The 72089-nt window shown below is 39.9% G+C and overlaps 1 protein-coding gene across 2 annotated transcripts; it reads left to right on the forward strand.

The window, feature by feature from the left end:
- Nucleotides 1–4212: 4212 nt before the first annotated feature.
- SP3 (Sp3 transcription factor) lies at nucleotides 4213–41613 on the forward strand. 2 transcript variants are annotated; one of them, XM_074595040.1, is made up of 8 exons: nucleotides 4306–4498; nucleotides 4829–4953; nucleotides 5132–5248; nucleotides 15621–15711; nucleotides 15817–16983; nucleotides 30003–30195; nucleotides 37714–37910; nucleotides 39849–41613. In XM_074595040.1, the coding sequence occupies exons 1-8, from the start codon at nucleotides 4492–4494 to the stop codon at nucleotides 40163–40165; spliced, it is 2214 nt and encodes a 737-aa protein (XP_074451141.1). In that variant the 5' UTR covers nucleotides 4306–4491; the 3' UTR covers nucleotides 40166–41613. The 2 variants fall into 2 exon arrangements, with proteins under 2 accessions (XP_074451140.1, XP_074451141.1); XM_074595039.1 differs by having other exon boundaries at nucleotides 4213–4498; nucleotides 15621–16983.
- The last annotated feature ends 30476 nt before the right edge of the window (nucleotides 41614–72089 follow it).

Genomic DNA, 72089 nt, shown 5'->3' on the forward strand with positions numbered 1-72089 from the left:
TTGTCCCTTCAGTAAAGGCTGCGTTTTAAGGTAGCTTGTGGAATCGTTCCTACTGATTCTTCAGCACCATTTTAAACTCAGCTTTTCAAAGTAAAGCGACCCAGGTCTGAGTTCTCCCAGTGCTACAGACCACACTGCCGCAGAACGCATCCCTGCGCATCTTGTCCAGTTGCACTCTAGGCTTCAGCATGGTAAACCCACCACTTTACAGAGGAATGGAGTAACATGGATGTAAAAACTGAACTGGACCACATACCAACGACCCTTAAATAACACGTTACTTTAAATCAACGCAGGGTCACCAACAGAAGGGACTTCTAAAGGCAGAAATAATATGTCATAAGTCAGAAGTCTGAAAGGAGTATACAGACACTTCCAGGCATAGCAGGCACTGTACTGGACGGAAGTTCGGTTGGGTTGTGCACTTCCTTCCAAACTTGTACTGAACCCATATCCCCACAGAGACTGACCTCCAAGACAAACCCATGAGAGATAAATTACAGTGTCCAAACGCAGCACTGAGATTACAACTGAACTACAGGGTAGATGTTAAGTTCTAGCGTTCTTTCCAATTTGCATCTTATTTGATCTTTCAAAACCTTCCCTGAAGTTTCATCAGAAGCTGGTAGGCATCACTTCCTCTCCCGAACTCTACTGCTACTCACCACAAAGGCCGCGTCTCAGTTCTGAAACAGCTGCATTTTGGTATCTGGTGGAAGAATTATCATTATGCACAGACCAGCGCTGCTTTCTCTGTACCTGCACAGCTCACATTACAAGACACCGTTTTCAGCGAATGGATTGAGAATTCATCCCAGGAGCTGCAGTTTACCACAAGCAGCCTAGAAGCAGGACGCAAGGGCTTAAAGGAGCAAGGCCCTTTAATAATAAACTGGTCATGGTTAGTTTGTTCAGATCGCATACTGATACAGTACATCTGGTGGGTAATCTCAAGAAAGAGGAAACAATGGCTCCTCTAATTGGGCATGGCGCTCAATCTCTGTGGGGATATGGGCACAGTGCTAACTCAGCAGGAAGACCACCACCTAACAGAACTTCCAGGCAGTACGCACACGATGATCTCCCCGATGCGCACAGGATTTTTCTAGTGAACGGCTTGATGCTCGTACATGGATAAACAAAAAGCTACAAATAATGTCTTTTTTCATTTCCTTGATTTTTTGTTTATTTTTGCTTTTCATGTGTTCTTAATCTTCACTGGGAAACAGTAAATAAAACCACTTTGTTACCAATCAGCTTCTATTTAACATTTCTGATTGAGTCTCTTCCTTACAACTCTTTTTCATAATAGCCTACCTTTTTTGCAACTTTATTGTAATTTATCTTATTTTTATAATAGTCTTTTAATATTCTATTATGTTTTGCTTCTTTTTTATCTGAATATTTTCATCATGATGTCCCCCTAATTTTAGGTACTCGACTAGAAAAAGTTGTTCCTCAACTAGCGTTGTGAGGCCTATTTACATCTGAGTTTTACTGCACTGAAAAACTCCTTAACACGTAAAAAAAAAATCCCATTATTGATATTTCAAATCCTTCTGTCCTAAAGCATTGCAGTTATGTATCAACCCTGCAATCCGATCCATACAGGTGAACTACTCTTTTGACAACATCTCACTGACGTCACAGAGCTCTCACAGTACCTCCAACTGTAGAAGAACTGTCCTAGACAACATAATCTTCTTAAAGCAAAATGCCATCAATGATGTTTGGCAATACCCTGCTAATTAGCAAGGGCTGGTTTTTTTACTATCATTCCCACCTTCCCAGCATACGAACAGGAATTATTTCCTCTTACAGATCAATCTTTAAATGAGCTGCTTCCTAGGTTATAGGAAGTCCAAAGTCATCTGTTACAGTTCTGGTTCCAGGATGACAGGCCTTTCACCAACAACTTCTGATATGGCAAAACAAAGTGCAGGTTTTATAGCAGCTGTAGAAGACTTTTTTATTAGATACTACAGTAGTTTTGTGGATCGCAGAATCTTGCATTTTTGTTTTTCTCCTGAAATTTGCTTATGTATATATACTGACTCATTTTTAAAGGTTGTGTGTTGTAGCTTTCACTGGCTAAAAAATATTTCTGACGTTATTGTATCACTATGTCAAAATAAATAGGACTTCTGTTCCCAGTTACAACTTTTGCTTCTCAGAGCATTCTGCAATTAAAATAGAAAACATGAATTGCAAAAAAAGCTTCCTCTCCTTTGTGGCTACGTTACTTAACTTCACAACAACTGATTCTAAAGTAGAATCACAAGAGATTATGTAAACAAATATAGACATTTTAAAAACAGAAGCGGGGTTTGGTTTTTTTTCTACCTCGGAAAAAATGAATTGTGACAAACAGCTTTGGGATTAATTTACAACTTGCTATTAAAAGTCACCTGAAGGCACTCTCAACATACCGGCAAAAGTAAATGGGCTTAAAATAAGACTACACATCACACAGTGACAGCAATCTCCCACTGACAGGGAAGATACTGCAGTCTTCCTCCATCATAACTTCCTGATATTAAATTCACATTTTCTCAATGCATTTTCTCCTGTTCTGCAACAGTTTCTAGGCTAAGCCTGTGCAGTTACTGCAAGGTCACAATGCTGGGCTGTCTGAAAAGCACTGTTTATTCTCTGCTCACAGAAGCTGTTGAAAATCCTGACTGTTTCTGTTTCTTAGTTACTAACTTCTCCATGGGTTTATCTGGGCAGCCTGTGGCTTCAGACACTCAGCACAACTATGCACCTATGAGACTATGCTCACTGTATCTGCTTGGTAATTCTCAGTGATAATTAAATATCGTAACAGGAAAAGTAGGTTTGAGATCTCCAGCCCAACGCCTTTCAGCCTCATTGGCAGATTCCCTGGAACACCACATGAAAGGTAACTAAGACAAACTCATTGCTGAGGGGAGTCGACAAGCAAAGGGTCAGCGTCACCGCCTAAGCCGAGGGGCTGTCCCACCGCCCTGCACGTGCACTTGGACGCGAGGACAGGCCAAGCTCAAGCTGTTTCCCCTTTACGGGAACCCTTCACAAGCTGCATGGTGTAACAGAGAAACAGGCCCCACTCGCAGTCATTTCTGTATCATCCCATACTTATATAATGCTTTAAACATATTTCCTGCCTCCGTTTAGCAATCCGAGAGCTCCCGGTTTCCTTTGTGTTGCATAACGTGAGGGACAGAGCAGCGAACTGACGCCGAGGGGAATCTCATTAATTCCCCGTAACAACATCTGCTGGCACAACCGCTCCATGGGCGCCAGGGCTCGGCTCCCGCTGGGAGCGGAGCACGCCGTCACCCTCCACGCTCCCCTCGCAAGGACGTGCGTCCTTAAAACCCTACTCGCGGGCTCAGCCTTCACGGCTTTTGTTTTACAAAAGAGGCAAAGGCGCTTTTTTTTTTTAGATTTAGCCCTCCCGGGTCGGCCAGGTGCGAGCCCGCCACGGCCCCGACGCTTACGCAACGGCCCGCCGGGTCGGCCATTGCGCTGCGGCTCCCGGGGCCGCCAGAGGCCGGCGCTGACCTGCACGCCCCGCCCCCCCCCGCGCCCGGCAGCAGGGGGCCGGCCTGCTCGGCGGGCTCCAGCACCGCCACCAGGCAGGGCCCGCCCGGGCGGGCCGGCTCCCCTGGGGACACCGCGCCGACATCTTAGCGCCGGCGGAGGACAAAGCGCGGCGGCGCTGGCCGCCGCCCCGGAGCCGCGGCTGTCACACGGCCCTCAGTGACACCCCCCGCCAGGGAGATTTCAAACGACCGCGGCTCCAGCCCGGCGCCTCCCGGGCACAGGCGCACCGCGCCGCCCGCGCGGCGGGGGAACGGGGCGGGGGGGAGAACGGGAAGGGGGGGAGGGAAGCGCCGCCGCGCAGCTGTGCCTCTGCGCTGACCCCTGCGGCGTGGGCAGGCGGCCAGGCCCGCCGGGCCCCCTCGCCCCGGCGGGGGGGAAGCGCGGCGGCGGGGCGGCCTCCCCGCGGCGCGGGGGCAGCGCGGGCCCGCACCGGAGCAGGCCGCGGGCCCTCGGCGGCTCCCGCTCATTGTTCCTCGCACAAGCCCTGGCAAACAGGAAGCCGCCTCGGCATGGGGCGCCCCCCCCCCCGCCCCTGGCGGGTGACTGGCAGGCCGGGCGGCCAGTGCGAACGGCGGCAGCGGCGAGGCGCAGCCAATGAGCGAGCGCGCCCGGGCGTAGGCGGGAGTTCCGGGCTGGCAGGGCGGGCGGGCGGGCGGCGGTGTCGGCCGGGCCCCCTCTCCCGCTGCAAGCCCCACCTTTCGGCTTTCCCGCACCGTCAATCAAAATAGGAAAAAAAAACCCGGAGTAGGCTCGGGCCGCCGCCGCCGCTTCAGCCCGTGAGCACAATAAGCATGTCCCCGGCGGCAGCCGCCTAGCCCCCGCCAGCAGGGCCTGTGTGCGAGCCAGCCAGCCTGCCTGCCTCCCGCCCAGCCAGCCAGCCAGCCGGCCGCTCGCACTCACACCATGACCGGTACGTACGCACCGACCGAGCCGCCCCGCGGGGCTCCCTTGCTCCTGCTCCTGCTCCGGCCCTGCGCTTCCCCGCTCCGGCCCCGGAGCGTCCGTGTGCGAGCGAGGCGAGAGCGGCACTGAGAGCAGCAGCAGGAGGAGCAGGGGGAGGAGGGAGAAGAGGGGCAGGGGCAGCAGCACGGGGAGGAGGAGGAGGAGGAGGAGGAGGGCTCCGTGCGGGAGGGCGGGGGGAGCGCTGGGGTTAGGGGGGGGGAGAGGGAGGGAGGGAGAGGGAGGGGGGTGATCGCTCCCGTCAGTGACTCTCCCCTCCCCCTCCCCGCTGTGCCCGCAGCTCCCGAGAAGCCCGTGAAACAAGAGGAAATGGCTGCCTTAGACGTGGACAGCAGCAGCCACAGCGAGTATCTCCAGCACGGCAACGGCGCCGCCTCGGCCTCCGCCGGGGCGGCCACCCCCCAGGTAAGCGCAGGCCCGGCCGGGCCCCTTCCCCCCCTCCCCCGGGTGACACGTTGTGAGCGGGTGCGGGAGCCGGTGCCGCCGCCGCCGCTTCCTGTGTGCGCGTCTGCGAGGAGCCCGGTCGCTGTCCCGCACTAACCGCCACCCACTTTCTCTCCCTGAACCCGCCCATTGTGGGTAGGACGCTCAGCCGTCACCGCTCGCTCTGCTGGCGGCCACCTGCAGCAAGATCGGCCCGCCGTCGCCGGAGGAGGATGAGGCCGCCGCCGCCGCCGCTGCCTCTCACTCTGCCGGAGCGGTGAGTGCCCGCCCCGCCGCTCTCGCACGGCCTGCCGGGGGGAGAGACAGCACAGCCAGCCAGCCCGCCCGCCCGGGGGGAGGGACGGGACACACGGCACTGCCCGCCCGGGGGGAGGGACGATAGCAGGGCCGACCTGCCAGGAGAGGGGTCCCCGGGCTCCCCTGCCTCTCCAGGAGGAGCCGGGCTCCCGGGAGGAGGAGGGAGCCGGGCTGCCCCCCCCCCCCCTTCCTCCTCCCCCGCCATTGGGAGCGGCGCCTTCATTTACTTTCAAAAACGGGGGGAGGCGGGAAACCTCCCGGCCCTGGCACCGGAGCGGCTCGCTCGGCACCCGGCGAGGCCGGGAGGCACCTCACCTCCACCTGAGCGCAGCCCCGGCACCCTCTCTGGGCTGTCAGCCGGCAACCGCGCACCCGGGCGGGAGCACAAAATGAAGGCTGGCTGTAGGGAAGGATGTAGTTAGAAGTAAAATGGCTGTTATAGAAGCGAACGCGGCGGTGGAAAGCTGCTTCCTGTATCGACGCTGCTTTTTTCTAGGCGCAGTTATCATGCGGTCCCTCGCGTTGCAAACTGAATTTCTGTCCTTATCTCTCATGCGCTGTTGCCTCTGAAGGGAGCCTTGATGACCTTGGGACCTTGTGTGATGAGATGGATCTTGCAGGCTAGAAATGTATTCTTGTTGAAGCTAGCTTAACCATCTCTGTAACAAAAGCCTAATGGAAACTCATATGTTCCTTAACTGGTCTAGCTAAACTCTCTTCTTGACTTATGCTCATAAAGTTAAAAGAGATGGGGCATTTCCAAATAACTGATACCTAAAAAAGGTCTGTATATTAAAAGGGAGTTCCTAAATACCTTTTAAAATGGCATGATGAAGTATTTTCTGGCCATAGTCCTTGGGAAATCACATATATTGCCTCTGATTTTTTTACTTTTTTTTTTTTTTTTTTTTTACAAAAAGGGTTCTGAAACAAGCAGAAAAAGCTCCTTGTTTTTTTGCTTTTAAAGTAAGTCTTTTTTTTTTTTTTAAACTTGCTGTACAACAGCCACTTATGTTTTTAGGATTCTGCAAATAGGAAAAAAAGCTGCAAAGCGTTTTACTGGTGGATGAAATGGCTTTGGCAAGCTTTTAACAAATGTCAAAATGTTAATGATAATAAGTTTACTGAATACTCGAGTACTACACTTTAAAATACTTTTAAACTGTACATTTCAGCTTACTTTACGTGAAGGGAAGCTGCAGCAAAATAGTTGTTTGAGGTCATGCAGCAGGTTGTAGCCTAATGACAGAGCTCGAAAATATATTAAGATTCTCACCCCCTTTCAAGTGTCCTTTCTGCTGAACCTGCTTATTTTCTCACGCAGTACACTTCTGAAAATCTTTCTAGACATTCTTGAGTGCTTGCTACCTCTAAAATTTGTTTCATAATACCAGATGCATACAGTGCTGAAAAGTGGAACATTGGATCTGTCTCTTGCATAAACATATACATTGAAAAGTGAATGATGCTTAAATGGTAGCTTGCTTTCCCGTATCCACCTTAAGGTTGTTCTCATTTCAAAGCTGGAATTGTGCATCTTGAGGATGGGTTGGTCTCTTAGCTTGAGCGGTTCTAGGTCTGATGGGGGTACTAGAGTGCTAGTCCAGGACAAATGGTTCCTGATAGTTCAAAATGGGCAAAGTGGTTTTGAAATAGTACTTCTTTATTCCCGTTAAATTAATCTGTTGTTATGTTTATGTATAAGAGGCTTTTCAGGGCAAGGCAGAAGCAATTCAAGAGAAGCCAAAATCTTAGTTAAAACTAAATATGAATATAAACTCACTCACTATTTCTCATACATGCAGATAGGCCCCTCCTACATATCTGCCGTGAGTTATGCTATAGCATTCTGGTAATTTTTGCACTCCTACAACATAGCTCTTGAATGATTCAGAATATTTTGGGTGGAAACTAAATATAAATTGGAGGAGATACCTACAGTAGCTGAACTAGACACTGGAGTTAATTAAGATGACCTTAGTAAAGGGAGGGACTGCAGTCCCCAAAATAAATTCCTTCTGAAAAACAGAATGCAGAAAGGGATTTAGTGCAATAAGTTGTTTTTTTTTTTTCAGGTCCCCTGAGTGTATCTTATTGGGGGGTGGAAGAGGGAGGGACGAAGGAGCTAAAAAGGCTTAAATTGTAGGTACCTCGTAATTCATAGGGAAAATGAAATCTGGACACAGACTTACTATCTTCCTGGGGTTTGTGATGCAAATCCCTTTCCCAGGAGTATAGATGGAACAGTTTGATATTTGCTTATGAGTGATGGTGCCTAATGTAGCAATGGGGAGATAGATAGTCCTTTCTCAATATCTTTTATACGCAAACTGCTGAACGTCTGGTAGAAGTATCAAGCCATATAAATGGATAGTAGAAGTTAAACTGGGCGTTTCCTTTTAGAAGCATTTGAAGAGCTTGCATGTATAAGGATAGCGGTGCTGTGTTTTTGGGGTTATTTTGTTAATGCTTTCCTGACATTTGCTTGGTAGGACCTGAAAGGGCTGGAGCCAGTATGCTAGGCTGGCCAGTTATTGCGTACTGCTTTCCTGGCTGAAATGGTATGCTGCAGCTGTTCCCCAAGAGACCAGGAGTATGATTTAAAAGCAACAGCAACAACAAAACTCCCATAGGAATGCAGGGAATATTGCGTGTCTGGGATTCGGGGAAGAGCTGGAGCAAATGTGATTGTGTTTGCTGTGATCTAGTCGGCCCTGCTTTGAGCTCAGGGGTTGGACCAGATGACCTTCAGAGGTCCTTTCCAACTGAAATTATTCTGTGATTCTATGTTGGTATCTGAATCCAAGCCTGCTGTTTGAGTGGACGCCACTTTTATGCCACTGAAAGGATTAGTGTGGAAATAAAAAGACTAATGAACGTGGCAACTGCTTCATATGGGAAGCAAGTGAAGAAGACAGTTGACAGAACTGAACTCAGCTCTGTTCTCCCTTCCATCCTGTCAATGAACTGGGCAGGATTTCTCTAGTCCACAAGGTTTCCAGCTCGGCCCAGGATTCTGGTTAGAGCTATATTTACTTTTGGATGACAAAATACTAGTAGGCATTGCTGCTGATCTCTTTTTTTGTGCATTGATGGAGATTGCAGGCTTTCATCTTAGGCTTTGACACCATGATCTATTCTGCCTGTGATCATCCGATATCAGTGCTTTGTGTCTGCCTGCTGGTGTTTGGTTTTAACGTAGATGGTCTTGAGTTTGTGGCTTGCTTACCTGAGAATCTTTTCCTCAATTGCCATACTGCTGCATCCATGGTTGGCTTAGATGCTTGCCATGGAAACTTCCCCTTGAATATTGCTGCCTGCTGGTATGTATGAAAGCCTTGCTGGGATGGTATGCACTACTGCCTGACCTAGAACGACAGCTCCTATGTTTTGACCTCTGGATGTCTTTCCCTCTCTTGGGAATTAAAAGTCTGAGAAGTTTTAGTTTGGGTCTTGCTTTTTCACTGTTTATCATTGACTAGTGATTCTACTTTAAACTTTCATATTTAGGATTCTTTTTCATTTAGTTGTAAGTACTCTAGTTTCATTCCAGTTTAAACATCTGCAAAGATTTTAGCATTAGGTGAAAAGGAGAAGCAAAGCAGAAGGTGGCAGAGCTGTCCTTAGGGCAGAAAACAAAAGAGGAAACGGATTCTAAAATTTAGGTCAGTTGTATGGCTGTCGCGTGATCAGATGATTGTTTAAGAAGCTACAAGGTTGATATGTTAACCAGTTGTTTATGTTCTCTTACTTCATTGCAACTCTCTTGAACGATCATGCTCTCAAGGGCCATTCTTATGGTCATGCTGGGCATAGCTGGGATAGGTGAGGATACAGCGCAAGACTGGTGCGTGTGTGGGGTGGGGGGACTGGAAGGTGGGTGAACTGGGAAAAGTGGCAGGCTGGCTGAGAAAGCTGCTGGCTCTGACAGCTGCCAAAGAATGGGAGCTGTCAGAGATGACTGCCCCAGTTGTGGTATATAGTTGCATCTAGTGCACTGCAGGCTGCACTGATTCTTTAGTCTTTAAAAAAAAAAAGGGGGGGGGGAAAGCAGGAGGGAATGATTTATTTGTGTTGTTGCTTACCAACAATATGTGGAAAACATTTGGAGAGGTTAATAACTAGCAATGTGGGGAAGATAAGTATCGTTCCTCTGCTGTAGGCAAAGCATTTGTTTGTATCTTTTACAAATAAAGGTTGGAGTGTTGTAAGACTGCTTTGGCATATCTCAAGCTTTAGAATTGAGTATCAGTGCTTCACGGAAGTTAACGAAAATCTGAAATTCCAGTTTGTTTATGCCTCACAACATAACCGTTTGAGATGCAACTAGCTTAACCTCACTTTAGGTGGAAATAGTAATAGTGCTGCAGGATAATATAAAGGCATTTTAAATTTTGTGTTTTCTGCTAGGCAAAATTGTGGTTGAGTGCCATGTGTCAGAGTTATCCATACTTCTCAGTCCTCTGGCCTATATGATGGTTTTGAGGAAGTTCAAAGTTATTGTGACATCCATTTTCTCCTTTATGTGTGATAATCTAGCTTCCTGATGCTAAGTTTCTGGATGTGAACAGATGTACCAGAATGTGTTCAGAAAAGTCTGCCTGGGATTGTCTTGCCTCTCTCTGTTTTATACCTTTGCAAAACAGAGGAGTTTCAGGTAGAATTAATGTAGTGCTAACAGTATGTTTCCTCTGCTGCTGTCCAAAAGCTCACCTTTTAAAACGTTCTTTGATTTTCACCTTCTAATTATGTCTTCCTAGTGCTGGATCAGAACCAAGTGTACAAGTTCTTTTACAGGTGCTTTAAGGATGTTCTTAAAAAAATTGTTTATTTCTCTTTACAGTTTTAGAGAAAGTAAGAAAATATATCTTTTAAAACATTTCCACATTTAAAGACAGCATAAAACAAAAAAGTTCTCTCTCTGGTATTTAAACATTAGTAAAAAGTGTAAGATCTCATGGAACAGTTGAGGCTGGTAAGGATCTCTGAACATTTCCTGGTCCAACCCGTTTGCTCAGAGGAGAGTCAACAAGAGCAGATTGTTCAGTACTGTGACCAGTGGGTTTTGAATATCTCCAAGGATGGAGATTCCACAACCTCTCTGGGAAGCCTGTTCCAGTGTTTGATCACCCTTAGATTTTTTTAAAAAAAAAAGAAGTTTTTACTTATGTTATGGGGGACAGAGTCAAAAGCCTGACTAAAGTAGTCATAAATAATATTCCCTGCCTAACCCCATCTATCAAGCCAGTTGTCTCATCATAGAAGGTTGTCAGGTTAGTTAATTAAGCATCATTTCCCCTTCCTAAGTCTAGGCTGACTACTTCTGATCACCTTTTTTTTTTTTTCCCAAGGTTATTTGAAGGCTTTTTTTTTTTTTCTCAGGGTTATTTGCTCCACTGCCTTCCCAAAGATTGAGTTGAGGCCTCAGGGTCCTCTCTCTTGCCCTTCTTGATGATTTGGGCAAGCCTTCAGCACCTGAGTTGAAGGCATAAGAAAAATGAACCATTTTACACAAACCTCTATGCAAAATTCTAGTTTGGCATGCAGTTGTATAGAGATTAATAAGTGTATAGATTAATAATTAATAACAAATGAAGTTACATACAATCTGGTTAAAAATGCCTCCTTGTTTCCATGTCTCATTCTTTAACACTGCAGATTTCTTGTTTCTACTACTGTCACGGACATTGTATTGTCTTAATTTACACAGGTCCTGAATTTCTACTGATTAAAAACAAGCTATTAAAGCTTTGGGTCCAGTTGTCCATCTCAAGCGAAAAGATGCAAATGTTCTTGAAATGAGACACAATTAAATGTTAAATATGTTTCACTAGATTGGAATTATCTTTTAAAATAGCATTTTAAGCAGACCCAGATAATACTTTTTCCCTGAAACGTTATTTCATTCTCCAAACTTTTGATTTGGGCAAGTGTATTTCTCTGAATTGAGTGGTTTCATTGGCAGAGGTCTGAAACGTGCAACAGAATTAATTTGCCTTAACAAGCAGCTTTGTGTCAGCTGAACCACAGTGACTGATGTTGAACATGTTTTTAACCTATGTCAAATACAAGATAGAATGTATTAGCTCATACCTTAATGAAAGAGTTGAAGCAAGTGCATTTTATCTTACGTTTGTAATGACCTAAGAATGCGCAGATAGTTTACTGTAGCTTGGTAAATACATGGTATTAAACTCGTACATTAGAGCCCTAACTCTTTCATAAAGCAACAATTTGCATGCGGCAGTGGCCCATCTTGTTCATTAGGTATGTGATTTTTAAATATTTAGGAGCTCGTGACTCATTATCTGTCCACTTCTGCTCATTTTGCTGATGCTTTTGCTCCAGGACTAAATGGGGCAAAAGTGACTTTCTGAAAAGTGCAGCAAAAAGCAGTCCACAATAGACTAGCGCAAATAAATGTTGGGTAGTTCTTTAGCAATAAAATACTGAAGGCTAATGGCATGTGTCCAGTTGATCACATTTAACATGTTGAAATGCAGATGCCTACAACACATACCAGTTCTTACAGGCATGATTCTGCCCTTTCCAGTTTCACTTTGTGAAGGATGTTTTATTTTTTATCACCCAAATCCTGTCCCTCAACATGGTTTAGATCACTTTGTAGAGGTATTTTATCTTCTGTATGTGTGTCTCCTTCCATATTTGACTTATTGTTGTTTTAATTTTCTTTAAACAAATTGAACAAGACAATTATTAGATTTTTATTTATCATGACATCATTCTTCAGGGATGAGAATTTCAGCTTAGAGAGATCTCTTTATTTTACGTGCTGGAAATTATGCAAGGCTTGTTAAAGAATCAAAAGACAGGCTGAACAGCGGTTCTTGATTCCACTCTTTGGTGGTACTTGACCATTCATCAGGTGGATGTATCATTTGATTTTAATTCTTCCTGTGCCTTGTGCCAGCTGCTCTCTCTGCTCTGTTCCTGTCTCTTTCTCTTGTTTCCTGATACTGCTTCCAGTGAACTCCCCGTTGCTTCCTGTTCTCTCCTCCTTGGCTGAGTCCTGCTAATGCTGAACTTTCCTCAGATCTTTGTCCCTTCCTCTTGACACGGAGCCTTTGGATTGCAACCGTCCAGCCTTCTCTTAAAGGAACAGCTTCCAAATAACTGCTGTCTGAGTATCAGTTGATAAGGAAAAGAACTGTTGCTTTATCTCTACCCCCTAAGTATTTTTCACTGATGACCGAGAGACAGTAAACAAACTCTGGTCTGTTAGGACTGTGCTGTAAAGATCAGTAAGCGAGTGGGCTGTACATGTTGCTCACCTATCAGTGGTAGAACTTGGAGTTACTACAACAATGCTTAATTGCTTGAGGATGCAGTGAAAGGTTACTACTCTTTTTAGTTGGAAAAGGAGTCCAAGAAATGTCCTACTAGCTCAGCAGAGTTTGAGAAAGGGTGTTACAGTCCAGCTTTGTTGTGCCAGTTAAGGTTAGAGATCATCCTCCAATACTTTTTACCATACAGGTTTTTTCATGCTTTAATACTAGCAGTTTTGATAGCTGCCAGATAGCTTCTTGAAAGCCTCACCCTCTTTTTGCCCCTCCCTCCTCATGATTCATCTGGTAGTGTCTGATACAGCCAGCTCGAAGAGCAACATGTGAATAACAGGCATTTCATGTACTGTGTGTAGCAATAGCGTCATGTGTGCATGGCTACCCCGGAGTTCTCCATGGGCTGACAAGTGTACCAACTAAAAGAGTGGCTCTGTTGAGCTAAAACCCTTACAGAGCAGGATTCGAGGGAAGATTTCATGAGATCATGACAAGGTGAGGAGAGATGTGTGCCCAACGTGAAAAGGTCAAAGGCCATTGAATGGTGATATGGAAATCAACATATGTTTGGGGAGGAGAACAACAATGTAGGTCATTTCCATATCATGAAGGAGACAGGTTCCCATTGAACTATTTCTGTGGAGGATACTCATATGTATTGCGTATGAGTAGACATAGACATAGTATTGCTTATCAGGTTAGTCCAGTTATAGCCTAAACATTCAATATTTGCTTGTACATAGTCTTAAATCAGTGAGAAATTATATCAGACTTGTAATGGTTCCCATTACTTTTTCTTTCTCTCTTGTTCTAATAGATACTATCAGCACATTATATTATAGATCTATTTTATAATGACACACATTAAACATATAACAATCATAGTTTTGCTTTTGGTATATTCTGACTGATGGTTTCTGATGACTTTTATGGATCTTTTGATACTTTATAAAACCTTCAGTTAATAAGTATTTACATACTAGTGAACTGAGTAGTTATGAACTTTCTTAGCAGCATTTCAGCAACCGGTACCTATGTGTAAACAATATTAAACACAAAGAGTATAAAGCTAATGTGGTAGCAAAGGAAAATGGACTTTTTTGCCTTTTTCTAGATAAGATGGTGCGATATGGAATGCTGCATATTTTTTTCTAATTCATAAATTATAAGCTTGAAAGACTAAAGGATTTAAATACATTCTCTAAATGAAAGGCTAATCAGTATAAGAGGAAAAGAAAATAATAAAATGGAATTACCATTACTCCTTTTTCTGATCCTTGAGGCATTAAGGCCATAAAATTAGTTTTGTTCTGGTGACGCTGTATTTATTTACTAATAAACTACCTGAAAGAGTATATATATGTATGTTTCAGGGCAAAAGAAGGCTAGCATTCTTTTTTTTTGTTCATAACTATTATTTGTGCAGCTCTTGAAAGGAATTTAGAGCCAAGATGTGTGTTTCTTATTGGAAGTGAAGCTTGCCAAGCACAGTAAAACTATTTCTTTTAATAAGTACTCAGACTTAAATGGAGCATTTTTCTTGTACACGTGAACATTTTGGTGTCGCGGCTTGGAATAGGGTAAGAAAGTGAAACTAGCAAAGTCCCAGCCTACACCGTAGAGTAAATTCATGCAGATGCGTGCCGCAGGATTCATTCAGGCTGGCTAAGTCTCAGTGCCATGTTGAAGAAGAATAAGCTGTGTGCTGTATTTTGTATATCCAGGTTTTATTCTAAAGGAAGTCAGAGTGCAACCTCAGAAGGCAGCTGCGATACGCTCCAGTAACTTCCCTAGCAGGGGCGATCACAGGATCAGTGCAGAAGAACAAACTACAGCTTTTCTTTCTATGTCCTGTGGACTCTGCCAAAGGGACAAAATTTATTTCACAGAGCTGAATGAGTTGTAAGACAAGTCACTTACTTGTTGCTAAATATTAAGTTATTCCATTGGTTTACTGTAGTGCCGTAAAACAGATAAGGAGAAACTTAACTGCATCTTTTTTAGATTGATGGTTATTTACAGTACCGAGTTGGTTGACTACACAAATCTGTGCTAAGCATTGCAGGATTTTAAATCTAATTCTTAATACTCTATTCTGAAAAAGCTTGCTTTGGTAAAGAAAGGTAAGTGCAATTTACCTTTTCTTTACTGAATAAGAAACAAAATCATACTGCATCAGCCCTTAGGTTCTTTAATCTTCAACCATTTGGGGATCTGTTCTGAATCACTGACCTATTCTATTGTTCCAACTTTAATGAAGATGGATTTTTTTTTTATTATTTTTTTTTCACCCCTAACCGATACATGTGACTAATCCAACTGTGATTTCAGTGTAAAAGTCCTTAGTTTAGAGGTCCTCTTCCCTAGTGAAACAGTAACTCATACAAGCTTATAAGTACTAGGACTTTGTATTGTGCGTAATTTAAACTGAGGCTATTCAGTCTTTCTGACTGTGTGACTAAGTCACCTCTTCACAGTCTCCATACTGCTGAAAGTCACAACGTGCACATCTACATACCACACACACCACAGAGTCAAAAGGCAGTGGAGCTCCAGAAGATACAGGCGATGCTGGCTTCACGGCGATTCTTCCACCTCTGTGCAGTAGGTGCTGGGGTTAGGTAAAGAGCATAGCTGAGTCCCAGGGTAACCTGGTGATGACAGCTCCAGCAGCCCCTGCCAGCTCCCTTCTTCCCACAGCCAGGGATTTGGATTATCCAGCAGCCCCCACACCAGAATAACCCTGCTGCTGGTCACCTGACGTAGCCATGGCACAGGAGCTGCATTTGACCTGCTCGCGAGCCACATGCAGCTCACGAACCACAGGTTGGTTACCCTGACTTAGGCATTAGCTCACTTACAAAATCTGTATTTCGTAGTTCTAATCCAGTTGCTGTTGTTCATATGGGCTGCACTGCATGTTTTCCAGTAGCGTATCAATCTCTAGTGTTGAATTGCATGACTGTTCTAGCATATAGTCTGTATGTCTCTTGTTTTAATTTTGTCTTTTTTGTTTTTCTTTTTATTCAGACAGGGGATTTGGCTTCTGTGCAATTAACAGGAACTCCAAATAGATGGGAGGTCTTGTCTGCGGCTCCTGCCACTATAAAGGATGAAGCTGGTAATATAGTACAGATTCCAGGTGCTGCCACGGTAACTTCAAGTGGGCAGTATGTCCTTCCTATTCAGAGTTTGCAAAATCAACAAATCTTTTCTGTTGCACCAGGATCAGATTCGTCGAATGGTACAGTGTCTAACGTACAATACCAAGTAATACCCCAGATCCAGACAGCGGATGGTCAGCAGGTTCAACTTGGCTTTGCAGCCTCTTCTGATAATAGCAGTATAAATCAAGAAACTGGTCAAATTCAGATCATTCCTGGCTCTAATCAAACCATCATTGCCTCTGGAACACCTTCAGCTAATATTCAGAATATCTTATCGCAGTCTGGTCAAGTCCAGGTTCAGGGAGTTGCGATTGGTGGTTCGTCTTTTCCTGGCCAAGCGCAAGTAGTTGCTAACGTCCCTCTTGGACTGCCAGGAAATATTACTTTTGTACCCATCAATAGCGTTGATTTAGATTCTCTGGGACTTGGCAGTGGTTCTCAAACCATGACAGCAGGCATTAATGCAGATGGGCACTTGATAAATACTGGACAGGCCATGGATAGTTCAGATACTTCTGAAAGGACTGGTGAGCAAGTTTCGCCTGAAATTACAGAAACCGCCACTGATAATGACTTATTTGTGCCAACATCATCTTCATCACAATTGCCCGTTACCATAGACAGTTCAAGTATATTGGAACAAAATGCAAACAACTTGACCACAACTAGTGGTCAAGTTCACAGTTCTGATCTTCAGGGAAATTACATCCAGACGTCAGTCTCTGATGACACGCAGGCTCAGAATATTCAGGTCTCCACAGCACAGCCAATTGTACAACACATACAGCTTCAAGAGTCTCAGCAGCCAACCAGTCAAGCCCAGATTGTACAAGGTATTGCGCAACAGACAATCCACGGTGTGCAAGCAAGTCAAAGTATATCTCAGCAGGCTCTTCAAAATCTTCAACTGCAGCTGAATCCTGGAACTTTTTTAATTCAGGCACAAACAGTGACCCCTTCTGGGCAGATAACCTGGCAGACATTTCAAGTGCAAGGAGTTCAGAACTTGCAGAACTTGCAAATTCAGAATGCACCTGGTCAACAAATAACTCTAACCCCTGTGCAGACTCTCACTCTTGGTCAAGTTGCAGCAGGTGGGGCGTTGACGTCGACTCCAGTTAGTCTAAGCACTGCTCAATTGCCAAATCTACAGACAGTTACAGTAAACTCTATAGATTCTGCTGGTATTCAGCTGCATCAAGGAGAAAATGCTGGCAGTCCCGCAGGTATTTATTTTACTCTTTTTGCAGAAAATTGTTTTTTATTGCGTGTGATTTGTTTGAATGGTGATAATCGTAACATTATTGTCTTGCTGCGGAAGCCTACAAAATACAGTGGGTTAGACATGGGGATGATAGATTTTATTTGATGCTACTATTCTATTAGAAACCGCTGTAATGGTAGAACATAGTGCCACCTCACGTCTTTTAGTATAGGCTCCTGTAACTCCCAACTGGTTATATTAGTTAACAGCACTTCTAATACAATGTTTATCAGTGCTTGTAAGTCTTAACCATGCGGAATATCTGCATAGTAAATTACGGAGGGGGAAATCTGGTTATCAACTACCACTCTTCTAAGACAGCAGTGTCATTAGCATACCCCATTTTTTCAAGTCTTGAATAGATGAAGTTTTCATGGAAAATCCAGATATTTCTGTTGATACAATTTTTTTTTTTCCCCTGAAAATTTGGAGACCCCCTGAGGTGCTGTTACTGATCTGCTGTGTTGTTAGATTTGTTTCCTACTGGTTTAATATCAGTGTAACTAGGATGTACAGAAATCATGTAAGCAGAGGTGAAACGAGCATGTAAATATCAAAATGGAGGCTGTGCTTAAGAACGTATGTGAATTTCCAGTGCTACTTATTTGCTATTTATGTTTCAGAATGTACAGTTGTTAATGACAAATTTCACAGTCTGTTTTATGTCTGTGAGCAGAGAAGAAAGGCAATTTTCTTGAAATAGGTATTTCTTAATGTGAGAAAAAATAAATATATATCATAGTATGGTTAGAGTTGGAAGGGATGTTTAGTTTTGGTAAATTTGATACAGTGCATTCCAAATTTCAGGGCGTAGCTACCTAAAAGAAAGAATAAGAGATGACTGAGGTTCAGCACATTTTGCTGTACCAGAAGCTGTTCAGTCTCATCACTGGGGAGTTGTACGCAGGCTGGTTTTGAGGGGCAGAGTGAGCAGTGGAGGTTATTTGGGAGGGAACTCTTGCACAAAGTAGCTTGGGAATTGCTGTTTTGCTATAATCATGTGATCCAGGGTTCTGGTTCATTAAGATACTGAAGCATAAATGTTTAAGCCAAACATAAATGTTTTGTATTTTATGCCTATTTAAGCATGTGAGAAGAATGCAATGTTAAGTGAAAAATGCCTAGAGAAGCTGGTGAATTTGGCTTGTTTCAAAAGCCACCTGATTATAATACTTATATAGTTACTGATATTGGTACATTCTATGTCAGGACGCTTGCTTTCCCTTTGGAATCTAAAATTTGAATTTAAAATAATAAGCTGGGATGTTTTTCTTTTTGTTTTGGAAATTACTTCTATGTTACGGGCTTATGAAGGCGAAGTTACCCAGGCTTAGGTAAGCCTGCTCTTTGTTGGCTTGTCGGCAACAGTACCAGAGAGATGAGTGTGCTGCTCACAGCATTTGCTCTGCTGGGTAATCTTGATTCTTAAATTTTCTATTTCGAGTGACCACTGAAAGTCTTGGTTTGTCTCTATCATACCTTGTTACCTATGAGGACAGTAGGTATAGACATTAATAACAAAACGCATGTATAGTGCATGATAATACAGCTAAACTCAGATGTCAGAATATCTCTCTCTTGAAAAAAGAGCCCTGTGGCTAATATGAAATACAATAACTTCTTTATTTTTGAGATTTATATTTGGTATAGGATCATGTAGCTAATGTTATTGCTTGTGGAGTAACATAGCAGAAACTTGAGAAGAAAGATAGAAAGGAAAAGGAGAGAGAAACCAAAAGAAAAGACACGTGAAAAAGAAGTTGAACCTGCTGTGTGTGTTAGTTTGTCTATTGATGGTCCTTGAGAGTGTTTTAATGGTGGTTCATAATAAAATGCGAAGGAGTTCTATCAAGCATTCCTTAAATGTGTTTTCCTGTGAGGAATTTCACATGGGAAGAGAGTAAATGGGTTATATGAAATGTGATTAAATAGGCAGAAGCAGTAGATGAATAGCAGAAACTATTGCCTGAAGTGAGTAGCTATAAACACCTGGTTATATTAGAGATAGGGTGGAGATTTATAGTGTCGTTTTTTTCTACTTGTCTAGGAATAGTAAATGGACTGGAAGGTATTAAAACTGCCATCCCCTAAATTTGGGGAAAATTTAATTGGTCCCTCCTTTATGTTACAAGACACTCACTTTTCTGAAGTAATGATCTATGTGAAACTCTTTCTAACTGACAGGATCAGACTGAATTATCTTGATTGACCTTCAGCATCTTTTACATACATGTCTGGTATTTTGTCCATATCGAAGTTGTCTGAGAGATAATCTTTTTCAGTGATGTTCCTCCCCTTCTTGTTTATAACCCCTTACAATATGGTATGGCACTCTTTTAGGTTGAGGAACAAATATGCAATTAAAAGCAGACAGTGAAATTGTAAAAAAAATCTTTGTAGTCAAAAATACATTGCTCTTTTGATCTGCAAATGAGGAAAACCAGTTTAGTTTTAAACTGAAAGAGGAAGGCATGTGGAAGGGACAGCAGAATGAGAGAAGTTAAAGCTAAAGGGTGAGAGGCTGCTTGATTCCTCTTTTCTGCAAACTACCAACAAGCTTTGAGGCAAGATAATGAAGGGTTTCCCTGTATTTTCTCCCCCCAGCCCGGATAATGCACTTCCTTCCATAACAAATACAGCCGGGCTTTATTTTCTGTTTTCATTTAGCAAAACTTTTCTACCTGCGGCAAAAATAAAAAGAACGTATTCCCAGTCTTGGTCCGCAGATGGTTGGTCGTTATCTGGAGTCCAAATAACATAGATTGCTCTGTTAGCCGTGTAGCTGTGAAAGCTGTGGGTTAGGTTTTAGATTTGGGTAGCTACAGCCCATCATGTGAGAGATGTTCTACCAAGCCTCACTTCCCAGGTAAGCAGCAGAGGACATCTTTGCTGCTCTCATGAGTGTGCGAGAGCAAAAAATGTCTTCACCAGGGTCCTACATTTTGTTTACATAATGGAAAGTAACCACAATTCTAATACAATGCTAATAACTTTGTCCAGTAAATGTACAGTTTTCTTTGAAAAATGTCCAGCAATTATGCCTCTGCCAAAATGTCTGCTTTACTAGGTGTATGTACACAAGAGACTTCCATTGCGCTGAATTTGTTCCGAAAAGTCTTGGCTGAGCTTGTTTTATCTTAGAATGTTTATTAGAGCTCATATTCCTCCTCGTTGTGCTTAGTGTTGTCTTGCAGCAAAGAAGGGAAGGGTATTGGTTAGTCGTAGCTGAAACTTTCTTCAGCGTTGCTTTTCAAAACAAAAAGCTGTATCAAATAGTATCTAAGTGTTAAACACTGGCAAAGAGATCTCTTTCTCTCCTGTGTTCTGGCTTCGGTCTTCTGGTCTTGAGAGGAAGTTAAACCTGAGAAAGTTCTCTAGTAGTCTGCTCCTTTTGTTGGCAGTTTGTAATAAAATACTGCATCGTGTGTAACAAAAAGAGCCATTACACGCACAGGTCACATTACTGCTCAGCAGCTTACCTGTTCAAGAAAGGTATTTATTCTTATTAGCATGTTTATAGATTTCTTCTTCAAACATTTCATATAAAGTAACATTCCTTTTGGAAAAATACAGGGTACTGAAATGTACCATCTTGGTTTTCATTTTTCTAATCCTGTAAGTTTTGTCAATTTGAAAGAATCTTAAAGTTACTGGATTTTTTTTCACCTAAAGCCATTGTCCAGACAAAGGAGACTTAAAAGTATTAATCAAAATCTAATTGTAATAGTGTCTCAGCTAATTTATTATTGTATTGATAATGTGTTGAGTCACACTTTTGGATTGTTTTTTTCCTGAAAAAAATCAATTTTACCAGGTCTTATCAGGGTTGCTTAACTTATTCTAAGATGCTGGATGCATCTTTTTTTTTTTTTTTTTTTTTAATATATATATACTTCATTTGACTATTCCAGTAGCATCTGAAGAAACCAGCAAGTGACCTGAAAGAACGCAGCATTGACTTGAGAAGGGACTTTGCTGCTTTATTAACCCAGACACAGTCAGGTGGAAGATTAATTTATTTCAGAAGGAAGAAACTACAGACAGTTTTCCAGGTTGATCTACAGTTGGAATGAAGTCAAAGGGATTCCTTTCAAGAGTTGACTTAACGTGCCACTACAAAACTGAGGTCTTTATTTCTACATCTTTCTTCCCAGCTGCTCCTCTGCAGGAGCATGCACAGCTACTTAGGGACTCATCTGCCTGCTGCCATTGAAGCTCACTGTCTCTCTTGCCTGTTGATCAACTTCTACCAGCTGATAGAGAGTGGGAGTGGTTAGCTATTTGTGGTGGGGACTTCATTCCATTCCTGCCAGAACGTGAAGTCTTTAGCATGCTGAAGTGATTTAGCTATTTGAATTTGGGCAAAAAATTGGCAGACAATTTTCAAGGTAAATAGTTGCCCAAGTGACAACTTTATCTTTCATCTGCTGGTATCTTGTGAGGCTTTGGTCTAACATCTGTTAGGTAAAACCGTCTAAACCTGCAAACAAACAAAATAAAAAATGGAGTATTTACAGTTGTACTTGCAGGGATGGTTGTTTTAATACTTCTGGTGAAGTAGTGCAAAATGCTGCTTACTTAAAGCATAGCTTTCTTCTGGCATCTAGAACTTTATAAAAAGTTTTGGCTGGTTTTCAGTATTACACAACTTAGTTTTTTCTCTTTCTTTTTAAGTTCCATTTTTTAACCTTATCAATTTTACTTTTAGTTATGCAGTTTTTCCATCTAAGGCGTTCTTTATACCAAACTTTTGAGAGAAGGGCATGTTGTGTCGTGATTTAGCCCCAGCTGGCAACTGAGCACCACGCAGCCACTCGTTCACTTCCCCCCACACCAGGATGGGAGAATGAGAAGGGTAAAAGTGAGAAAACTCGTGGGTTGAGATAAAGACAATTTAGTAAGAAAGCAAAAGCCATGCACACAAGCAAAGCAAAACAAGGAATTCATTCACTGCTTCCCATGGGCAGGCAGGTGTTCAGCCATCCCCAGGAGAGCAGGGCTCCATCCCACGTAAGGGTTACTTGGGAAGACAAATGCCATAAGTCTGAACATCCCCCCTTCTTTCTTCCTGCTCAGTTTTATATACTTTATGTACACTTTTATATGGTGTCTTGCCGTATGCTATAGAATATCCCTTTGGTCAGTTGGGGTCAGCTGTCCTGGCTGTGTCCCCTCCCAGCTTCTTTGGTGCTCCCCACCTTCTTGTTGGCAGACCAGTAGGAGAAGCTGAAAAGTCCTTGACTACTTAGCAACAACTAAAATATTAATATGTTATCAACATTATTCTCATCCTAAATCCAAAACGAAGCACTATACCAGCTGGTAATATGAAAATTAACTCTATCTCAGCCAAAGCTTGGACAATGGTGGTGTTATGAAATTGAATTTTCAAAAGTCATATGAAATGCAGGAAGTAAATCGAAGCAATGATGTTAAGTAAATATTTTCACCTGACAACGTGTGCTCTGGGCTATCCCACAACATTTGAGGCATTTAGTTTTCGTGTTGTAAAGTCAAAAAAGTTAAAAAAAATTTCCCTGCTGTTTTATTTTTTATATGAAAAATAAAATTGGGAACTCTGACAAATTGAAGTTAGTGCAGGAATTAGAGCTATTTATGTATTTATGTGAAAATAGCTCGCTTTCAACATGCTTAAATTACATTCCTTATTTTCTCATAATTTTCAAAGGAAATTAATAAATTGTGTAAGAATTAGACTATCATGCTTGTATGTGTTTCCTGATCTTCCTTGTGACAGCATATAGTAAATTACCTCACTTCAAGTATAAGAAAGTTTGCATAACTTCAGTTAGTCTGATTTTTTTTTTTTTCTTAATGCAGTATCTACTGCTGTGGAGTAGATTTGCATTTTTTTCTTCAAATTCTTGAAAAGATTGAATCGTTGCATCCTTCCTCTGTACTTCATGTGCTTCTCTGTGTTCCAGAACAGCTCAGAGTGCGGCCCATGGTGGTGAGGTGAAACTTCGTTGTAGGTGTCTTATTCTTGAGTGAATATTCTGTCATGAATGCTGAGTGTCCGGTGATGTAACTTAGATTTTCAAGGTTAAGGAGGTTAGCCTGAGTTATCTTAGGCTCAGATATCCTCAGGGTGTTCACAAAAGAATATATTACCCAGTTGCAGGTACTCATTCCTTTTTCATTTTTCAAATACCCTTTTTACAAGGTACTCCTGAAGCAAAAGGAGAACTGTCTTGCACCTGTGGGGATGTATGGCAAGTATCCATGAAGTGAAAGAGGCAAGGGATTTTATTTCCAGTACTGCTTCAACTTAAAAAGAAGGCTGGAAACTCATCTTCTCTCTTTTTGCAGTCTCAGCACTTCAGGTCCATTGTTTCAGGTTCTGTGCAGTTTTCTTGCCTTTTGAACCTCCTGGCAGGATCACATACTTTGGTTCTGATCTCTCAAGCTAACTTGTCGGTGCATCTGGCTCATAAAAAGCATCTGAAGTTTCTACCAAGGACCATGGCGGTCTTTTCATAATGCCAGGAGTGCTCACCAGGATCCTGGTTGTGATTACTCTCTTGAAGATAAGGCTGGGTTGTAGATGGGTCGGTCGTCTTTCACTGCTTGTAGAAGACACATTTTTTCAAAAGGTAGTAGTTTTTAAGGACAAAAGGGGGGAAATGTCAGTGATGTCCTCATTATTTATCATACAGAAATGATAGTTCTCAATCTGCATTCAAACTTCATTCCATATATTAATGGCATTATAATTAATCCATGTATTCCGTGTGTGCTTTGTACTTCATTTTTCTTAATCAAAATGTTTTACTGTATCCTAATAAGTCACTTGCTGTGCAGAACTCTCAAGTATATTATATCAGCAATGGTGTCATCATTGATTTAAAAAAAAAATTACTTTTGAATCTAATTGTTCCCATAATCCCATTTTGAGTGGCATTAAATCTTTCTGTGTTTCTTTGAGTCTTTGTTTACCCTTTTTCAGTGTTATCACAGTGGTAGCTTTTTTCTAACCCACTGGAGCATTCATATGGTCCCAGGCTTGCAACGTTAAAACTGCAGAGAGCTCTTCAGCTTTCTCTTAAAATTATTGAATGAAAATGATCCTAATCTGTTGATTTATTAAGTGTTTAATTCAGTAGCTTTTTTTACATCTTCCTGACTTACTGTCAGTGGGAAGCTTTTCATTCTCATATAGCGATAGGACCATTATTTGGTTTTATCTAAATACAGAACAGAAATACTTATTGAACAGTTCTGCCTTCCTGAATTACTGCTGTCAATTCTGTTGTTTGACCCTAGCAGCAGTCAAATACTCTTTTACGTAGGAATACTTAACCCAGCTGGTCACAGAATTCTCTGTGTCCTCCTGCTTTCGTTACCTATTTCTGCAGTTCCTGGCTGCTTCTGTCTACATCAAGCATGATCAACTCTTCTTCCCCGTTTCTAGTTACCCCCTCTTATATTTTCAACTACGGGAGAAAAGGAAAAAAAAAAGGGCATGCTGCAGCAGGCATTACTGTCCATAAGAATCCAAACTTTTGAGAATTTGTAGACAGCACATCTCAAAGAACTGCAGTTACTGTAGGGTAAGTAACTGTTCTTTGATGCATAATGTGTGTTGTGGTAGTACTGACTTAAGTACTTTCATTATTCCAATTTTTAAGTAATCGGCTTAGAATAATGCATAGGATCATTTGGAAATACAGCATGTGGCATTTCTTGCAAGAAAAAAAATATCTGTAGCTCTATTTTTAATCATTTTGCTGGTACTGCTTCAGCACTGTGAAGTCCTGCTCTCAGACTTGTACACAGCCGTTGTTTTCCTCAAACTTAAAATCTGATTTGGAACTATTGAAACTAGGTGACAGTCTTTCTCCTGAGTTGATGTTCACAGGTATTTCAAGATGATGTTCTGTAGTGTATCTTCTGTTGCCTTGTAGTTTATTACATAATAAAAATGCCTAAATTCACACGTGAGTTTTGTGGGGCAAATCAGAGTAGAAATCATTAACCTGGTTGAGTTTCCTGTCTGAAAGACTTGCACAGCTGACCAACTAGTAGGGAGAGTTTAATTTAGATAGTTTAGTTTAGATGGGAATGAACAAGGGCAGTATGTAAGAAATTTTAACATCTTTATTAAAGCTTCCTCACATCCAGAGATTAAGGCAAAATGAGTCAGGATACTTCAGGGAATGTGGGTTGCCCTGTAGAGAAAACTGAGAACGGAATTAACAAGAGAAGGTGGAAAGGAGATGGGAATTCACATCTGTTTTCTTGGGAGGGGTGGGAATGGAAGCATCTATTTGCAAAAATAAATTAATGGTCATGACTGATTATAAGACGTTGAAACTGCAGCCGGTCAGTTTGTGGTGCTGTGAGGAAATCGGTGTGAAGGTACGTGCAGTGCTGCTGCAAATCAGTTTTCAGTTGGAAAGACCGTATTTCTGCTTTTCAGATCAGGAACTTGTAAAGCTTAGCTGAGTTAAAAGGCAGGGTGGCTTTAAGCATCTAGGACAGGCAGCCAAACTAGAAGCCCCCGGTTTGTGCATTCTGTAGAGGCAGGTACATCAAAAAATTAAAGAGGTGGTGTAGTCCTCAAATGAAGCATTTTTGCACTGCATCCTCCTCCCTTCTCACTTTATCCCTTTTTCTATGGCTGTTGGGTAAACTAATAACTTTTCTCATAGATAAAGAAAACAGCATTTTCTTAATAGACCAAGACAGAACGTGAAGCTTAACTGATGCGTTCATCTGAAGCATGGTGAAGTAGGTAAATGAGCTGGCTGTATCAGTGGTCGGCAGTAATTCGCTCCATGTTATAGTTGAAATGTGCTCAAGAATAGTTTAAGCTGCCTTTACATCTGCATAGTTTCATCCTGTCGGTTTAGTTTTTCTTCTCTGAAGCGCTTTGAACAAATCTCTTAGTTATTGTTTTTATTTGCCAAATACACTTAAACTTTTTCCATATTGTAGCCAGTTTTGGGCTTTCTGTGACTCTGAAATACTACTACCTTTGGAACAAAATTGTACACCAAGATCCCAATTTCCATCCTTTACAGGAAAGCAAAACCTACAACAAATCTAGCACACTAGATACCAAGAAGGACTTGACCAGAATATATGGTTTTCAGAATCTGTAGACAGTTTGAAACAGTATCTTAGTCTAAATTTCCCCTTCTTACTTACCTTGTACTAGATCTTGAACTTAATTAAGGGCATATAGAAATTCAAAAGCATGGAAATAAAATAGTAGTAAAGAATACGTAACCCACATATAGCCTGGGTTTAATTGGTAGGAAACAAAAGTTGCCTTAAATTTACCAGGGTTTGCATTGGCTCGTCATGACTTCAGGGATTATGTAAATTTTTTTAGGCCCAATTTTTTTGCAGAGTATGTGTAAAACCTAGTATTCTGTCAGTTGAGACTGAATTAGAATGGAGCGTGTCCAGACAAACACCAAGGGAGAAATGCGGAGTTGTTGCTATCTATATGAATTTGCATAATCTCCAGTTCCATTGCATTGGAGAAGACTTCTTATCTTTTGCTCTTCTCCACGGTTTGCCCCTTCTACTCCTTCATTTTCTTACTGTTGTCTAAAGTACAGTGGTACCCCCTCCTCCCCCCAAAAATAGTGATGGAAATTTCCCTCATCTCTTGCTATAACGTAAAACCTACTTGGAGGGCAGCAGCCTCGTTGGCTCGAAGGACCTTATTAAGGCAGTCAGATTCACTGTGGGATTTGACACAATCCACGCTCCGCTGTACTCCATCTCCTGGAGAGGCTAGGTAAACACTTCATCTTTTGATATTTATTTTAATTTTGTTTTATTTAAAGTATAATCAAGATAGTTAAGTATTTAAAAGTCCCATCTGTAAATTGCCAGTTTACGTTGTACTTTTCTGTGTGCCTGGAGTAGAAGATAGTCCTTCAGAAGCATACCTAAAGCAATAGTTATACTTTTTGCCTTACCAAGATAACCAGAAAAAACAGTACTACTTTGACTTCATTTCAGTTTTGCATTTTTTAATAATACTATAAAGTATTGTATGTCTATGCAAATTGTTATTTTCTCCAGTGTCCTCAACTTTTAGGAGTGTTTTGTCTGTCCCTCTTTTTTTGTCCAAATAATTTTCTCATTTATGCCTCCACCATTATAAAACTATTACGAGCCTTTGTGCTACTGCAGTGACGGTGGTAATTGGGAGGGACTGGGAGTAGAGAGATACTCTAAAAGTGAAAGGAACTGACGATGAAAGTTTGTGAACAACATTACATGAGTTGAAGGTAGAAAATCCTGGATACTGGCATGCAGTAATAGACAATTCTGGACATGTTTCTGTTGTTAGGTGTATCTCTGTTATTAGAGTGTGAGCTTGGGGTGTCAATAAAACAGGAGAGATCATATGTTATACAGAATGTTCGACTTCAGTAGTGGAGTAGGGTCTTGGGAGCCCTGATCCATTATCTGATTTGATCCATTCATCTTTGCTAGGACCTGTTGATATCTCTTTTGAAGTCTGTGTGTGCAGGGCTAACTGGATTCGGCTACTGACTTGACAGTAAACTCACCATATGCTAGTGTCTAATGGTAGTAAGATAATAATGAAATTATCTTCTTAATACAGTGTTTTATTTTATTATCAATCCTTTAATTCTTATTTTAAATAAAACCAGCATTTATACAATGTACGTTTGGTGGAACATTTGATTGGTAAAAGAATTTTGAGTATGGTGTGCAACATACTCAGTTCTAAAGAACCGCTTGGAGGCTTGAATTGGCCCATGCTGGCAGCCTTGCCACTTTGCTGCATTTAAATTCCTACTATGTGCCCAGATGCATAAATCAGGCTTTTTGCCTTTTTCTAAAGTTGCTGTAAGTGAATGTATTAGTACACTTAATAGTATCCAATTTGAAAAATCAATTCTATAAACTCTTTGTATGTCATGTAGTGGTTTAATCTTTGCTTATGTAAAATGAATTTTATAGATAATATATTTATACAAATTATTACATATAATGATTTCATAGGTGAGTCTCGGAAAATGACTTAATTTGGTAGGAAAGATAATGTGGTGGTAATGCAGAAGACTGGAAGTCACCACAGAGGTTTTCTAGTCTTCACGTGGAATATACTTGTTATGTTGCTGTCTGAAATTGTGACTTTCATATGGTAGCAGCGAAGCTGAGTGCGCAGGTGATTTTGGACGGTGCAAAAGCTCCCCACAGTAGTTCTGCTGGGGGTTACCACATGTGTAGAGAGTCAGCAAAATGAGTCTGCTGGCTCCTGGATTCCCACAGCTCAGAGCCGGCCCTATTCGTGCAAGCTTGATTTCTAGCATTGACTTTTGCAGCCAAACCAGACAAATAGTCTAGACTTCCCTGTTGCTGACCTGGAATTCTCTTCCCAATGCAGCGATTTCCTAGAGAATTATTTTAACTTTAGATACAGTTTTGTAGTTTACAGCCCAGTCCCACGAATGGTTTTACGTGTGCAGCTAAAAGGAAGGGAATCCGTGATGTTGGAAGACTGGCCTGAGACGTTATTAGCACTGAGCAAATTTTTGTGTGTAGCTACATCCTTTGTCTCTAAACAGAGGAATTCTGGAGAGATTCATAAGGTAGACCAGGTAACTGTTACTTTTTACATGTTTTATCATTAATTTCTTTCCTGATCTTTACTGGGACAGGATGGTGTTTATGATCTGACCCAGCACAGTCTTTCTTATATTTTATCATGCGATCTGAGCAGCTTTGTCTTCATTATATGGATGATGGCTGATACACTGAGTCCCAGAAAGAATTAAAAATGGCTCAGTTAAGGTTTCGGTGTTTGAGTGGGGTTTGAGTTAAGGATAAAAACCTACATGATAACTGAGTTTGTTCTGCAGAGAAAGCAGTCTCTTAAATACATCAGAAAGACACACAGCTTTCAGTTTGAAGCTTCAACAAAGGAACTTTGTGCTAGTGGCTAATCATTTTCACTGAAAAAAATACAAAGTAAACTGCTGAACTAAAGAAGGGGCTGGGTTTCAGCTTTCTAAAATGATATAAAGAAACTCTCCTTTTGAAATCCAGACTTACAGACTTTCAGCCTATTGGGAATCCAGAATAGTGTCTGAGGGGAAAAATGTCCCTATTAAAATGTAAATTTGTTAAAATAGCTGTTGTTTCACAGCGTACTATGATGTTGTATTTAGGTTTTGGATTAGATTGAAAGAATGCCCTGTAGGGAGAGGGCACATATACTTGCAAATGTCCATCCAATGAGGATAACTTAAAAGGCTTTTCTGCAGCCATGAAGGATCCATGAAGGTGGTGTGTTGCTTACCTCTCTCTAATGCTGAATAACATTCTTCTCTAAATGTTTTCTTCTCTATGTATAGTGGAAAAGGCATAAATCTGGGGTGAGAAGAGAAAAATGGAACAAGGGTGTGAATTTTTTTTTGTTTTCCTTAGATATCTTGGTCTTTCTTAGGTCAAAATCTTTTATTTAATTGATTTATCATATTACTTTATATATTACTGTGCATACTGAAAACTTCTGAAGATCATTGAGAAGGGCTGCTTCTACTACATGTCACACTAATTGAGAAATCCTGTGGAAACATAAATGGCTACTCGGGATCATTTGAAATGCATTTATGTTCTTTTTTCAACCTCTGTCCCACCTCTTGTTCCTCATTTTTTTTCCCAAGTTTCAAGCAAGCAAAATCCTCCTGGTGCCAGCATTCCCTACCAAGAACAGTTCAAACTTAAACTTTAATACTTCGTTATAGCTTGTCTTCGACTTTGAAATGTATAGTAAGATAAACTTTTAAAATACATTACAGGTTACAAGGGCACAGAAGCAATGTCAGTATGCACTAAAGGATGTTGACTTTTGACTGACATAGTGCTCTCAACAGTAAAAAGATTTGATCATTATCTCTATTATCTCATCCTTCTCTCTATTTAATGGGCCGCTTATGGATCTGTGTTTGTTCTTTTCCTCAGATATTAGGATTAAAGAAGAGGAGCCTGATCCAGAAGAGTGGCAGCTCAGTGGTGATTCTACACTGAATACCAATGATCTAACACATTTGAGAGTACAAGTGGTAGATGAGGAAGGGGACCAACCACATCAAGAGGGAAAAAGACTGCGACGAGTAGCTTGCACATGTCCCAACTGCAAAGAAGGTGGTGGAAGGTACGTAATGTTCAGTGTCATATAATGTGCGTAATGATGAAAACAAATAATGAGTGAGGGGAAAAAAGGAGCCTTCGTTAATGGCAGTTGTCTGCAGTGAGAGAAAAACGAGAAAAAAAAAAAGAAAAAGCTTATGCAATAAAGGACTGCCACCTTTACATCTGTGTTTGCAGATGGATGGGCAGATTATTCCATCCTCTCTGAGTTACTCTATTGAGATTAATTGGAAAAATCTGGGGTTAGATGCCACCTAGTACAAGTGAGGGGAATAGAACGTTGCCCTAAATAATATGAAAATGAAATATTTTGGAATATGCACATCCGTGATTGGCTTCCTATCATATGTCAAGGACTTGATTAAATCCTGTGTTCCCGCATTTCCTCACTGATTGAGCATTTTTTTCCCACAGTTTGATTGCTTTAGAGTGTTATAAAAATACAGTTATGCTGGTTTTCTTATTCACTGGTTTCCTAAGAAAAACAAGGTTTGTATACTAACTTTAAATACCAAATTTTGAATTGACTGATTGTTTTCAGTTGAAGTTAGTGGAGATGTGCCTAACAAAGAGGTACAAAGTTACAATTCGTATAAAGCTTCAGGGCTGCATAGGAAGCCATGTTTTATTATTTTACATCTCATAAAAATATTCTTCAGCTTTTTGTTATTATAAAGATTTTATTCTATTCCAAAACACTTCCTTTAAAACATCTCGATTATGGATATAAGAGAGAAAGTGGGGATAATAGGCTGCCTTTTACAAGTGAAAATATTTAGTTGTCTTTGTGCTTCATATAGTTGTGGGGGGGCTTCTTTCCAGTACACTAAAATTTGTCCATTTTGATAATAGTTTCTTTCTAAAATGGAAGTTTTGTTTAGTTGAAAACTATAGTGTAAATTACTGAGTCTCTTTAAAGAATATGCCAGTGTCCTATGGCTCTGAAATGTCTAAGAGTACTGACTGAATATATGTTTATCGTCAAGTCTCCTGTGGTTTTTTTGCTGTATGTTCTAGATGCCTTCTTTGCAAGCATGGTGAGGTAACATCTTAGGCAGCTATGCTGAGTAAATATAGTTTAAGACAGAAACACTTTCATACATCTACATCACAACTGAAGCTAGTGATAATATCCGCAGTTGAGGTTATATAGTATCTTTGTCCATCAGCTTCCTCTTGTTAAATTTTTATGTGTAGTTCACTGAAACCTGGCAAGACATTTCTAAGTTCTTGGTGAACCTTGGCTCTGCCATGAAGATCTGCCCAAAGCACGCCCAGGCTTGAGATTTGCTTCAGTCTTGGACTAAAAAATGTGATTTGTGCTGTCTGTATACTCTTAGGAAACAGAGAGATTTTACGTGTTCCATCTTCTCGTTATCTATTTTAAACTACAGTGACTTTAATTTAAAGACATCTTTACTTTAAAATCCTCTTCCTCATAAGTGGAGTTGATGTAATACCAAATGTTAAAGTCAAAGCACAAGAGAGAATCTTTTTGAGAGATGGTTTTGGTGAAGTCTGGAGAAGGATGTAGTCTGACTGAAACTCAGATATGGGAATTTGTGAAGGAGTTGAGATAAGAGCTAGGACAGAGTTTAGATAGGTGAGAATCTGAAACCCACTGTAAAGAAAGGACTGGACACATCAGATGTACAAACTAAGTAGGAAAAGTAGGACAGGAAGTCAGGATGTGAGAAGAATTAGGAATGGAACAGAAGCAGAATAATGAAGGAGACAATGGTGGGGAAACAGAAAAGAGTGAAAGTGACTGCAGTTGCTAGAGCAACTTTCCCACCAGAATGTAGAATTTGTTCAGAGTCCAGCAAAAAGGAGTAAGCCCACTTGGAAGAATATTTTCCTTCTCCCTCTGGTACATGTTGATCATGTTCCATAGCTGCTACAGTTACTTGTTTATCTCTAGTGCTGTAATTCTGAGTTTTGATTTGTCTTTCAACTCTGCTGATGACTTGTAGAATTTCAGATAATAGGACGCTTGCTTTTATAAATTTCTTCAGAGAGCATTGGCAATTCTTAAAATGATGGTAAGGTTGCGAAGCTGAAAACTTGGAAGTTGGCAAATACGGAAGTTAAGATATCCCGGGCAACTTTAATTTAATCCCTTGTGCATATGCATTATTATTTGGTTTCTAATTACATGACTGCATACTAATTTTTTTTCATGTGACCCCAGTGCCATTCAGTGGATGGGATGGATGATGCACAGGGAGTGAATCAGGGCTGGGTAATGACTGGCATCTGCTTCACTTATTGCAAAAATTGGAAGGCATTTAGGGAATAAGATACAGGACTGCAGCAACAGGGCTCTGAAGTTTTGGAGGTGTTTGTGCTCCAAACTTGTTATCCACCCCACCTCTTCTACTGCAGGAGTACTGAGTTCATTCCTGTAAATAAGTCGATTGACCTGAATTGTGAGCATCTACAGTATTATAAGAAAATATGCTTCTGTTATATTGAACTTGACACTTCAAGCTGGTGGGTGTTGGACAATTTTGGCTTAATCTCTTTCTACCTCATATGTGGATGTATGAAATGACTGTACTAGTTCAAGTTCAGTACACAGGAGTGTTGCAAGATCATAAATTCATTAATATTTGTGAATTGCTTAGACACTGTGAGTGTTGTGAGTGCCCATGATGGAGGAAAAAAAACCCTGGGGAAATTAATAATTCTGTATTTAAGATAGTACTTAAATAATATGTAACTAGTAAGACAAGAAAAGCCACCCCCGATATCAATACAGGCTGGGGGATGAAGGCATTCAGAGCAGCCCTGCTGAGAAGGACTTGAGAGTACTGGTGGGTGAAAAGCTGGACGTGGGTTGACAATGTGCACTCGCAGCCCAGAGGCCAACCATATCCTGGGCTGCATCAAAACAAGCATGGCCAGCAGGGTGAGGGAGGTGATTGTGCCTGTCTACTCTGCTCTTGTGGGACCCCACTGGGAGTACTGCACCCAGATCTGGAGCCATCAGCACAGGAAAGACATGGACCTGTTGGAGTGGGTCCAGAGGAGGGCCGTGAAGATGATCAGAGGGCTGGAGCACCTCTGCTGTGAGGACAGGCTGAGAGAGCTGGGGTTGTTCAGCCTGGAGAAGAGAAGGCTCCAGGGAGACCTTATTGCAGCCTTTCAGTCCTTAAAGGGGGCTTATAAGAAAGATGGGCACAAACTTTTTAGCAGGTTCTGTTGCGATAGGACAAGGGGTAATGGTTTTAAACTAAAAGAGGGTAGATTTAGACTAGATATAAGGAAGAAATTTTTTACGCTGAGGGTGGTGAAACATTGGAAACAACTCATAGGTTGCCCAGAGAGGTGGTAGATGCCCCATCCCTGGAAACATTCAAGGTCAGGTTGGACAGGGCTCTGAGCAACCTCATCTAGTTGAAGATGTCCCTGCTTATGGCAGGGGAGGTTGGACTAAGTGACCTTTAAAGGTCCCTTCCAACCCAAACTATTCTATGAAAAATGCATTAAATCAGTATGAAAAAACTGAATAGCATTTCACTTGTGAAGTACATGCCTTCACATATGCAGACGTCATCATAATTTCATCTTTTGTGTAGCCTTAGTTTTGGCATTTCTAGTCTTTTCTGTTTTCTGGATGCGCAGGGGAGTTGAGGGGTTCCTTTGTTTTTTTGTTGGTTTTCTGTTGGGCTTTTTGGCTCTCGATACAGAATTAGACTACATTGCAGTCTTCAAAGGATTTCTATTTGTACCAGTCCTGTGAAGTAGGAAGCCCCTATTATCTTTACCTTACTTGGCAGGGGGGAAGGTGGGAAAGGAAGAAGATCACGTATTTGATGTGTAAATTAAAACCTTATAGCCTCAAGCTTATATAGTAAATTGGGGGATACGCAAGCAGAGAGAGAGAGATGTACCTCAAAGGATGACTCTGATCCCAAACAGACTGTATTAGGCTGTCTGAAGTTAGATGGAAGGTTCACCCTTCTCTCAGTTACATCTGGAGATTTCTCCCTCCTCTTGATTACATCTGGAATTACATTGAGATGTAACTACTTCTATCTGGATATATAGAGGAACAGTGCTTCTGAGTACCACTTCAGGTACGTAACTCTAAAATACGCAGTTTTAAAATAACTGATAATTGTATGTTTTACCCTTGAAATACTTGCTGTTCTTCGTGGAAGTACTGCTGGACTGAAAGTCCAGTTTCTTAGTGGATGAAGGTGTCTCCTGCTGAACTCGTTGCGTTCTGCATGGTTACTGAGAAATCTGGTTTAATACTTAATTGATTTGAAGATTCCAGTCAAGGAGTAGGCCTGAGTCATATCCTTTTGCTCAGTGATGATGGTTATTGGCCAGTGCAGTGAGAAAGGCCTCTTAGCATGATGTGTTAGGGCGTAGTGCCAGACTGTCACAGCTGCAAAGCGTCCAGATAGAATTTGGCTCATATCCAGTCAGTTTAGAGCACACATGAACCAAACATGGAGATGCCTGTATGAAGCTGTGTAGAATACTCTTAGTTACTCATTCACAGTAGTCCTGCAGATTTCGTTCTGTGAATCCCTAACTTTCCCCTCACTTTGAACTTTGGAGTCTGCTAAGGAATTCTGTCACCAATTAGGTGAGGTGCTTAGAATTACATATGCTACACCACCTACGCACAGTAAGGTGACCATGAGTTGAGCCTTAGTTTCCTTCAGTCTAGACTAAAGATGCAATTAAGCAGCTTCAAACAATTGATTTAGGAATCTTAAAATTATTCTAAGGGAATTTGGATGTGATTTCATGTCACTTGTGTCATATTTGTGTATTGTATCATGCAAAGTTATGAAATATTTGTACTGATTATCATGGATGGGAAGACTATAGTATATTTGGAGAAGGTGTGAGGATAAAATACTAAATTAAAAAAAATCTATATACAGAAATATATTTTCAAATGCAGAATACATTTTGTTATAAGGCTGAGCACTTCCTAGGGTTGCATGGAGTCGGACAGGCAATTATAGACATGGGATAGCGGGATCCTGTGGATAATTCTTTCAGTTACCAGGAGCGTATAATGGAGAAGAGCCAGGGGTGTTCCTTTGCTTTGCACTGCAATTGTTGGATGCCTTGAGCTGCCAAACAAGAGGACCCGAAGAAGAGCTGTCTGGAAACAAATCATTAGACGAAGGTGAACTTAGAACCTGAGAATTGTGGAACCGGTTGCAGTAAGGCAAAAGGAAGAATACAGAAAACTTCTTCTTTGGAGTCTGGGGAACTTGGGGTGTTTTGGGCTGATAGATGAATGCCACTGGAAGTGTTACAGGTACAGTGAGTTTTGCGTGGTGGCATAGCCACCTGCAGAGGCTTAGAAACTAGAAAAGAAAAGGGGCAATCTAAAGACGTTTTGCTTAAATGCCTTTGAGAGTGGCTGAGTGTTCAAAACCTGTGAATATTGAGCTTTTTTGTAGGTGGCATAGTGCAAAGTCAAATGCCTGACGTTACAGTTAATTTTACTTTTTAATCTTGGCTTGAAGGAAGGCCACGGAAGAGTGTGAACCTAACAGTTAGATGTAGCAAAGGTTACCAAAAGTGGGTGTTTCAGCTGAGGTAGAAGATGTAAATAAGGCAGTATTTTTCCTGGTCCGAAGAAGTGATCTTCCTTTGGGACATTTGAAAAAGGAAAATTAAGTCAAAAGTATTCTTTCCAAGAGTAATAGTGATGGAAGAGCTTAAATATCAGGTCAGATGTCAGCTAATTTTTTGCATGAAGTTTATAAATGAGCTGGATAAAACAGGCAGGTGAACTTTCTGTAACACTAAGGATTGAGGAGTGGCAATAAAACAAAAAAGACAGATAAGCAGAATCTCTTCTGTCACCATATCTATAGGCTCATATCAGTGTACTGCTACCACAGCAGGGTCAAAAGCCTTCTGGACTCTGCTTTTACTGCCGTTGAATTTGTTCTGAATTCAAAACCTACATTGTCGTGACAAATAATTAGTATGCAAAAGTGATACTTTTTTTTTTCTGAGACAGAATGACTAATGAACCACTATGAGGACTCCTCTATATTGAGACTTCTTAGAAGTATTTTCTGGGACTTAATTGGATTTTATCTCCTTACTTTTCTGGACTGTCTGGAATGTTTGAGATGCATATGTGCTTAGGTTAGAATTCCCTTTAGATGCTGTGATTTTTTAGAGTGAGTTAATTCCTGTGCCTGTTCAGAAGTGCTTGCTCCAAGTGCTAGCTCCTTAAAGTGTATGTGCATTTTACCCTGAACCCTCATTAGATGTAAAACAGAATTGTTCTGAATGCAGGGGTGAGAATCTTGGTCTAATAGGGGCTTGGCAAATCCTTCAGCCGCTGGACTGTTAAGCAAAGTTGAACGCCCGATTTAAGGAAAAAAATTGCCCTGGGGAGGCAACTGAAAATTGTATAATCAGTCATGGAGGATGGAGTGCCCAAGACTGTGATTTCAGAATCCACTTAAGCTGTTCTAAGTTAACACTGCTGATGAATAAGGTGGCCTGATGCTTGGCCGCATTTTCCAATCTCCTCCCTTGTACCAGCATTTACCATTCATATAACTGCATTGTCAGCCAGATCTATTCCCTCGAGTGCCCTTTTGAGCAGCAGCAAACACTTAAATTGGCTAAAATCAACCATGATGCCCTGCGCTGGCTGGACTGGTCTCTTTCTCTGGGTCTTCAGAGGCTCTTATCTCTCTCTGGTGATTTTATTTAAAAAAAAAAAGAAAAGTGAAAAAAAGTTAGGCTTTTGTGTTAGGTGGTTCCCCTGAATCAATCACCTACCGTTTCAGTGAGGAAGCATCTTAAAATAGGCATCAAGCTCAGTAGTCTGGATTACGCTATCTGTGAATTATGTGTTCATTTTGATGGAATATTTTTTTTTTCTGAAATATCAAGGAATTAATTTAAACATCAGCACAATCAGCTGTTTCACTGCCACTCCTTTTACTGGAAATATCCAAGTTAGTATACTTGTCTTCCAACCCCAGACTGCTTCTCGGGTTTCCCCAAGATGCCAAAAGTCCCATCTGTTATCTTCCCAGTTGCCAAAATTTCCAGTTTCCGTTTTGGCAATTGCAGTCATTTGTGTTTTTTCTTTGCCAAAACTGTCTTTGGTATGGTAAAAACTGAAACAGAGAAATTTAAAATATGGGCACTTGAGCATCAAAGTAGTACAAACTGCTGTAATGACTGTATTTCCAACTTCATATACATCTACGCTTGCTAAAGATGACACATCTATCATTTAAATTTCACATGCTGTTGAATTTATAGTTTGTTGCAGAGTCAGGTTAGCATTATAGAAATTAATTCCAGCTTCTTATGGAGTGTACTGGACTCTGTATTTGAAACAAAAATGGAAAGCTGCTCAGGTTTGTTTGCAGGTCTATCGGCGTATGTAACCACACTTACATGTATGACCAGTATTTAGGAGGAACCTATCAAAATGAGTAACTTCTCTCTCTCTCTCTCTCTTTTTTTGTTTTGTTTTGTTTTTTTTTTTTTTTTTTTTAAACAGAGGCTCCAACTTGGGAAAAAAGAAGCAACATATTTGTCACATACCAGGGTGTGGCAAAGTATATGGGAAAACTTCACATTTGAGAGCTCATCTCCGCTGGCATTCTGGAGAGCGTCCATTTGTTTGTAATTGGATGTTCTGTGGCAAAAGGTTCACTCGCAGCGATGAGCTTCAGCGACACCGAAGAACGCACACAGGTTTGCAGTCTTTGATTCTGCTGCATTTAACTAAGGGAGTGTTGTGGAGAGGGCTTGGATAAATAACTTTTAAGAGGAGAACAGTCTTTGTGTTGGGTTGATTTTAATGTAGTGTGACTTTTCTAAAATCAGCTAATACTTAGAGCTATGTATACACTTTGGTTTCTTTAGTAGGAAAAACAGCTATCTTTTTTGATTCCGAACTGACATTTAAGCTAGTATTTAATATAGTATTTAATATTTTCTGTATTACCTGTTTTCCTACAAGCTGAACCCATAATTACATTCTAGAATGTTTAAACCACAGGATGCTTACCTTTTAAAATTAGACTATTTGAAAACCCCAGTGACAGTAGGTAATAATTTACGTGCTTATCAGCATTTGTATTGCTTAGAAAACTGTTCTTTGCAATGTCTGTGAAAAATATTTAATGTTTTGTACCTAATGGTGTGCTTTTGTTAGATGCGTTGGATGCTTGAACCCAAGCTGGGATGTTACCATCTGTGTGGATGGACAGTCAGATGGGGTTAAAAAAAAAAAAAAAAGAGGCCAGTTGAATGATCCAGCTCAGAGGGCATGGTTAATGGCTCCTAGCGTACCAGCATACCAATAAAAAGTAGAGAACTGCAGGGATCTATCCTTTGACCTGTTTTGACATCTTTATCACTGACCTGGAGGAGGCAACAGAGTGCACTCTTCTTAGGTTTGTGGGTGACACCAAAGTGGGGGAACTGGTCAATGCATTTGTGGGCCAGGCTGCTATTCAGAGGGACTCAGGCTGAAGGAATGGGCTGACAGGAACCTTATGAAGTTCAGCAAGGATAAACACAGAGTCTTGCACCTGGGATGGAATTAACCTGTGCAGCAACACAGGCTATGCACTGACTCGTTGGGAAGCAGCTCTACTGAAAAGTACCTGGGAGTCTTGACAGACAACAAGAACATGAGCAAGACCCAGCAGCAAAGATGGTCGGGGTTGTATCAACAGAAGCAGAGACCCTAGTTCTAGGGAATAATTATCCCCTTCTCAGCACTGGTTAGACCACATCTAGAATATTGCATCAGCCCCCAGTGTATAAAAAAGACATTGATCAACAGGATTGAGTTCACTAAAGGGCAACCAAGATGATCAGGAAGCTGGAGCATTTGCCTTATGAGGAGAGGCTGTAGGAACTGGGCTTATTCAGCTGCACAAAGCGAAGAGTAAGAGCAGGGAGGAGCTTAACAGCAGCCTTCCAGTGCCTGCAGGACCACCATTAAGAAGACAAAGACAGACTTTTCATGGTGGAAGGATGAGAGACAATAGACAGAAGTTGAAACAGGAGAGGTTCAGACCAGATAAAAATAAAAACTTTTTCATTGTGAGGACAGCCAGGCACTGGAACAAGAGGCCCAGAGAGTTTCTGCAGTCTCCGTCCTTAAAGGTTTTCAAGACCAAACTGAATAAATTCCTGAGCAACCTCATAGCTGACCCTGCTCAGAGAGGGATCAGACTAGAGACCTCCAGAGGTCCCTTCAAACCTGAATTACCCTATGATCTTGTCTGTCAGTCTCAAGGGTGATTCTGCAGGAGCTCATACGGTCTTCCCTGTCCATCATTCAGCAGGTTTTGTTCTCCTCTTAGAAGTTATTTATTGACAGTAATTGCAGTGAAACTTAGCAGCCTGAGGATATGAGATGGCAATATTCTTTTGCTTGCCTGAAAGATCTCCCCAAACTCAGTGAGACACAGAAAAATAAATCGGTTATTTTAAAGGATTTGTAGAGGCATCTGGAAATTTAACACACAAGTTTACCATGTTGGATTGCTTTTTTCTTCAGTATAGATGTTGTTAGAATTCTGATTCTTAAAGGCAGTAAGTTATCTCAGTTTCTGGTGTACATGTGATATCTTCAGTGTTCTTGAAAACATTTTTTTTTCTTATCTCCCGTGACAGGTGAGAAGAAATTTGTCTGTCCAGAATGTTCAAAACGCTTTATGAGAAGTGACCACCTTGCCAAACACATTAAAACACATCAGAATAAAAAAGGTATTCACTCTAGCAGTACAGTGCTGGCATCAGTGGAAGCAACACCTGATGATACTTTGATTACTGCAGGAGGAACAACACTTATCCTTGCAAATATTCAACAAGGTTCTGTTTCAGGAATAGGAACTGTTAATACATCTGGCACCAGCAATCAGGATATTCTTACCAACACTGAAATACCTTTACAGCTTGTCACAGTTTCGGGAAACGAGACAATGGAGTAAATATTACACAAGATACCTATTAATTGTGGTTATTTTTATACAGTAGTGAGAAGAATATTGTTCCTAAGTTCTTAGATATCTTTTTATTGATGTGCAAAAATTTTTTGGATTGACAGTAACTTGGTTATACATGACACTGAAATGCCTTACTTTGTATGATATTCCATAGTATATTAAAATGGTAAAATTGCATGGGTTTTGTAGGTACTTTTGGAATCTAGAAGAGATGAAATTTTACCAAGTTATATTAAAAAAAAAAAAAGAATTTAACGATGGAAATGGTAGTCTAACCAAATGCATCAATCCTGTGTGGTTTAGTGTAAAAAAAAATGAGAACATGTTGGTATTTATCTATTGTAAGATAAAAGAAGTTGATGGGTGAAAAGAAATCATGTTATGATAAAAGAAATTTTGTAATTTTCTTGATGACTGGAATTTTTATTATGCATAACTGACAAATCAAGTTTCCAAGCAAATGTTACATAGTGTAGGCTTTACTTAGCTCATCAACTTGTCATTTTGAAGCTAATTATTTTAATTAGGTTAACTATGTACAATATTTTAAGCATTACTCTTGTAAGATTTTGAAAACTACATTTTAACATGGAACTCTAGGGATAGTCACCTTTTAAATCCTATTGAAAAGCCATGTTTAAGATTTAATTTGCCAAAATGATGTCTTGTTAATATTCTTTCAATAACCAAGGTGGGCAATATAACCAATGTTTAAAAAGCTTAAAATGTTAAAAAAAAATATGTATAGGTTGAGGCATTTGGGTGGTAAGGCAAATGTTATAGTGAAGTATATCCCTTCTTTTGAACATTGGAGGACCAAAAATAAAGGTGTATTGCGTCTCAGCAGTGATTTTTATCAAATCTTTTTCCAAAAAACATCTGTCTGCCAGGGCCTTAAAAGCCATCGTGTAAATTACCAGTAAAATATAACATATGCAAATACAACAGAGAAATCACTTCCATATTGACAGTACTCCCAAACATATGGATATAGTCATAGTGAACTAGGGGTTTTATGAGGTTTTTATTTGTTTGTTGTTTAGTTTTTGGTTAGTCAATCTGCATTTAAATATCAGCCATCTTTCCTTTTTTGCTTCTTCCCTTAAAAATTGTATGTATCCAGTACATTTAACTGATAAACATATATGTTTTTTATTATGCTGAATTTTCTTTTTATTTTTTAATTACTGTTTATATTTTCAATTATAGAAAAATGTACAAAATGAAGTTATATAGCCAGTCTGTAAGTGCTATACCATTTTCAAAAAATGTACAACAATAATTACTGCAGTTCACCTATTTACAAACATTTGGAAATCTGTTCATTTGTTATTCTTAAAACCACCTCAAATTTAAAGGCTACCTTATTGTACGTTTAAAGTGTATTATAACAGTGTGGTAGTTAATAAAACACTATTTTTTTTTTCTTTTGACTTGAGTGTACTGTACTTCTTGTTAACTGACCAGGTGTAGCTTCATAATGCATCTTGAAACCCTGAAATGTTTTATTATTTTGTGCTAAATGGTGGGAAGTAGAAATGGTGTTTCCTTTCCTTATGGGCAAGGAGATGGTAATACACCACCTCCCCGTTCTCAAAAAAACCCCATCTTTATGTGCAGACGTGCGCGTACTACATACTGTGTTGGTGTAGTCGTAACTTTTTTGACCTTATGCTGAGCCGGGCACGAAGGAAACATCGGAAACATACCCTGTAGACTATGGAAAATAAAGTTGCATTTAATCCCCTGACGTTTATATGCCACAGTACAGACAGTCTTGATATAGGGAACTGTGGCTAAAAAAGGGATAATGGCCTTTTGCTTAAAGCATAGGAGGAAAGGGGGAAAACGCTGTGAGCTTAGAAAATGTGACAGGAAGGGTGAGGTGATGGTTTTAGATGGAGTGAGAAAGATCAGTGAAAACTGTGAGATGAGAGTGATGATTGTATGTGATGCTACAGTGAAAGTGAAAAGATTATATTTGTGAAGTCGAAAGTCTTGGGAGTATCAAATGGCCAGAAGACAAACCAGGACAATTTAGGATAAACCAGGTAGTGTTCAGCCTACTAAAGGGAGAACTGGAAAAAGTCATGAAGGGAAGATTTTCTGCATTTGCAGTTTAATGGAAAAAAATTGAATGCAAATCTTTTTAGATTCAGAGCAGCAGGAATTGACAGGTACAGAGAAAAGGGAGTTAATTCGCCATCAGCGTCATCTTCTATTTAATAAAATGAGAGAATGAAATTGGTAAGGCACAAGAGCAGCAGCTTGAGAGAGAAGGCAGTTCTGCCTAGACTTGCACAATTCCATGGATGTTGTCAGTGTTTTAACATATTCAGGATCTACATCCTTTAGACAGGTGAATGGGCATGCTTTCCAAAAGCTGTTTTAGTTCACGGAGCATGTTAATGTAAATTACTTCCATTTGTAATACTTCGGTTCTGTTTCTCATCTTTCCAGCCATTTGTAGCTATATTCGTGCATTATTTTAAGAGGGAGGGAAGAGGGTTACTTTGGTAATGAAACTGCTTTTCAATACAAAAGTTTTATGGCGTAACAATTTCACTGATGTGCATCTGTGGATGATGGTGTTTTGGTGCCGATGGTTTTGAGGCCTCATTGCTGAAGGTGAGATTGCTTTATTTCTAAGAACTTTAATGCTCAGTACATCAGGTGGTTACTTTAATTAATGTTTAGGTGGCAAAATTTCTCAAACGCACGTTTTGTGGTTAAGAAGGTTCAGAAGTTACAAGTTTTGTAGGAAAAAGTCTGATGGAAAGCCTGCAGTTTAAGGGCTGTCTGCCTAATGGCTCACAGCCATGGTGTTTGTGTTATTTGAGAATGCTGCTGCATGTGTTCACATGTTGCGTGATAGTAATTTTTGAAAGATCTCTGCTCACCTCCAGGGCAAAGGTTCATGAGCCCAGGTATGAGATCTTTGGTATATTTAGGATTATTGCTAGCTCCTGGCTTGCTTTCGTGGTCACTAGCAACTCTCATGATGCGAAGAAAAAATTGTGCGCTCTGTAGAAGGCTTTCTGAGTTTATCTGTGAATCAGTTCTTCACAGGTTCCTGATGATGGTTGTTCACTGTGCTTGTTGCTTCTTACTGGTACAATGTGGAGCATTTTACATATTTATTTTCATGTGAGGCTTCCTCGATTGTATAGTTTCTTGGTACATTAGCCTTTAGATCCTTGGATGGTTTGTATCTCTTGCAGTCTGATGTAATCACTAATTAAGACGACCTTAAAACTGGTTCTGCAAGAGAGCATGAGCTTGAGAGCAGCCCGTGTTATCAATTTCAACAGTCGGGGTACTTATTTTCAGTAAGTATAAGGTCTGTACATACACTTGCTATAATCTAAGTATTCTTGGGCTGATTCCTGAATGAACTAATCGTTTAATCCTTGCAAGTTACAAACAACTACCAATTCTTGCAGAGAACGAGAGGTTTTAATCATTGCTACTTACCAGGCCAAGGGGCAATGTGACTAAGGAGAATGATATAATCACTGAAACACTTGTGAGGAGCAGGGTTTCTGGTTTGAAGATTCAGATTTCACTCTGGGAAGGGACTTCACAGAGCTTTTCTTTCAGCTTGTCTGAACAAGAAATAATAGGCTTTGGTTTGAGGCATTTTGAGATGCTGGAATCAGTAAGATAAGCCTTCCCAATGGCTTCAGGAAAGCTCTGATATGTTCTCCAACAAGTTGTTCTGGGTGGCAGGGAATGAGGGAATGGAGCTAATAGTCACCTGTCAAGTGGTTCTTAGTTCCTTTAAGTAAAGAACTAATGAGCAGGTGGCTGGTTTTCCTCCAGCTTTTTACCACCACCATTACCACCATCAGTGCAGAGCATGCACTGTAGAACAGGGCAGAAGAAGCTGACGTGGCTGACTCAGACCTTACCTGGCAGATGGTATTTTCTGTAAAAAGACCACACCATTCGATGCTCCAGAATTGCTGTTCATTACAACTTCAGTGTATTCTGGTACATCTTTCCTGTAACCCATGTCTGTAGGATGACGGCTAGAATCTTAGTCCGATGTGTAGGTGCTTTATACAGTCTCAGGTATTGCTCCAAATGGGATCAGTAATTGTTTATCGCAAGAACCTGTGACCACACTTCTTCCTGGCAGTGAAACAGTGACCTGTGGGAGCCTTCCACCTTTCTTGTGCAGATACCTCAGTCCTTCCCAATTCCTGAGATGTCCAAGAGGCCACAGGCAAAAAAAAAAAAAAAAAAAAAAAAAAGAAAGGTAAGAGTAAAAATAGTTTTTGCAGAAGTGCAAATATTCAAGTTGTCCCTTTGCTTAGAATTGTGCCCCATGCCTTTTTGGCACAGTGTCTCAGTCTTTCTACTTGGAAAATAACTATAAAATGTGTACATAATTTAATTTTTAGGTTCACAGTACATGATGCACTGTGTTGTATGTAAGATTTACGTACATTTTCCTATATATCTGTGTGTGGGAGGGTAATATGTAATTTGAAGATTCTTTGTTTTCACCCAGAAGCCAGAAATTTTCCTTGCCAGTGAACACCTATCCTTCACTTCAATGGTGAGTCTCTGCTATCTCTGATGGTCATATCTACCTACAAACTATGTACAGCAAATCCCATAGTTGGGTGGTCTTTGGGACCTAAAATTGCCAATACAGAGAAAGGTTAAGGTTTGCATATTTTGAAATTAAGGAAAACATAAAATGATGTGCAAAGTAATAACACACAGCTGCTCTTCTCTGATCACCCAGCAGAGAAAGACCCTGTGCTACCCTTAGACAGGAACCGTATCTACTTTACACACCAGTGTGTGCATCAAGTTGTTCTGTGCTCTAGTTTCTGAAAGATCATATCAAAAGGAAACATTTTATACGAGGGGTTCTACATATGTTTCCTTCTCTAATCTTGAGAGTAGGAAAAGAAAAGCCATTTCTGACTCAAAGAAGAGCGTCTCTGTGTAACTCCAGAGCTCACTTTCACATCTTGACACTCATTGAGCCCCTATCCGGACAAGTTTGAACACATTCTCAAGCCCTATCATTGCTAAGTTTGCAGAAGAATACTCTGAAAATTATCTGTGAGGAAATAACCTCCCCTCCCCTGCTATGCTTTCTCTTTAGTCAAAAAGCAGAAATGCACAGATTTTGAACTCAACATGAGATGGATGCCACAGGAAAATGTTCCAAAGCAAGACTTGGATCTATTTATTGTTTGTGCACAGCTTTCCTGTTCCCTCAGAGTGCTAAAATCTTGGGCATGCTAGTGGCATGCCTACAGATAGGACGAGATTTACTTCCCTATCTGTCTTATACTTGAATTTTTCACAAAACAACTTGAAGAACAATACCTTTGCAAGGATTATAGGCTGCTAGATCACTGTAGCAAGTAATTTTCAAGCACCGATGATTAGTTGATAAGTAGTGTCATATAATCCAACACACCTTTCTCCAGAAAGGTCTTTCAAATAAGGACCTCTTGGCCCCTGACAAGAAAAGAACTGTCAGAGAGATGGTTGAGCTGGGATCCAGGCACGGACAAAATATCACTGAAAGCTTATGTTGTCCAAAGGAGTCCCTGACTTTCACATATGTTGGGCCACCCAACCACGTTCTTAAGATCTCCCTTTTGTTTCTATAGAACTGACTCCCGTATGCAAAGTATTCACAGAATTTTATTCATAATTTATGCACAAACCCCAAAAATGGCTACTTCATCACAGATGCTTCCTAACTGGATTTTTTGCTTCCATCTGGTTGTGTTTTGATTAGACAGACAAACACTTAGGAGAGTAACAGTCTACTCTGTTATGTTGCAAGCAACCATTGCTGCTGTGTTAAGAAATGACACCATAGTAGAGGTTTGCAGGGAAAATAACTGGGGTTCTGTGCATGTGTTCACCCCATGGTGGAGACATCATGATGATGTTTCTGATGGGCCTGATCTACATTTATTGGTTAAATTGATTCTTGATTTCTAATGTCTCTGTGTAGGCTGTTGCATGTGTCATTATCAGTACATAGGGAAGGCAGTTGAATGCAAAAAACTACTATTGCTTCGGCTTACTGTGGGTTTTGGAGACAACTTTTTTTCATTCTGTGAACCATTCTTGTCCCTGGTACTGAAGTCCAGTTCTAGTACTACAGATAGTACTGCTGGAAGGTTTAGTGGTGAAAATGATGGCTTCTGAAAGGGAAGAAGCCATGTCTTGTGTTGTTAGCTTGGCTGCAACCTGCTCTGGGACCTTCCACCAGCCCTTCCACTTCTGGTGAGCTCCTGCTATTTCTGGTCACACTCTTTGCCTGTTTTGGAGGCGTCGAGTACAGGCTAATCTGGCACTGCTGTATCCCTTACTGTGTAAGCCTTGGATCCCTGTTGGGAGCTCTGCTACAGCCTTACATAAAGAAACATTTAATGTTCAAGTCTGGTTGGAGCTGATAGAGGGCTCTATCGCAGCACTTCGCCGTATTTTTCAAGAGCAGCACTGGGGAGTGGGTGAGAAGCACTGAGGTAAGTGAGCTGGTACCAAGCAGCTTGTTCGTACCAGGCACCGAACAAGCACTTAGTAAAAAGTGCCACATGAGGCACAGCTTATGAGCTGGTAGGAAGACTTGTGAACAAGAGAACGGAGTGAGGATGGTGGGAAAGAGATAGGAACAGATGGGCTGGACAAGTGACTTCGAGCAGGGCTGCAGAAGGCTGTGGAGACACACAACAGTAAGAGCTGATAGAATTTATGGGTCCTAATGCCTCGTCTCCCCACTGAAACCTTCTAGGGTCCAGGTTCCAGACAAAGTGTGAATGCAGCTGTTCAGGGGGGCTGTAGATGGATCAGATGAGATGCGATAAAGCGAGGAAAGGGGGCCAAAAGGCAAAATTTGGGTGCTGCATAAAACTTTCCAGCATTCATAATGCTTTCATAGCAGTCCTTACTGCCTTTTGGTTCTTTACTGCTTTGTGCACCACTTTTTCCTGTCATAATTCTCCTGCCAAGTCATGAGATAGCATAAACCCAGCAAGAGAGCACGTGCTAGACTGAGGTTTGCTATAGATAGGCATTATTGCTTGAGGACTAATAAAGCTTGTATCTGGCAATATGCACTATTGAAGGCGATTTACGATGGAGAAAAATAGATATGCATTAAAGATTGGACTGCTGCTTGAGCAGTGTCTTGGCTGAATCCTGTCCTTTCGTTTTAAATACAGGGATACCATGGTTTAAGAACTGGATTGGAAATTAAGTACGAGAGGGGGGCTTGGTCCTGGGGCAAAATCAAGCTTGTTTGGTTCTTCAGCTACACACCTATTTTGCACATTGGCTTTATTTATTGTGTGAAAAAAAATTTTTTTTTTTGCCTGCTGTGGTTAGAGCTGGTCTAGGCCGCTCTCTTGCTGTATAAGGTGGCTGCAGCCGGCCTGTGATGGTGCCATAGACCCAGGCCCCACGGGGGACCCACAGACCTCCACACACCTCCACAGCCTTGCGGCTCCCTGCCCACCACCCTGCTGTGGCCACCTCCACAGGCAGAGCACAATTCAAGTAACATTATTTATTTTAGAGGCCAGTCCAAAAGGCTGGCCTGGGTCTTGCTTGCAGTGGGGGATCCACGGCCTAGAGGTAGGGCGGGCACTATGGCCCCAAGCTCCCCCCCGGCCCCTTCACCCAGGGTGCGCAGAGGTTGAGGGCGGTGGGGGTCTGGCGGTGGTGTGGGCCAAGGGTGCGAGCATGTAGCGTTGGGCTTTAGTATTAAGTGACATTTGGTCAGTGTTGGGCCTGATTTTTAAGGGATGTCCAGTCAGCGTGCTGAGTGAGAAGTGAGGAGGGTCACTGCGGCTGTGAGGGGGTGTCACACACAGGCTGGTGCCTTATGTTCTTGGCTTAAATCCGTAATTCCATCTGGGGTTATTTGTGCCAAAGCTGCCGTCTGAGACAACGGGATTTAGTCGTAATTTTCCCATGTACATTTGTAGATGTTTTTACTAAATGTAACGTGTCCTAAATACATAATTATTTAACAGCTTGAAATGCTTCCAAAGGAGCTATTTAAGTCTTTTCTGTCAATAACACACCTTTAAAAATTATATCAATACTTAATGTCATTTTGGGATTTCTCTTACATTTCCTTTAAAAAAAAAAAGACACCCTCCCTCAATCAGTATTTACCTGAAGAATTAAAACAGTACCATTTTCACTTGTGCTAATTCGCTTTTATGTATGCCCGATTACGTATTAGCTCATCTGAGATTTGGAGCAGGAGGTGTTTTCTAGCTTCCCTGGAAGTCTTAATAGTCCTCAGAGGAAGGAATAGCTATAAGAAATATTTCAAATGTGGGAGGATTGGAGTATCTGGTATATTTTATAGTTTTCTCTCTGGCTGTGTATGATACCAAACACTACTGAAAGGGAATACACAGCAATCATGGATGAGCTCCAACTTCAAGAGCAGAGTAAGACCTGTCATTAGGGAGGTGACAGCATTAATCGTCTTACTGCCTTTGTTTTCAGCCTCACTGAGCAGACGCCTCTTCCACAGCTCTCCAAATTTCTTAGAAGCCCCTTTGCCCCTCCTGTGTCTTCAAGCAAGAGCAACAGATGTTTCCTGTCAGTTTATTTGTGGGAGGCAGAAAGCTTTGGGGTAGAAATGGTCAAAACTTTGTTCTGTCCCGCTTATGAGAGAGACTGTGAAAAAACGGAGGACCCTGCTCTCAAATGTTGAACACATAAAAAGGGGGCAAAGAGTTAACTGTGACGTCTCTGCAAGGGACCTTTACAACTGTGAAAGTTAAGTAAGCTAAAAGAGCTATTTGTGAATGTCTCTTGTCCAGTCATTGCATGGGTTTTAAAATCCATGCAAGATTTTATTATCCCATCTATACAATTTCATACAATGATGCATATACAGCTAAAAAATATAATTAAATATACAAATTCATAAATACAAACATGTTTTATGCTTTTGTTTTGGCTCACATCTACTTTTATGACAAAAGTGAGGGATTGCCACAGTAAAGCTCAGTTCAGTATTACACTGCAAAAAATGAGTCCAGTGAAACACGTTTATTATTTTGAGTAAGGGCTATAAATTTTCTCCCAATGTTCATGACTTTTTTCATACTTTAGCAACATACTAGTTTTGAAATTCAGCAGCAGATATTGTAAGAAGATTGCAGATTTCAGGATAAGAGCATGTAAACAGCTGTAAAAGATTACAACAATTATTTTTTTTCAAGTTACGTAAGTTAAAAAAACACCACCACCAAAACCCCCACACATTTGACATGTCAAATATAAAAAATTTGCAACCTGAACGTTTAAACACTGCATGCAAAATGTGATTTGTTTTTCAAGTGCACTGTTCTGTACATGTTAGTGGTCCCTGCAATTTAAATGATGTTTCTCTTTGAGTATATTTTAACGTGTGCTTAATTTAAGGAACACTTGAAGTACAAATAACTGGAAAAGACCACAGAAGTCAGAAGTTGTCCACTCTTGTTTAGTTTCTATTTTTGGTAGCACAGTTTGTAATCTGTGAATTTAGTGCATGCAGAAGATTTGTGCACAGCAGACAAGTGAAATGTGGTCCTGCAATCCCAAGACTTTAAAACCAGGCTGAGATGCAGGTACAGTATTTGATTCTTATCAGGTAATGTGGGGCTTCACTTTTTATAAAAGAGATCTTGTATCCTTCGATATATATCCTTCGTATATGCAAACTTATTAAGACAAAGAAATATTATTGCTTATTATCTTAGATTGCTCTTTCTTGGAGCGTGAACATTTTCCATGTTCTGAGGAAGACAAAGGTAGTGAAAGGGTCCAAGACTAGTTACAAGCAAGCGTCTGAGCTAGGAGAACATGCTTTCCTGCTTCTCTTCAGCCAGGTAAGCTTAAATACTTGCATGAAACTGTTTAACGATTTACTTCCATGCTGTTCTCTTTCATTCTTTTCATTTCAAGAAAGACTACAGAAAGCATTCTAGCAGTGGTCCTAAATATCTATCCAGTTACTTGGTTTTATCTCAAAGATTATGGTGGAATCTTGTCCTCCTTGATGTTCAGTAGATGCAGAATTTCATTCAAGGTGTTAATTTGAGACAGCTGCTTTAATGGGAAACATCCGCCACATTTGGGTCAGAACCAGACTGCTTCTGTCAGTCATCTCTCTATCTTAATATTTTATTTCTCTATCGTCTCCCTATTATTTCTCTCCTATTCTTTTTATCTCTCTGGAGTCTTTTCCCTGTCCTGTCTCCCTGTTATAGAAAGTACAAAGTATACATTTTTAGCCTTTCTGTGCAATTTTTAGTTTAGACATAAAAAATGTTGTACAGTAAATTACTGACTTTTGATAGGCTGCTTTTGATACAATTTCTGCTGTTACTATCCAGAACTTCACCAAATTCTGGAATAGTTCTCTCTTCCATTTTTAAAGGCTCTTGAACATCAGAATATGACATGAACATGAGAGCGTATTTGAGCACGTCATGGTTCAAAATTTGTAGTTTACACTACTGAAAACCCAAGTATCATCTATGAGAGATCAGAATCTATCTCAGGCTAAGCCTGGCCCTCCAAGTACTCAGCTATATGAAAAGGCCATTAATTTGAATGTTGTGATCATCTATGAAAAGAGAGATGGCTTTGACTGCCACAAACTTTGTGATTGGTAATTTGTTAAATAAATAAAGCTGCATAGAGGAACAGAGGAGCACTGGCTGCAAAGGCAGCCCGAAAAAGCAAACCGTGAGCTACCAGCTTAGAAATCTACTAATTACCGTTGCAGAATGGGACTATTTCTGAAACACTGAAAGCACAATTAGAGGTATGGCAAGTACATAATAGATTCAGTACTGCTTATGGAAACAATATATTGCTGAAATGGAGGCTTCTGTGCCCACATGGAAGAGAATGAAAAAACAGGAAAATGCACAATGATAGCAAAACTCTTAATTCAGTTTAAAGGAAATCATAGAGGAATTCTAGTCTTCCCTGATAGAAAGAAGGGAAAAAAAGTCCAAGAATTCTATACAATTATTAAGAAAGAGAAATAAAGTTGAAAGGAAAGTACTTTTCTGTATAATTTTGAATTCTTTATATAAGAAGGTTTTTGAATTTTTATTTTTTTTTTTTTTCACACTGTTTCTATCTTAGATTCAATTATGTGCTGACTTCCTTACACTTGGTTTGGCCTTGCTGGAAAGAGGTTAAATGGCATGGTCAGCCCACGCAGCTATTATGGAGATTCAGTTAGACTGGAGTGGAGACAAATAGCAAAAATCTTCTGACTAAACCTTTTTTTAGGACATATCAGAATAGACTTTGAAACAAAAGGTGGAGCCACCTGAGAAACAGTGTTTCTTCTGAGAACACCAATGGGGGGAAATGCTTATAAAATATAACGAGAGAAAAAAATGTAGCAGCTTTGTCTCTGGCAGGGAAAATGGGGAAAAGAAGCTGATAGAAACAAATTGCTAGATGAAATAAAAAAAAAAATATTTGGCAAAGAAGCAGAGGAACACAGATTCTGAAAGAATCCTCAAGCAGCTTACTATCCTTAGAGGCCAATTAAACCTGAATCAGTCAGGAAAGACAGAAAGAGCCCTCCTCAGGCTTAATGAAAATTTATATCAGGCAAAATAAAGCCCTGAGATTATTGGCATACAAGGCGTAGAATCTAAGAGAAACAAGCTAGCTTAGCTATTAATGATACCAGGGTGGTATTTACATTTAAAACAAAATATATTTGTGAGGTCTTTGAAGGTTTTCTGTGTCCATCTGTATATTAACAAAAAATCAGCTCCAGCTGACAAAATAATGTATGTAATGAAGCAAATATGCCCCCAGGTTCCAGCTGCCCAAATCACTATTTGAAGCCATCTGAGTAAGAAAAAAAATTAGAAAATATCTGCAGAAAAATGCCAGCTAGCCCATAGATCAGGTCTTTTAAATACTTCCAAATACCTTACTTAGCAACTTGTAATAGCAATCACTACGCTTTTAAAGACTGGTCAGTTTATGCTTTTGAAAGCCTGCTAAAGTATCTCTGTTAAACTTCATTGGAAGGATATAATCATCACTGTAAACCTAGCCTATAGTAACGGCACCAAAATGGTACTCAAATGGTTACTCAAAATGGTAAAGAGAAGATAGACAAAGTTATACCTCTTGCTCTGTGTCCCCATACCTTGGACTTCCTGCAGCCATTTTAAGAGTGTGGCAAGTGAAGGCTATTTTACTAGCATGACAACTGCCGTAAAAAGAAGAAGTTTGGATAGGAAATTCATGTTTTCAGTTTCCCTATAAATCTCCCTGAAGACTCAAATAGAAAAATAAATTGGAGAGATACTTCTTCCCAAATTCCCGCTTTTCAGACATATAATTTTAGCATCTTCAAATGAAGCATATACCAAAACTCATGTGACTGCCGTCTTAGCTGTTGTGAAAGTCAGTTGTAGTCTAGGTTGGTTGCCACTACCAGCTCTCTTCTTTCCCAAGGTACTCTGATCGTAGTGAGAAGTTTCAAATGGACTCTGAGTTTAGAAAGCTCGAGGTGGGATCTAAAACCCCCAAATTAAAAAAGGTGAAAGGAATGAAGGAATAATTTGTACTTGGTCTAGAAATAAATATCCAAATTAGGTTCCATATCTCATTGATTATCTTCCTTAGGGGCAGGGAAAAAGCCTCTGGATATGGGCTCACTAGAGAAGATGAGTCCTCATCCACAGAATTTTTTTTGTCGTTTGCCTAGGATTTCCCGTATTTGCTCATTGTTTCTTTCAGAACTCAACTGCAAAATTTTAAAACATCTCTGAACCTATTCCTGCATGCTTTAGGGTAATTCATCTTATCCTTGTTTTTCTACACCTATCTGTTAAGTATGGATATATAATGCTCTAATTACTTTCCACGCTGTACAGTTCCTGGTGACCTTAGAATTAAGACATAATCTAAAAACTATTTTTAGAGATTGAAAATGTAGATATATATCACTGTATACAAGTAAAAATTTCAAAATTGGAACGTATTTTATTTGTCGCACTATTTCTCTATAGTAAAAAATGCCATTCCAATCCTTTTTCCTTTATTGATAAGGACTCTCAACTATGTGAAAGTTCAGAAGTGTGCTTTAGCCTCCTGTTAGAATGTTTGATGATCACCAAAACCTTCTTGTTCCTAATAACTGAGGCTGTTTCTCAAACTGTCTTAAGTCTTTACAGAGAACACTGAATCAGCTGTCTCCTTTTAACAGTTGGCCTGCCATATGTAAATATCTCCAATAAGGTACAAGTCAATGTTATCACTCATGGGTATTTTACTTTCAGCCCTAAGTGCTCCGGTGTGTAGGAATTTGACAGAGTACATTAGTCCTGCAATAAGGTATATCAGCTAATGACTTTGTAATATGAACTGTGTATGTCATCTCACAGAACAGACATAATATATAGAGACAGAATGTAAATTGACTCTTTATATGTGAACAGCTGGAATGTAAGGCGGGATTTAAATGTGTACTACAATGTTATCTTGGTCTCTGTACAGTTGTTATAGACCTCTTATTGCTGAGAGGTTTCTTTCAGAAGCATAAGTATTCTCCCTCCATAATCTCCAGATTCAGATTTTAGAGCCTCAGTTATTTCCCCGCGTTTGACTTATTGACAGATTCTACTTGATGTTCTTTCCAACCGAAACATTTACAATGGCTGACCACATGCAGTGCCTGAGGATGTGAAAATGTGTGTTGAAAAGCAGCAAAATAAAGCAATCTTCTTGAAGAATTAATGGCAGCAAGAGCTTACCCTTACCCTAATAGGTGGGAACCACGGATGGAGTTGAAGAATAAATACTTTTCTGTGTGCTGCATCTGATTATCGGCATAAACCACAGTGTTTGGGAACGGAAGTGGATGACAAGAAGACACATATGAAATTCTCATAATACTTTTTGTTTAGTTTAGTGAAATCAAAATAAGACTTCTTTTCTTTTCATAAAGAAACTGTAGAGTTTTTCCCTTGACTTTGTTCTCATGATGACCAGTTACACGTAGCAATAGTACTAACCTGTATCTGCTAAAATATCATATTAAGAATATACCAAGGCAGCAATTTTCCCATAGAACTAGAATAAGGCAGTGTATATCCATATATATATGAAAAGTATATATACAGTATATATATAAAAGTTGGGTGGAAGGACTAATTTTGTTTCCTAAGATATAAATTTGAAAGGGCAATGCTGAAGACCTGTTAATCATTTATTTTTATGTTCTTATTAGAATTAAAATACAAAGTTCTTGCAAAATATTCAGATCCAGAACAGATCATTATTTTTATCTTATTCACCCCTCCAGAATTCCCATGCTTGCATTCAAAGGAGGAAAATCCCAATTTGGGTCTTGTTTGGTTTTTTGTTCGTTTTACTCTGCAATCTTAACAGTTTACCTTTCTCTTAGGCCTCATCACAGAGTTGCATAAAGAGCATGACACAAAGTTGCTTGGGAAAAGGGAAGGCGCAGAGGAAGATGGTAAGTACTTAGCAAGGGGAGGCAAGGGTTAAGGCCTGGGACCACAGAACAGCTGGGATATGTTAGTTTTACAGGAAGGCAGCCCGGAGAGGGAGTGTGAACTGCCAGCAGGTGGCTGGGAATGGCTGAGTAACTCAGTGGTGGGACTGGAAGAGAGCTCTGCCTCTTACTGTGATGACTTGACCAATTTCAGTAAAAGCCTGTTTTTCTTTATAACAGTGGACCTTTGTCAAAGCCCATTAAAGTAAATTTAGCATTTCCTTTAACTATAATAGGTTCTGGATCTGTCCCCGGTTTGTTTTGACACTGTTTTTGTTTGCTGTGTATCTCGTAAAGCTCTACCTTATTCTTTCTCTGAGGAGGGAAAGAGGGCTGGTTGACTGCTAGACAAGCTTCAAAGTGTGAGACACCGATGTGTCCCTTGGAGAGACTGCCTCCAAGTCAAGCAGACACTGTTTTGTTAAGAGAAGCTGCCAGCAGACAAGTGTGGGAAGAAAGGTCTGCTGGGGTTTCTCTCCCTTCTGCAGTGAAGAAAGCTATGCTGACAGAGGCAGCTGCTCTTACCACAGTAATACTTTGCTGTGGTTTGCAGTACTGATCTATGTTCTCCAGAAGTTCTAGTCATAAAGTGGGCTTTGCTCTGGGTGGCACTACATGAACACAAGAAACTGTCCCTGGCCCAAAGACCTTGCAGTGTCAGTGTAAAATGAGAGATGACAGCAGGTAGACATGGAGACAGGGAAGCAGAAGGACCCAATGACAGTGCGTGTCTAGGAGCATAGCACAGCACTTTTGTCAGCTTCTGACTGGCACAGTGGTAAAAGAGTTTGAAGGAAGGATTTGAAGATAATAGGGTCCTGCACAGTATTTCTGAAAAGCTCCTCCCAACTGCGAAGAGCAGTGTAGGATAAAGTGTACATGTTCTTATTTGACAATCTAACGAGGTGGCATTTGGTGGGATTGGAACAAACAATACTGGAATAACCAAGATAAGACGATGAGAGCTTGGAGACTTTTATCTGTGTGGATGGTTGGGAAAACTTTACCTCATGCACTAAGCAGTAAGGCTCTGTAATAGTTGTGTATAGCTGTTAGAAGAGGACTTATAGAGAAGTCTAAAATGACGATGGTGTCTGGATTATGTGTTTGAGTGATGGGCAGGATGGCAGTATTATCCACTGTGGCTATGACAGGAGACCTTGTGCAAAGTTAACTTGGAGAGAGATAAGGGTGGGGAGAGTAAGAACTCTATTTTAGCCACAGCTAGTGGTCCAGAGAGAGCTGTTAGAGTGTGGATGGGACTGTTTGTACAGAAAGATGCAGGTGTTCGGGAACTGAGGTAGCTTGTGTGTGTGCACTAGAGGGATTTGTGTTTGAAGTCAAAAGCGGTAATGTTTGGCAGGGGTGGGGGGCAGGGAGACTAACCAAGGACAGAGGCCCAAAGAAGGTGTAGCGCAGGTGTAAGATTATAGAATTCGGATGCAGGCAGGGGAGCACAAGGATACAAAATACCTGTTAGAGAGCTGGTAAGCTGGAGGGCACAATCACAGGGATTTCTCCATAGAGCCCTTGTGAAGGCAAGCAGATATGAGAAGTAAAAGAAAATGTTAAACCTCAAGTCAAGAAAGAACAGGGCATCAAGAAGGGTGTTGCTGACTGTTGTGGCTGAGTGAGTGAGTCAGGTGCTGGTGTACCTCAGAAAAAATTTCAGTCAGAAAAGATGAAAACGACTTTGGAAAGTACATACCAACATCATGTGAAGGTGGACTTACTGAGGATTGATGGTAGTTAGGAAAATGTTCACCAGAGGTTGTGAGAGGGTTTTTTGGAGATAGGAGACCCTAAAATTTGAAAGAACATGCTGCAGCCAGAAGTCCAATTCCCTCATAACTGAAACACTGGTCACTGAGACAGTCTTCTGTACTTCTTTACATGGCTATATCCTTGTTATATTTTGCTGTGTCTTTCTTAATTTCACAGAGAAGTAAGTAAAATGTTCAGATTTGTGCTGAGACGCAGCATTTATCAATCTTAGTGTTTTGCTAATAATAATCACACTTATTTTCCAGCATTACATTCTTGTAAGCGGACAAAATACCAACATCTGAGAATTTATAAATTTTTTTAATAGAAAACAGGCTAAGAATTGATACTTTTTTCATTACAACTAGCCAAAAAGTTTTGTTCTATTGAAACTGTGGCACCGTACTCCAATGAAGCTATACTAATCCAGTAGATACACTGGCTATCTAATATTTTAAGAAAAGATTCAGTACAGATTGCTTTCTAAGAAAAAACCCCAGTGACCTATTACAAAATAATTTTGGCAAATGCAAAATCATAAGTTGCTTGGCATTTCTGATCAAGCAAAATACTGCTTTAAACTCATGTATAGATAATGAACCGGCAGTCTGCATAGGAGCTTTCATGACAGTAAGATAATAAACACTGACATGGATAAATTGTCATGAGTTGAACAAAAAAACACCTGTCAAATTATCATTTTGATGAGGATACTGCATTTGGTTGTAATGAAAACAAATGTGCTGGTAGCTCCTTGCAGCAGTAATTTTGCTGTCCAAGATGACAGAGTTAGTTCTGAGAAACTTTTTAATTGTTTTATCCACATAATGGCATACTGATCATGTTTATGTCACTGGGCAAGGAAATAATCTTAACAACAAAGCTAGATTTCGTACCAGAGGTACCACTTTTATCTTTAATTCTTTATTTGTGGCAGCACAAATGAAAATAATTGTATAGCATGATGACTGGCACAGAATATTGGCCATGTGTTTGAGCTGGATGGGAACCAATACAGAGAATATGTACATATACATGGCTTGGGTTCACTATGAAAATGTTTGCAGGAGCCCTGACAGTGTGGCTATCTAAAATATTTCCCCCAAACTGTCCAGAGGGGAGGTATGTGCAAAAGAACTGGTTTCCCTATAGTTCGCCAGGATTCCCCACAATGTCTCAGCAGATGCTTGTTGCATTATTAACTGCCACATGTCTCCCTGAGCATTATGGATGCAGTTGTATGAGCCAGAGCATCATTCCCAAATTTATCAATCTCCTGACATCACTTGGGTGGGGAGTCAAAGTGGCTGGATGAAGGAGCCACATCAACATTTTGTGTGGTGTGGGCAACAGAAACAGATCTGCTTGAATCATTGTTTGATAGCTCGATTAGATCTGGTTAAATCTTTAGGGTTTCACTGGGCATCCATAAACTCAGTGCATGAAACATGAAAACAGACGGCATCTGTTTGTTTATCTCAGGTCTTTGTGAGAAGCACTACATCAAATAAAAAGTAGTGACTTGAAATGTGTAGAGTATTGATGACACACCTGAACTGGACCTGTCACATTTTTATCATAGTTAAAAAGTTGAAAGTTACAGAAGGTCATACAGATCATAAAAATAATAAGCATGAAATTACCCTAGCTTCAAAAATTTATCTTAAAAATTAAGGAAGCTGGGAGGCATGATTTTTTTTTATACAGTGTATGTTCATTTGTAAAACACAGGAAAATATTTTTGATTATATATGAGGAGAAGGTATACATTTTGTTACCTTGTTTCACTAAATAGTTCAGATCTTTTTCTTAAAACCACAGGTGATTATATTTATTTGGCTTAATTTAGAAAAATGTGTTTTGTTTATGCCATGCCTGTCTTTGTTTTTAGTAATTTCAGAAGCAGAAGAGATTGACCAATTTCTTTGTCCTCTAAAATGTTACATTGCTACTGAAACTTTCCAACACTGAACATTTCACTGATCCCGTTTTCTCTGCCATCTGTCTGATCTGGCCTCTTTCCAAATAATGCTGCTTCCCCAATGGATAAGGTTGTCCTGGTACAAGAGCTTTCAGTCAGGGTAAGGAAAATTCACATTATGTTCAATTGTTTCTTTGATAGCGCATATAAATATTGAATGGCCATGAACACTTACAGTTTGTAGGTTCTAAGATCCGCATCAAAAAAACTGTCAGAAACTCTGACTTGTGCTCTGCTTTGTTGAAAACCTGATGCTCACTGTTAAAATATTTGTGTTTTCTGTCATTATGTTATGTGTTAGTTTGTTTATTTTGACAATTACTTTATTACAGTATCTATATAATCTTCAAGAATGCATATTTTGAAATCTGTTTGGCTGGTTAAAAAAATGTCAGGTTCCAGATTATACATAGCATTGCAGAAGTGTTAATTCAACATTTTGGAAATAGTTGTCTTAGCAGGTCAACATTAAATGTCTTAGGAAACACAGTGTATTTTAGAAGCTGAGCTCTTAGCCGTGTGCCATTTAATGGACTGTCAAGTTGGGCACAAAATCTCTCATCTCTTCTTGACCAATATCTTAAGAATTTTAGATTTATTTAAATTATATATTGTGGTCATGTATTGCTTTAGGTATTGCCTCATATCTAAGGATATCAACAAATTACATCCCATAGATCTAAGAAAATGCAATGCATCATTAAAAATACATATGAGAAAGCACTGTATTTTTACGTGCACAAGTGCATTAACTGTTGAAAAGGTGGAGAGGTCTCATTTCCCCTTCTTCCTTTATGCTAGAATCACTTTCATGCTAGTAATTAAATAGTGCGTTTTATAGTGAGCAATTGTAATAAAAACCCATCAAACACTGACAACTTCCTTTAAGAGGAGCATATTACATTATACGCTGAACTATGTCGATCATCTCTGAACAGTGATAGAATTTCGTGTTGAACAATTAACTCTGCATATCCCAGAATATCTCACACACAATCTTTCTCTCTTTTTTTTTTTTTTTTTTTTGCTATTGTACGCACTCTCACATTTAAGGGGAGAATACTACTCTTTTTCTTTGAGAGATGAATGTTGTAGGTTATCTGTAGTCCTGGTTTCAAGAAGTGATTTTCATCCATTCAACTGAAAGAGTGAACCTTTGGCTCTCACGATCTATCACTGCGTTGGAGTCACTTCCAAATTCTTGACTAGAAGCTTGAAACAACTGTCTTCTCAGGCAGCCAGCTCCAGGGTTAACTCTAAATCCTGTACGTGCTGGGACAAGACATCAGGACTTCTGTCAATGGTTTGAGGAAACACATGGAGGGTAACTCAAAGGTGAGAACACTATTTAAGTCTTCCTTAGACCGTAACTTGAAGACTTGCATTTCATTTACACAAAGGCCCTTTTCCAATGCCCTGGCAGTACAAATGTTGCATTTACTTAGCCTGTTTTGAACTGGAATTGTGGGAGTAGTGCAGATAAGCCCATGTTCATCTTTCGACCTGCGTTGATAGACTGAAAGAGTGGTTGGTAAGTGGCAAAAGGAGAGCCAGGAGTGGCTGAAATCAAGGCAGCTGAGGACAACAGTTTCACTCCAAAGGCAGATATGATCAATAAAACTCGTATGTTAAATAGCTTCCTACTGAGTGTCTACCTTGATAATTTAAAGAATATCTACCTGATAATTCTATTTCTCCCAGGAGAAATAGAAAATATCTTTCATGTTCTGGGTTTTTTTTCAGCTGGAATTCCAGAAGGTATGTTTCCTGCACCAGTGTAAGTTTCTATAAGAAGAAAGTTCTTCCTTCTGTTTTGGTGGTGAATGTGTTCAGTACAAAAAGGAATTTACACTTTATTATTTTTTCCAATGTTGCTGTGAGTTATTAATACACTATCTGAAAGATTTATTCCCCCCCCCAGTGATCAGCATTCAATGTAACCTGCTGGAATTGTATCTGGATTCCATTTTGTGCAATTACGATATTGGTTTACTATATTTTCTTTATGAAACAGACACTCAGCACCTAACTCGTAGCTTTACAACCAGATGATATTTATTACTCTGGAAAGCTACTTGGAAAAAAAAAACCCAGACTCTAACTCCTATGAAAATGAACATATTCTCATGTAAATTCCTCAAGAGGAAGCTAGCAGAATCAACAAGTATGAAAACAGGGAGTCTGTTCACTTCACCAAAGTTTGCCCAAAGGCTGGGAAGCAGCTGAATTACTGGGTAATATTAATATCTTGGTTTTACTGTGAGACAGATGTACGCTGCCAGATCTTTTTCCTGTGGAAAAAAAACAAAACAAAAACAACACAAAAAACTTAGCATGTTATATATGTTAGATATAAATAGATCGTGATCAGTTCCAAACTTCAGCTAGCAACTTTGCCATCAATTCCTGTGAGATGAGAATCAGACCTCGCATTTAGTAAGAGATTCACTGTTATTTAATTACATGAATGTAGACAGATAACAGTCTTACTGGCCAGAATGTGGAAATAGGATAGGATTGTGATGTTAAGTATATTGTTTTGTAGCAAGCAGTGTTTTTTTGATTAGCATGGTTGACCCTGAGCCCTGTTCTTGTAGACACATAACTTGGTTCCTAAAAATAGGCTTATGCATGGAATTTATTTTAAAATGTTTTGGTCTTTTTTGGGAGATTTGGGTAGAGATATTTGGAGAGGGGAAAATCTGGTTCACAGGACTTGTAACAAATGCAAGATGTTTACCAATGCTAGTGCTTTTGTAGACTTTTAGTTTCCAAATTAATCTGAGAAGTGATTAGTCTGTTGCATTGGATTTATCTCATTGTTCTGTTGTTTATATCAGCGCTTAGACCAATATCATGCCAAATCCCAAGGGGAAGAGGTGGCTGGAGGAAAACTACTGCCAGTGATTCCCATCTTACTGCCTCTGCAGACCTGGGTGAATATGCTCCATGAAGAGTCTGTGTGTGAGGAACTACCCTCTGCATGTAGGGTGTTCTTGTAGTAGAAGATAGGCTGCATGGTAGCTATAATAGCCTCAAAACAGTAGTCTGAATGGTCATCTTTCCCTGTTCTTTTCCTTCCCATGCCAGCATCACTTCTGTTGAAGCTCTGCAGAGCACAGCTGCAGCATGACCCACAGTGTCTCTGCCTCCTGTGTTCGTTTTTGCCCCTCCGTGGCAGAGCTCGGAACCAGTTAATCAGTCTGAGGTGCCTCAGCAAAGCTGGAGTACCTCCTAAAATCTGAGCATACAACTAAGCCCATGCCAAATGCTGTAACTTTCGCATATGAATGGCCCCTTCAAAGTCACCAGGACCACTCAGGGAGGCTAAAGCTCAGCATATGGGTCGCCATTTTTAGTGTATGTCTTCCCCTTTTGAAAATGGCTATGCTGATTTGTGTTTTGAAACCCCGTGAAAGAGAAGCCCCTCCCCACACCCAGAGCCACCCACAAAAATATTCTGAATAGCAAGGGCAGCAGAACATGTCAGTCATGCTACCCTCGTGCCACCCAGACATCTGTGAAAATTTCATGCTTCTGTGAGCAGATTCTCCAAAGGGCTGAATTTGGCTGTAAGTCTTTCAGGGAATACTTCCATCTTCCCTTCCTGTCCCTTTTTGTTGTATGTTTTTAATTGTCCTTGGTATAAAAAAAAAAAAAAAAAGGAAAGAAAAAAGGCACAAATTAAATAAAACTTATAAACAACAGGAGGGGGCAGGCTTAAACTGACAAAAAGCAAGAAAATCAGACTAGCTGTAAACCTGGAAATGCTATTCTCAACTCCTAGCGTGTGCAGGAAATGCAGCACATATGGCACATCAAATCACCTGGAGCTAGGCCTCTTTGTTGCACCTTGGCATAGGAGCGCAGGAACAAAGCAGAGATGCAGATTTTAACCCTCAGTTGTCTGGTAAGATTCACCTTAAGCCTATTCTTATGCTTGGCATCCAGATCACAGATATAAAATGTTAAAAATGGAATCATTACCGAATGATCTCTTCTGTACTTAAATGTGGATAGCAGCGCATTTTTGTTGATTTAAAAACTTTCGATATCATTCTTTGTAGCGTTTAAGAAATACATATGAAAGTAATTGTACCTTTTCTTATAGAAAAGTTGAATTTTATAACGACACTTCATTTATGATGCTCTTTGCAAAAGCTGTTTCTGATATTATGCTTTTAAGTGAGCCTCTCAGTGTGCCTTACAATCATTAATGAATCAGACTTTAGAAAAAGACAGTGTAGGTATGGCAGCATATCATTATACAGGGGAGTAGAGTGAAGCATGAGGATGTAAATATTTACTACATCTTGCACGATGTTGAGGAAAAGATAGCTCTAAGGGTAGGATGATGTTTTTTACTGTTCATAGTGTATGCATCATAAAAAGGATCTTTGAAAAATTCAAACCATTCCTAACCGTTGCTCAACATTCGCAAACATTTTTGTTGGGAAAAAATGAAGGCAAATTTTTTTAAAAAAGTCAGAATATCTGATATTGAGGTTTTTGTGGTGGGGTTTTTTTTGTTTGTTTGTTTTTTTGTTTGTTTGTTTGTTTTAAAGCCGAATTGCTCTGTTTTGAGAAATTAAAAAGAAAGAGGTTTCTGCCTTTTTTTTTTTTTCCGAGGCATTTTTCATTTATTTGGAAAAAGAAGGATAAAAATTTTCAGAACGAAAGAAAATCCTTTCAGGTTCAGGCCAGTCTGTGGGGTCTGCTCTAGAAATTTGTTTCATTTATTCAGCTTACTCTACCGCCGATCTCCTTGATACCACTAAGCATGTGCCTTGACTGTCATAGTAATGCATGTGCACTTCTGGTCAGTTTTTCTGTCAAGTTTATATGTTTTTCTGTATTCCATGCACTTCTAGAACAAAATGACTATTAATTATTATACATCAAGGTCTGAAGAGCAAAATAATTTTTACTCGTTTATTTTACAGTGGTATCCTCACTATCACAGGCTGATATTGCACAGCTATATTGTGATTAACTGGAATTGTATTTTGAAATATAGAAGTGTAAGATTTCAAACTTATGGGATTAATTATATGTATTTTTAGAAACTGGAATGAACTTATGCAGAGATTTTAAAAATAGACCTAGAAGAAGGAATCAAAAATGTCCAACACAGCATATGCATTCAGAAGTTTTAAGAATGCTTTTTATGCTTAAAAGACAACAATTCCTTAGAGCCCTAGAAAAAGGGGAAGCTGTTAAACAGTGGGACTGTGCTTCTGCACTGGTATTTTCTCAGTTTTATGAAATTTTTGAAATGTTGCTGTATATTGGGGTAGTGTAATCAATTTATTATTTAATCTGTATAAAAAATTAAATACAATTTTATGTTCTGTATTTAAAAAAAGCAACAGTGGGCTATGAATATAGTGCAGCCTATGCTGCGTGAATTGTCAGAAAAACAGTGTGTGTGTTCGGTTGAGACAAGGCGAGCCAGGACGTTTTGGCTGTAATTAGCAGTTACTGGGGAGAAGGACTCTACTGTTGACAATGGTTTGTTTGCAGCAGTTGATATGTGATTAATCAAAATTGTCCCATAATCATATTATTGCTACAGTCTATTTTAAAAAAATAGCTTTACTACAGTGAAATTGATTTTAAAGTTCTCAGGAAAGAAGAACATTTAACTATAAGTGAGTCAAGCTGTCCCTGCCTGTGTAGACTGATTTTAACAGACACAAGTTCTTCTGAGCTCTGGACAGAAGGCAACTTCAGTCTGAAAGCTCTACAGCTGTTTTAGTGCTTCTTTTTTCCTGAGCTAATATACACTGTGACAATATGGGGTTTTTGGACCAAAGCTGACTTGCATTTGACTGCCCTGAAGCAGAGAGCAGAAGAACTTGTATCTGGAAATCAAACACAGTTGGATTTTCAGTGAGGGTGTTTCAGTGAACACTTAAATTCTTGAGTCTGACCCTTACTGCTGTGGTCTCACTTTTGTGTCTGCACTGAGCTTGTGACCTGGTGCCAAGTAATCCTCTCTTTGGCAGGATAAAGTCACTATATTATCAGGTTTGCATTCTATAGCACTCACCTTTTTGGCCTTTTTTTTTTTTTTTAAATTGCTATTAGATTTACATTTTGTAAATGTGTTGGGGACTGCCTGAACTAGGAAAATAAATTTTGAGTTTTGATAGCTTAATGGAAGAAACGTTATTGAGGGACAACTGATTTCTTCCAATTTCCTACCTGTAATTCCAGGGAGAGAGTGGGGGAAAAGATTCTCAGAGAGGGCACTCTCTGAAGGGGGTAAGTATGGGACAAGATGTGACTGCCAATGCCTGCAAATTCTTGGCTGAGTGCCCTAGTTTTTATATGATAGAAGGTACAAGGGGTAGGTTGCCAACACTAATGCTATTTTACAAATGGCACTGAAGCCAAAATTTTGTAGCTAGCCCAGACTGTTTACTAAGTGGGCAGTTATTTTTGGGCTGTCTCAATCCACATTTCTTAGCAAACACACCTGTTTCTTGGGTAAAAGAGAAGACATCTTCCAGTGCTAGTGGCACATGAATGAAGTCACTGACAGTGACTGAAGTCACTTTTGCTGAGGTCACCAAAATGAAACATTTTATTGATGAAAGAGGATAGAAGAAGCTTTGATTTCTCAAACTCTTCTGCTGTTCCCTAAAGCTTTTCAGACCAGCTGCTGGCCTTCTCAGTTGGAGAAAATAGCGATTGGGAGTCAGAGAGAAAAGGTGTTCAAGTGAAGAAGTTCAGTGCATGACAGAAGAGTTTCATGGGCGTTGGAAGGCAAATACAGGAAAGGAAGCAGAGCCCACTGGATTACAACAGGTTAGTAAATATAAATGCTGTAACGTTTCTATAGAGCTCTTTCTGTAGAGGCAACTGTTATACACAATGTGTCATGTTGTTTTATTATTATCACATTTATGCCTTTTTTAGTTTACTTTAAAAAGTTGTTCAAAGTTGGTGAATAATAACACCGAGAGACATCACAATTTCAAAAAACGTGGAAAAGAGGTGTTACAATTTAGGTAAGTCAGTCATTATCAAGGTGTGTTGGGATCTGGTGGTTTTGGCTTCTAGTGTGCATTCAAGAACACCATCTTGTGGCCTAGGTCTCCTGTAATGCATTAAAGTTGTTGTAAACCATACTTGTACCTCACAACAGTGCTGGGAATCGAGACGCCTCTAACTCCCGTGAACTGTGTGGCAAAGCTCCCGCTGAACTTAGTAGAGGGAGAGGAAGGCTCAATTACTAGCTTTTGTCAAGTGCAATGAGGTACTGATGAAATGCTCTGTGTCAGTCTGAATTGCTTTTGTTCATTATATGGGGAGTGATCCCTGAGCAGAGGGAACCTAAATGAAGTATCTATTTAGCATCAAGATGCTGAAATTCAGGCAGCACGTTGTAAGTATAAAATTGGCCTTTTGCTAGGACATTGACATACTAACTTTTCTTCCTTTCAGCTTGTCCTTCTGAACTTTCTGCTGTTTTTTTTTACCTGTGCAAAACTGTCAAAATGTAAACATCTTTCTATTGACAAGATACAAAATGTAAGCACCATTGTATTGACAAAGTACACTAATGTCAGTAGTAAAAGAAGTATTGACGTGAAAGGCTAAATGACTGTGGGCAAGAATTTCTGAACTATTCTAATTTATTTCTTTTCTGACTATTCACAGGTACAGGCTGGCAGGTAAATTCCACTCATTCACTTTCACAGACAGCAACTTGTTAGTTCTTTTGCAGAGTTGAGAGGAGAGTGCCATGTTTTGCTATCTGATTTTATTATCTTTGAAGTATTTAATTGTAAGTGTCTTGTTTGAAAGTTCCATAAAATGGAGAAACATTTTCTTAAAACCAGAATTGTCCCTCAAAGAGAAGGCTAGTGCAGTTTTCTAACATTGTCCTACTTGGTAAATTTCTTGTGACTATCTTTGTGTAAGATGATATACAAGGACAAATGAAGGAGGTGAGGGTAAAAGATTTATAACCCAAATAATGCCAGCACACCTACTTCCACCTATACCATACTATGCCATGCATTAATAACTTGGGCTTATCTTCTTGTTAAAAAAAAGATCCAGACTTTTCTGTTGTTACAGAGCTACCTTGCAGAACTGCTAGTTTGACTGGGAGGCCAGTAAAGCTAATATACATTTGTGCATAGTATATATGATGAGTATGTGTGCTTAGTTTTATGTGTGCTTAGTATGTGTGCATATATGATGAGTACAGTGCTTAGTTTTGCTTTTTCTGAAGGATGAAAATAAATCTTTTTGCCTTGTTTATATTTTCATTTATCAACAAAATCTTCATTTGTTTTTCTCGGTACAGTTAGCTCATATGTGACACTTCAGGCACTCCTGTACCATCACTGTGACTTTTTGTTCTAGTGAACCCTTTCACTGATTTTAGCAAGGGTACTTTTGATGCTTGATCATATGTGAATTGACACAACAGCCTACAGCCTATTTTGATTCCTTTTATTCTGTAGATTTTTGCCTATGCAACTTGTAATAATTCCTATGAAGCTGTCACAATCTGTTCTATCAAAATTACTTACAGATCCTGTTGTTCAGGGATCATTGAAATGATAGATTGCTATGGTCTCTCTTGCTAATGTGTGCTTAGGGAGTCCTTCATTTACTCGATAGACTTATTCAATTTTTGGTGAAATGTGATTATTACTCTTGCACAGAAGACACATGCTCGATCTAGATATGGCATGCTTATTTTTTAAACAAATAGTATAAAAATACTTATCCTTCTGAGAGTGATGACACGGATTAGGGAATCAATCCACAGAACTCTACTTTTAACCTTACAAACTAATTGCCTTTACCTTGCCATTTGAAGGACTGATGATTTCACATAGCACTGGACTGTTAGTAAGGGCTGGCAAGAATTCCAGCTGCCACAGAGGCAGATTGAGGCATGACGGATGGCGCAGGGTGACCGGAAATCATGGGAAGCTGAATGGGAAGTAAGTTCTTTGTCTACACAAGTGCATTCCTCTCTTCACCAGCTCAGCTGTGCTCATTACATTCCTGGCTATGCAGCAGCAGAAGTGTGGTTAGAATGGTCCAGTTCTGGTTGTGGAGCTGTGTATGAAAAGATTTTAAGCATGCAAAAGTTTGAAAGTACCAGGCACCTTGGAAAACTAGTCTAAATCTAACTGGCTTTTATACAGAGCTTTTTTTATTCAGCCCTTTTTAAGGAGAATGGTGACATGATTTTTAAAACTTTTTCTTACTCAAATGCTCCTATGATGTTATTATCTTGGTTATAATACTATTTCTTGGTAAGTCATCTGTGCTGTAACAGAGTGGTGGCGGGGTGAGGATCTAAAATTGAGGCAGAAAAACAGAGAAGAAAATTCTAGATGTAATCCTGCCAACTTTTTTTTCTGTTTCACTCCTTCTAATGGGACTGGTGATAGCAGTAGTCTACACCTGTTTAAGTAATAGTTCATAAGATTGATCCCTATGCTTGAGTCAGGAGCCTCCTAGACTCTATGAGCACGTGGGAAAACATGAACTGAGGGATGCGGGGAAGTTTTGGGACCTGCTTTTTTCATAAACTCAACAACTGGTACTGGGGCTGCTGACTGCACCTTGTGCAGTATCTGTTGTTATGGGTCTTGTATTCTCAGCTGTACTCTTAGCTTCAAAAGGGCATGTGAAACCACATACCTTAGAGAAAGAAACTAAATAAATGGATTGTATCATTCAATTTCAGGGGATTTATCCATTCTATCTTGTAATTTTTACTTACATGAATAATCTTTATTTACACATTCTTAATTTGAATGGGATTACTTGCATTAGTGTTAATGTGAGTAGCAGGTACAGGATTAGTTTCTGTATTTGTCAGTGGTGCCAAAAGCGACAGAATATACAATAATTTGGTTACACTTTCAATTAGAATCTGAAATTAAAGAGCTTTATTTTGGAGCTGTTGCTCTGAATAGCAAGTATTGATACTTGTAATTGAATTCTGAGATAGAATTTACTTTCCGTACATTTGTAATGCAGGAAGCTCTCTCATTATGTGAGATTCACTTGGCAGATGAATGGTCACCACTTAGGAACAACGTTAAATCCCGCATTTCAAGAGTCAAAAGGACTGAAATCTGCTTCTAAGGTAAAATATTTAATCTATTTCATATCTCAAAATTCTATAGTCTGAAATTACTAGGTTGAGAAACATTTTGACAGATATTTCAGTATGTGCTGTGATTAATTTGTATTAGAATTGTACTCTGAACTCGTGTAATTCATGTTAGTAGGACCACCTGATGCAGCAGGCCCTGATCCTGAAAAGTGCTCCAGGGAGACCTCCAATAAAAGCTTAGCTGCCTTGAGGAATTTTCAGGACTCAGAGGTAAATTTGACATGATGTGAATAAGGGTGGCAGAATGAAAACAAATCATGCTGCAGCTAGCCTGTTTTACACACCTACAGGTTTGAGGTGTTCCTGGGTTTTTTTTCTTTTTGTACTTCTATAGCTTGATTTTTAAAATTTATTTGTATTTGGTTCATGTTCAGCTTTTAGCCTTCATGTAATTAAATAGAAAACGTTGAGAAATGAATAATTTTGGCAAATATTCTTTTTTCAATGCCCAAGACTTTTGTTGCTGGATAAATGCTCTCAATGTTTATAAAAAGCTTTCTTTCACATGGAGTAAATGTCTCCTCAGTAAAGAAAAAGTGGGGAAAGAAAATCTGAAAAATATGGACAAATGAGATCTATCTCCTCAGCCCCAACTAAAATCAATGCTAATAAATTAAAATCTGTTTACAACACAACCTTGCTGTAGTTTGAAGACAAGATGTATATCATATCAGTATCACATCATATCATTGTGTTTGCAAGTCACTTTATATGCAGGGACATATGATGACCCTGACTCATAGCTTATTTGACTAAGAAGCAATGGTAGATAGCGAACGTAATCCTGTTGTTTGCTCACAGTAAGTGATACTGTATGTGTTACCTCTCTGAAACAGGGGATGCAAAAAGTTTTGTCCATCAAAGTACCAAGGCCTTTCTGGAATCTGAATTCTCTTCTCCATGGCCAGCTTCCTTACTGGTCTGGGAAAACTGCTCTACTTCCATAGAAAGTATTCAGAACCCAAGCAGCAGTTGACTGCCAGTATATTATGATATCAAATCCTTCTGTTATTTTTTTTCCTTGAAATTGCATAAAGGATAATCACAGTCTGGCCTGGAATAAAGACTTCACATTCTCATTTACTGGAGGTATTTCTAATGTTCAGTTTCATATTTTGTAAACTGCTGGATTACCTTTAAAAGCAAATATGAAAAGTAGCTAAAACCTGCTGCCTTCAATTGCACTGGAAATTGTAGCTATGTGAGAATTGGCTTGATGTCTGGAATGAAAAATGGGTACAAAAATACCCAGGTTTGGAGAAACTGCCTTTGGAGATACATGAAGAAGGTGGAAGAAAAGCACTTTTTTTTTAGATTACCAAAGTGTGACAGTGGATTTAGTCTTGTTGGAAAGAACACAAGTTTAAGATATAGATGAAGGGGTTATGAGCCTAAAAGCTCACCTGTTCTTCTTAGTTATATCGGGCAGACAATAGGAATACATTACTTTTTCAGACAAAGCTTTCTTATCTTATACCTGTAGACACCCTGGCTACTACTTAAGATACAGGAACACTGTGGAAGAATAAGGAAATTATATATGAAAAATTAGATAAATAGTTTGACATTCCAGTAAAAATAGGAGTTTCTGTTGGATGAACAATAGGCAGTCTGGTAGAGTTAGATAATTGTCTTAGCATCATTAATAGATCAAGTTAGAAGAGAGGATTTAGGAAATTGAAATGGATATGTCCAAATACTGAAATGAAGAACAAGATTTGCATATTTTTGATGGCAGACTCATTCATTATTCAAGACATGTGCTCATCTGCAATAGAAGAGAGGAGACCACCATAGACTGCAACGATAAAAGCAAGGGCAAAATTTGGCCGTGACTCAAGGGGAAATGACTAATCTTTCTTAATTTGTTCTGAATCTGGACGTGCAGAGCTCAAATACTCTAACTTACATGAAAATGTCTTCTTTGGTCCTTCATCTATTAAAAGTCATAGTAATGTGAGATCACAAAACCAGAAAAAGGTTTAAAAAGATTATTCTTTTAAATAACTGATTCTAAACTCCGGTTGAAAGAAGGTACAAAAAATAAATGATACCCACCAGACACTGTATTTTCAGAGGTGCCAGGGAGCTAGCCGGAAAACTTGCATTAAAGTTAATGGGAGTTACTAAAATTGGTGGGAGTTTTGTACCTTGATCTCATGTAAACTCTGGAAGTTTTAAGAAAATAAAAATCAAAATAGTGGAGAAAAATATGAATATCAGAGTAGATAATACATGAGTAAATGAGCCAAATATCTAACAAAATGAAAAACATGATGGAAAACAGAAGGTGGATGTAAAAGAGGTGGTTGAATACATTGAGTTATGTAAGACTCTAAGGGAGAATTCATAGGGTTTCAGAAAATACAATTTCTTGAGAAGCTGAAGGAAAATGGAAAGAAAGCCATCAGGTATAATTGCTGCGAGGAACAGCTTCCTGCTGAGACAGAAGAGGTTTACCATCAGTGCTCTACAAATGCATCCCAACAAGTACAACAAATATAAAAGTAGATGCATCATAAAATCAAGAGGTAGGAGGAGTTTGTATAAGCATACAAACATACCACATGTAATGGCGAAGAGACAGAAAAAAGGGAGAACTGTGGAGGGGGAAAAGGAAAACATGGGAGGAAATGGACATTGTACTGTGGTTAAGGAGGAAAGGAGATGATTGATAGGATATGGCCGCCTAGGGACATGGAAAGTATGTACTCTCTCTGTTGAAGAAGGGTGATTCTGATGAAAGTAATTGTCACAGGGAGAAGTTAACCCTTTATAGCACGGATTTTTTTATCCAGCAGATACATTCAGCAAAATAACTCACTAGTCCCATAAAAAGTGTGTCCTGGTTTGAAGTAAAACAGAACCAATTTTCTTTTCACTGATTTTACTTTTCAGTTAAGACTTTTCTAACTCTCTGAAATTAACAGCATATTTTTCAGACAGGGTCTGCTTCCATCAGATAAGGTCTGATGTTGATAGTGAATACCAAGGAATGGTGTGCAGAGAGGCTCTTGCTTATACTTACTGCTACAACAACCAAAGTCAACTCACTTTGTTGTGTGCCCTATTGGAGGGTCAGAAGTGGAAGAGTGGGGAGGAGCGGACAGGACGGGTGACCCAAACCTGGCCAAGAGGGTATTCCATCCCATGAACATCACGCTCAGTATAAAAGCTGAGGGATCAAAGGAGTCAGGCTTTTTCTTCAATGGCTGGTGTCCGAGGAGGACTCTGCCTTTGCTCCCAATCCACGTGTTCCTGAATCCAGATCCAGAATGCAGTTCCTGTCCATTGCTGAGTCCAGTCTGGGACGTGATTATCATCCTGGGAGCTTGATACTGATTTTGTATATATTGTATATATTTCATTATTTTCTTTTTTTATATTATTATTTTTTCTTTTTATTGTTAATATTTCATTTAAGTAGTTTAGTTTCTTT

The sequence above is a fragment of the Larus michahellis genome, chromosome 7, assembly GCF_964199755.1.
Source record: "Larus michahellis chromosome 7, bLarMic1.1, whole genome shotgun sequence".
Classification (NCBI taxonomy): domain Eukaryota; kingdom Metazoa; phylum Chordata; class Aves; order Charadriiformes; family Laridae; genus Larus; species Larus michahellis.

Bases quoted from the DNA above. Each gene is read 5' to 3' on its own strand.
- SP3 (XM_074595039.1), top strand. The intron at 30,196-37,713 runs GTACGTAATGTT...TTTTTTAAACAG, and splicing joins TGCAAAGAAGGTGGTGGAAG to AGGCTCCAACTTGGGAAAAA. The intron at 37,911-39,848 runs GTTTGCAGTCTT...CTCCCGTGACAG, and splicing joins ACACCGAAGAACGCACACAG to GTGAGAAGAAATTTGTCTGT.